The sequence below is a fragment of the Nothobranchius furzeri genome, chromosome 6, assembly GCF_043380555.1.
Source record: "Nothobranchius furzeri strain GRZ-AD chromosome 6, NfurGRZ-RIMD1, whole genome shotgun sequence".
NCBI lineage: Eukaryota > Metazoa > Chordata > Actinopteri > Cyprinodontiformes > Nothobranchiidae > Nothobranchius > Nothobranchius furzeri.
Window position 1 is genome coordinate 37,358,274 of NC_091746.1, and position 52,598 is coordinate 37,410,871.

At 42.4% G+C, this 52,598-nt stretch overlaps 3 protein-coding genes across 6 annotated transcripts in view; 2 read left to right on the top strand and 1 right to left on the bottom strand.

Moving 5' to 3' along the window:
• Window positions 1-4,368: 4,368 nt before the first annotated feature.
• Window positions 4,369-18,022, bottom strand: actr1b (actin related protein 1B). The gene is made up of 11 exons (XM_070552196.1): window positions 17,839-18,022; window positions 16,816-16,880; window positions 16,537-16,612; window positions 12,221-12,346; window positions 12,025-12,149; window positions 8,011-8,227; window positions 7,843-7,935; window positions 7,584-7,758; window positions 7,170-7,231; window positions 7,025-7,065; window positions 4,369-4,696 (listed from the first exon to the last, which is right to left on the bottom strand). Exons 1-11 carry the CDS (start codon window positions 17,884-17,886, stop codon window positions 4,594-4,596), a joined length of 1,131 nt encoding a protein of 376 aa, XP_070408297.1. The 5' UTR covers window positions 17,887-18,022; the 3' UTR covers window positions 4,369-4,593.
• On the top strand, window positions 17,460-38,823 carry marchf5l (membrane-associated ring finger (C3HC4) 5, like). 2 transcript variants are annotated; one of them, XM_070552198.1, is made up of 7 exons: window positions 17,460-17,508; window positions 26,724-26,812; window positions 27,881-28,083; window positions 34,942-35,072; window positions 35,152-35,317; window positions 36,296-36,462; window positions 38,416-38,823. In XM_070552198.1, exons 2-7 carry the CDS (start codon window positions 26,784-26,786, stop codon window positions 38,578-38,580), a joined length of 861 nt encoding a protein of 286 aa, XP_070408299.1. In that variant the 5' UTR covers window positions 17,460-17,508; window positions 26,724-26,783; the 3' UTR covers window positions 38,581-38,823. The 2 variants fall into 2 exon arrangements, with proteins under 2 accessions (XP_070408299.1, XP_070408298.1); XM_070552197.1 differs by lacking the exon at window positions 17,460-17,508 and adding an exon at window positions 22,787-22,893.
• A 7,095-nt stretch (window positions 38,824-45,918) lies between these two features.
• Window positions 45,919-52,598, top strand: part of kctd9b (potassium channel tetramerization domain containing 9b) — a 17,761-nt gene continuing 11,081 nt past the window's right edge. For 2 of the 3 annotated variants that reach the window (XM_070552193.1, XM_070552194.1), the window contains exons 1-4: window positions 45,919-46,181; window positions 46,352-46,473; window positions 49,114-49,157; window positions 50,857-50,950. In XM_070552193.1, the coding sequence (XP_070408294.1) occupies window positions 46,134-46,181; window positions 46,352-46,473; window positions 49,114-49,157; window positions 50,857-50,950 (308 nt within the window). In that variant the 5' untranslated portion in view covers window positions 45,919-46,133. The remainder of the gene's footprint in view (window positions 46,182-46,351; window positions 46,474-49,113; window positions 49,158-50,856; window positions 50,951-52,598) is intronic. The other variant, XM_070552195.1, reaches the window with a different exon arrangement.

The window sequence follows — 52,598 nt, forward strand, 5'->3', positions numbered from 1 at the left end:
CATCATTAAGGTAGCTTGAACTTCCCTGGTGTTTGCATTGTATTGAAAGTTTTGATTCCTATGTATCCTTTGCATATTGCATATCCTTTGTATCATTTAATTAGTCCTTTTGGTTTAAATGGTAAATGGCCTGTATTTGATATAGCGCCTTCTAGAGTTCTTGGAACCCCCCAAGGCGCTTTACAACACAATCAGTCATTCACCCATTCACACACACATTCACACACTGGTGGGGATGAGCTACAATGTAGCCACAGCTGCCCTGGGGCGCACTGACAGAGGCGAGGCTGCCGAGCACTGGCGCCACCGGTCCCTCCGACCACCACCAGCAGGCAACGTGGGTTAAGTGTCTTGCCCAAGGACACAACGACAGCGACAGACTGAGCGGGGCTCGAACCTGCAACCTTCCGATTACGGGGCGAGCACTTAACTCCTGTGCCACCGTCTGATGCAGATTTTTGTAAAAAACTTCAATTTTCATCTGTTCAGTTAATCTTTACTGATTTACAAGACTAGTCATTTAAGAACGTTGTATCATCTTTTTCATGCTAAATAAAAATATGGGACCACTCTAACAGTAAAATACAGGTGCTGGCCAGTAAATTAGAATATCATCAAAAGGTTGAAAATATTTCAGTAATTCCATTCAAAACGTGAAACTTGTACATTATATTCATGCAATGCACACAGACCAATGTATTTCCGATGTTTATTACGTTTAATTTTGATATTTATAGGTGACAACCAATGAAAACATCAAATCTGGTATCTCAGAAAATTAGAATATTCTAAAGGCCAATGAAAAAATGTTTGTTTCTCTAATGTTGGCCAACTGAAAAGAATGAACATGAAAAGAATGTGCATGTATAGCACTCAATACTTAGTCGGGGCTCCTTTTGCCTCAATAACTGCAGTAATGCGGCGTGGCATGGACTCGATCAGTCTGTGGCACTGCTCAGGTGTTATGAGAGCCCAGGTTGCTCTGATAGTCGTCTTCAGCTCCTCTGCATTGTTGGGTCTAGCGTATTGCATCCTCCGCTTCACAATACCCCATAGATTTTCTATGGGGTTAAGGTCAGGCGAGTTTGCTGGCCAATCGAGGACAGGGATACCATGGTCCTTGAACCAGGTGCTGGTGGTTTTGGCACTGTGTGCAGGTGCCAAGTCCTGTTGAAAGGTGAAGTCTGCCTCCCCATAAAGTTGGTCAGCAGCAGGAAGCATGAAGTGCTCTAAAACTTCCTGGTAGACGGCTGCATTGACCCTGGACCTCAGGAAACAGAGTGGGCCAACACCGGCAGATGACATGGCACCCCACACCATCACTGACGGTGGAAACTTTACACTGGACCTCATGCAACGTGGATTCTGTGCTTCTCCGCTCTTCCTCCAGACTCTGGGTCCTTGATTTCCAAAGGAAATGCAGAACTTGCTTTCATCAGAAAACATAACTTTGGACCACTCAGCATCAGTCCAGTCCTTTTTGTCCTTGGCCCAGGCGAGACGCTTCTTGCGCTGTTTCATGTTCAAGAGTGGCTTGACACACGGAATGCGACACCTGAATCCCATGTCTTTCATGAGTCTCCTCGTGGTGGTTCTTGAAGCGCTGACTCCAGCTGCAGTCCACTCTTTGTGGATCTCCCCCACATTTTTGAATGGGTTTGTCGTCACAATTCTCTGCAGGGTGCGGTTATCCCTAGAGCTTGTACACTTTTTTCTACCACATTTTTTCCGTCCCTTCGCCTGTCTGTTAATGTGCTTGGACACAGAGCTCTGCGAACAGCCAGCTTCTTTAGCAATCACCTTTTGTGTCTTGCCCTCCTTGTGCAAGGTGTCAATGATTGTCTTTTGGACAGCTGTTAAGTCAGAAGTCTTCCCCATGATTGTGGTGCCTTCAAAACAAGACTGAGGGACCTTTTAAAGGCCTTTGCAGGTGTTTTGAGTAAATCAGCTGATTAGAGTGGCAGCAGGTGTCTTCTATATTCAGCCTTTTCAGAATATTCTAATTTTTTGAGATACCAAATTTGGAGTTTTCATTAGTTGTCACTTATGAATATCAAATTTAAATGTAATGAACATTGGAAATACATTGGTCTGTGTGCATTGCATGAATATAATGTACAAGTTTCACGTTTTGAATGGAATTACTGACATATTTTCAACCTTTTGATGATATTCTAATTTACTGGCCAGCGCCTGTATATGTATTATACTGAAAACCTTTATTTTTTTTTTTACGGGGCAAGCACTTAAGTCCTGTGCCACTGGGACGACAGTGGGACATTGTACCCTGCTCAGATTCAAGACACCCTATGCCAGAAGCAGCAAAAAGCCCCAGAACATAACAGAGCCTCCTCCATGTTTTACAACAGGGACAGTGTTTTTTTCTCAGTATGCTTCATTTTTCCATCTGTGAACAGTGCTGATGTGCCTTGGCAAAGTTTCACTTGTGTCTGATCTGTCCATAGGACCTTCTCCCAGAAGTTTTGTGGCTGGTCTAAAAGTAGTTTGGCATATTCCAGTCTGGCTTTTTTATGTTTTCAACAATGGCGTCCTCCTTGGTCGTCCCCCATGTAGTCCACTTTGGCTCAAACAATGACAGTTGGTGCGATCGGACACTGATGTTCCTTGAGCTTGAATTTCACCTTGGATCTTTGTAGAAGTTTTTCTGTGCACTATTTTTTGTTTACCATATGGAGTACCCGTCTTTTGGATTTGTCATCAGTTATCCTCCTTGGCCACATCCAGGGAGGTTAGCTACAGCCCCATGGATCTGTAATTTCTGAATAATATGTGCAACTGGAACAGGAGCGTACATCTGTAACTGACTGGAATGATGCTTAAAAACATTGCTCTCACATTTAAAATAAAGGATTGGAACATCTGACTTTGCATGTAACGAGTCTATCTCAGATGTTTCACCTTTAACTTGAATCACGAATCAAAATAATTTTTGCAAAAGATTCAAATTATTTAGATTTACACCTGTAGAATATTTGTTCCTCCATTAAATATGCAGAAACTGAAATGACTCTTCATTTGTGCAATTAAATAAAACCAGTAACCAAACAAGACAAGTGATCCAAGCAGCAGCCATTAACTTATTTATTATATTGAATTTACGAAAAGTCAAAGTAAACACTTGAATAAACAGTTTTGTACATTTTAGTCTGTTATCCTATGGTTTTTATGGTTGACTGAATTTTGAAAAGCATTCCACTTTACTCAAGGCTGATATTTTACAACCTGCATCGTTTTTAGAAACACCCAGAAGCAGACAACATCGATGCTCCGGCGCCGACGCGCAGAAGGCGGAGACACGCAAGAACGACCCCCCGTGACTGCCACAGAGGTTCAAAGAGCTTGTCTACATTTTAAAATGGGACACAGCGAAGGGGGGGTAGTGAAAACTCATCTCACTTCTAAACCATGCTTGGTGTATTAAGTGTTTGTTTCTCTGAAGCTGATCAACATCTAGCTGATAGAGTCAAACAGCTGAAATAAAAAATAACCAAACATTTACAAAAAAAATCTAACATTAAACTAATTAACAGCTTGTAATACCCACCCTCAGATAAAAATCAGTGCGGAATCTTAGGAACGTCTCCAATAGTCTGAAGGCGTGTCGGCTTTAGGACCGAATAAAACTTCTCCTGGTCTGCACAGCAGAAATGCAGAGTGCACGGTCAGCAGGAAGCAGCCAGAAAAGCGTCAAGCTCAAAACTCAGGGTTATAAATTCTACCCAATAAATGTGGATTCAGAAATTCAACAAAAATAAATAAATCAGGGACTTCCCCACATGTGGTTTTAATCTGCCACCCTAAACAAAACGCTGAGACAGACTGCTGTGGACACAAACGTGACATGTCCACACACACACACACACACATCCATAATGGAGACGTGCGACTTCATTTCCATCAACTGATGATAAATGAACTGCGTTGTTCCGTCAACTGATGATAAATGAACTGCGTTGATGTTTCACTCAAATTTAACTGTGCAGCTTACATCTATAATACAGAGGTGATCTTTACTTACTAGTACTATAGATATACTAGCAGTAGTACTTCAAACCTCTCATGTGCAAGCTATCTGTAAGAGTAAAGGGAGAGGGGCTACAAAACACAAAAATAAATCAAGCTCTTCGGTCTGGAATGGAAACTTCAACAGTAGCAAAGAAAGAAAACATTCATGTCTGATGACGTCTGATGATATTTTACGCCTCACAGGGAGGCAGGAGAGCAACAGCAATACTTCCACATGAACTCTGAGTCCACAGTGCTAACATCGCCCTCAGACACACCCCCACGGCCCGCTGCGTTTGTGTGTGTGACGATGTGGGATGTGTGGAGGGTGCTGCTGCTGTCACCCGACAGCAGGAAGAACACGGGAATCAATATGAGCCCCCCCAACACACACAGGTGTTTGTTCCTGGGGGTTGACAGGTGTGTGTGTGTGTGTAGGGGGGGCTTGATAAAGGATGATGCACAGATACTCGCTGGTCTCAGGGGCTTTTCCAGCGGTTTGACGAAGGGCAGTTCTGAAGGTTGAGACGAGGGGTTGGCATTAGCACGGCACTGCCCCACCCCCACCTAGAAGGTCTTCCTGTGGATGGCACGTGCTTTGTCTTCTTCATATTCCCGCTTTGACACCCACATCTTTTTAAAGGTGTCCAACGAAGCCAAGATGGAGCCGCTGTCAGAAGAGAGAGGTCAGAGTCAACACAGTAACACACACACACACAATACATGTACGTGTGTGTGTGTAGCTTAACCCACCAGCTTTTAGCCAGCAGTGTATTACCCCCAAACCAATGAAATGTGATGTTTAAAATGGATGTGTTTTAGATAAGTGTTGTTGTTTACGTATATGTCCTACTGAACTGACTAAAGTGTGTTTTCAAGATTTTCCAGCCCACCATTGGTAATAGTACTGACTAGCTTGGTATAGTTACGTTTGCACATTTTTATTTTAAATGCTGTGGCAATACTCACATCATTATGACTTTCATGCAGCTATTTTATTTTAGGAGGTCCCGTTTGATTGTTATTTTTTCCATCCTTCATAACTGGATCCTGATTGGCAAGCGCTCCATGCCCCCCCACCCCCCTCGCTCTCACGGACAACGCACGGCACCGAAACGGCCCGTCCAGTACAGGGGTCGGCAACCCGCGGCTCTGGAGCCGCATGCGGCTTTCATCCATCTGATGGGCTCTCTTCTTGTAAAATAATTAATGAATATTTAATTAAAATATTATTAATTTTTTATCTGTATGCCAATTCTAAATTCTGCGTAAACCTGAACAGGTCACCTGCAAATGTCCCTGTAGGGGCTGGACTTTTGCCTCGGACAGGCTCATGAATGCATCGCTGCGTCGCCACATTGGAGACAGGAACAAGCGCTATTCAGCCAAAGTTTCATAATCACGGAACATTTTCTAAGTGACAAGTCTCTTGGAGCGCTTCAGTGAGAGGAATCTTCCTGCATGCGCTCTGGTTCTGCGACGCGCTCGAAGCCCCCGATCTACACATCGGCTGAATCAATCTTCAGCTCGCTGTCCACCTACGTGCGTGCTGACAGGGAGCTGCGCGGAGCTCAGTGTCCAGCTCAGATGTTCTGATGGGAATCTTTTCTTGACTGATACAACTACCTCCGCCATGCGCGTAATGATAAAAATGCCAGCGCATTTGCAGGCTTGAGGTTTCTCCATCAAAATAAACGATCAAATACAGGAAACATCCGGTCAGTGCGAACCCCGTCATTTAACTGTTTTGCCTTCTTGTGAAGATTGTTGCAAACAGGAACATTAAACTTGTTTAACACTAGAGCCGTGCGCACTATGTCAGTCACTATAAATGAGGGAAAACAACGAATTGATCGGGTCCTTTTCTTACCTTTTCAACAGTAAAGTTTTGTTCAGTACAAAGTTTAATTACAACAATCCAACGAGACAGAGCCTGAATTTGTATTCTGAACATTTTAATCATGTTTTAAAAGGAGACGTGTGACACGGTAAAAAGCGGCACCTGCTCAACTAAATTTCAATTCAATTCAAGTTTATTTATATAGCGCCAAATCACGACAAGAGTCGTCTCAAGGCACTTCACATAATAAACATTCCAATTCAGGTCAGTTCATTATGCCAATCAGAAATAATGTTTCCTATCTAAGGAACCCAGCAAATTGCATCAAGTCACTGACAGTGACTTTACAGCAATCCTCATACTAAGCAAGCATAAAGCGACAGTAGAGAGGAAAACTTCCTTTTAACAGGAAGAAACCTCCAGAGGATCCTGGCTCAGTATAAGCAGCCATCCTCCACGACTCACTGGGGATCGAGAAGACAGAGCAGGCACAGGCACACACACACACGCACACACACACACTAACAAAACCACTAATGGTGAAAAATATCAAAGTGTTGTAGCACAGACAGGGCCCCACCCTAAGACACAATGCCGCAGCTGCTGCGGCTCCCAGTGTTTTCTTTAATGTGGGAAACGGGTAATAATGGCTCTTTGATGGGAACAGGTTGCCGACCCCTGGTCTATTAGTTTGTCCTAAAGTTGAAGTGGCAGCAGCCAGCTGTTTCTCCTTCTATAGCAGCTTTAAATGACTCTGATCAACACAGGGGAGCAAAGATCTTGTTCGGAATGACCTAATAGTCATAATATGTCTCTTTTCCACTTTATTCCTACTGGGAGGACAAAAGCTTTAGTTTAGAGTTGTGATCTATTTAGTTAGAAAATAGCTGCGACTCAGACAGCAAGGAGAACGTTGCGTCAGGCAGCTCATCATAAACACGAGTAGGAAACTTTGGGAAGGAAATCCAGTGAAATGCACATTTTATCTGTTCTAGTAGGTTTCATTTAAATAATCTTAATTTATTTCCCTGACACAGGGAGTGGATGCCCACAGCTGTTATTTACTGTTCAGAATAATTCATGAAATGGTTATGTTGTTGTTTATCAATGTTGTTCTCATGTTTTCCTACAGAAGACAGACGTGTTCTGAAATCTTACCCGATCCATGTGGAGTAAAGCCTCTCCTGCGGAGCAGAGATCTGAACAGGCAGAAAGAACGAAAGATCCAAAAGTCAGTGAAGTGAAGTTGGAGGACGGCTGTGTGCTGCAGAACCAACCAGTCTCCAAACATGAGTGGACCTACCTTGATCTTCACATCTTTGGGTGCGAGCTTCTTGACTTCAGTTAGTAGTCTTTCCCCAAAGCCTGAATGAATGATAAATATAAATACTGATCTAATGATTGAAACAAATAAAAAAGAAACAGAATTTATTAATAACATGATGAACTAATGCTGTGCTGCATCAGTTTGGGTTTTATGGGAGTTTTTGTGACATGCAGACATTTGTTTTGTGTTCCTCTGTTGGTGTGACTGTGTCATGATTGGCTGTTCCTGTATGGAAATGTACAGAAACGATAACACTATTATTATATTAATCAGACCAACCACAAATGTTTCCTGTTTCAGTTTAGAGACAAACTACAAAAACCTGTTTTTTTATAAACATCTTCGACATTATTGGTTTTCGGTTTTGCGAGTCTCCCGGGCACCACAGACCTTTGATCAGCGTCGACCCTCCACACAGCACGATGGTGGAGAAGAGCGTGCGTCTAAGGTCCATGTCAGACTTCTGGATGGCATAGGCCAGAACCTCGTGAATCCCTGAGCTCTCGTCTCCAATTAGGTCAGGTCTGAAGAGCAGCTCTGGAGCACGGAACCTGGCCGGACCGATCTTACAGCAGTGACATCACATGTTTAGGGTTTTGTGCTTACAAAGAAGGAGAGGAAGAAACACCTTGGTGTCTGCTGGGCTTACATTTAAAGGGCTTCCGTCTGGGAGGACATACTGGACTTTCTCTGTCTCTAAAGTCTCGTCCTTCTGTGGGTTGAGGGAGAGGTAGCAGGCTCTCTGTGGGGTCAAAAGTACATTAGATCAAACTTTATTGCAACACCAATTGAAATCCGCACCCAGCAGCCACCTCACCTCTTTGATGGTGCGAACAACCTCAAACTCAGCAGACGTGTTGAAGTTGTAGCCCTCCTTACGCAGCAGCAAACGGAGGTATCGTGACACGTCTCTGCCAGCAATGTCCACCCGCATTATGGAGTGGGGGATGGCAAAGCCCTCGTAGATGGGCACGACGTGGGTCACACCGTCACCAGAATCTAACACGACACCAGTGGTGCGGCCTGAGGCGTACCTGCGTAAAGCAAAATGTCCTCATGGATCAGTCTGGTTCTCAGCTCATCTTTTTACTGATAGGAACAGACGAGTTACCTCAGTAACACCGATTACACCGCCCCCCACAGGCACAGAGCAGCAACTACAGACAGGAAACTCTACACCAGGGGAATTCAATTCCTCTCTGCTGGTGAAGGTTCTCGGTTAAATTCCTGCCCTGGAGGGCCGGTATCCTGCATGTTTTAGTGGTTTCTATGCTTCAACACACCTAATTCAATGGCCGAATCACGTGTGCAGCAGCTCATCTGGCTCTGCAGAAGCCTGTTAATTACCTGCTGACTGAAATCAGGTGTGTTGAAACAGGGTTAAAACTAAAATGTGCTGGATACCGGTCCTCCAGGCCTGGAACTGAATACCCCCGCTCTACACCCTCAGCAGCTGATCTCTGCTCCCATCTAATCTACTTCATTGGCTGAAGGTCCATAGCTTTAAGGCATCTAATGTTTAGTTCCTTTAAATGGTTGACCTGGAGTCAGATTCTGAGAGATGCTGCTAACAACATCAAGCCGAAGCTAATATGTGAGACCTCAGTTTAACTAGTACTGGCATTATCCTGTTACACAATAACATCAGTGCAATATGTACATTAGTATGTCTGTGTCCCTTACGCTGCATAGTTCTGGAATCTCAAGTTTTGTCTGTGAAGGTTCTCAGTCATCCAGGTCATTGTAGTAGTAGTATCATCAGGGAGTCTTTTGTTCCCTCTTCGGGGGGGAAACTCCCACTGGGTTTAAATCTGGGACTCTCCACCATTTGACCTTAGAACTGAAGAGGCCTCTCGGATGAGAGGTGAAATGTCTTCAAGCAACTCAAAGAAGTCCAGACGCTTTTCTTTCAAAGCTCATCAATCTCAGGTTTTCTTTTTATTAGTTGCTTTTAGTGGTTGAAGGTTACACGTATAGCTTATTGCCTTTGTGTGTTTACCTGTAATCTTATTTTCTTCTTCCTTTTCTCTAAGTGTGTGTGCTGCTGTAGCAAGTGAATTTCCTCACTGTGGGATTAATCAAGTCTATTCTATTCTATATATCTGATGATTATTTGTTTAAAAACTGCTTGTTAGGAGGAGCTGAGGCAACACTTAACACCATTTTAGCAGAACAATATAGAAACATTCTGGCTGATCTTCACTGGCTTCCTGTGCACTTTCGAGTGAAATACAAAGTTTTAACTGTTGCCTTCAAAGTCCTGAATGGTCTAGCCCCCCTATACTTGTCAGACCTGCTCACCCCCTAACATCCCCTCCAGGTCCCTAAAGTCTGCGGACCGTCTACTGCTCCACGTTCCCAAAACGAGATAAAAAGCTCATGGGGGGCGTGCGTTTGCTGCTCCCAGACTCTGGAATGCACTCCCTCTGGTGGTGCGCCAGGCTTGTTCTGGCACAGTTAAAATCCAACCTAAAGACACATTTCTTTCATGTAACTTTTGGCCAATGATTATTCTTTCATGCTGTGCTTCTGTTTTTATTGGCTGCTTCGTCTTTCTGTTTTGATTTTAGGTGTTTTTAATTTGTGTTTTATGTGTACGAAGGTGAATTAGAATTTTTATGGCTTTTTAGCTTTAAATACTTTTACTCCGTGCAGCACTTTGGTCTGCTGTTTTAAATGTGCTATACAAATAAATTGACCTTCAGCTCTTGCTGGGTAGGTTCGCGGCCGAATGTGAAGCGGCTGGGATGAGGATCAGCACCTCCAAATCTGAGACCATGGTTCTCGACCGGAAAAGGGTGGCTTGCCACCTCCGGGTCGGGGGAGAGGTCCTACCTCAAGTGGAGGAGTTTAAGTATCTCGGGGTCTTGTTCACGAGTGAGGGTAGGAGGGATCGGGAGATCGACAGGCGGATTGGTTCGGCGTCTGCAGTGATGCGGACGCTGAGCCGATCTGTCGTGGGGAAGAGGGAGCTGAGCCAGAAAGCCAGGCTCTCGATTTACCGGTCGATCTACGTCCCAATCCTCACCTATGGTCATGAGCTTTGGGTAATGACCGAAAGAACGAGATCGCGGATACAAGCGGCCGAAATTAGTTTCCTCCGTAGGGTGGCCGGGCTCAGCCTTAGAGATAGGGTGAGGAGCTCGGACATTCGGGAGGGACTCGGAGTAGAACCGCTGCTCCTCCGGATCGAAAGGAGCCAGTTGAGGTGGTTTGGGCATCTGGTCAGGATGCCTCCTGGACGCCTCCCCGGGGAGGTGTTTCGGGCATGTCCTGCCGGCAGAAGGCCCCCGGGTCGACCCAGGACACGTTGGAGAGGTTACATCTCCAATCTGGTCCGGGAACGCCTTGGGGTCCTGCCGGAGGAGCTGGTGGACAAGGCCGGGGAGAGGACGGCCTGGAGCTCCCTAGTTGGGATGCTGCCCCCGCGACCCGGACCCGGATAAGCGGAGGAAGACGAGACGAGACGAGAAATAAATTGGGATTGGACTGGAAACCATGTCTGCAATTAGTGGAACAAATTTTCCAGAACTTTTCGTGGCACATAATCCGACAGAACTACAGGAAAATGAGTGACATTATGAACAAAAACAATGGTTCTGATCAGAACAGAGGATGCGAGTTAGTGCTACCTCACCTTTAGCTAACTCGTTGAACTTGTTTCATACATTCTGATTTCAAGAGTAAGTTTTTCCCCTTTAAGTAATGCTGATTTATTACGATCGCTGAAATATTTATATACTTATGAGACACACTTTATTTAATTTCACATCTACCACGTCTGCCTGGCTTTTTTTCTTCTTTTACATTCCATCGGTCACTATTAACAGTGATTTTACCATCCTTTCTACACCCACCATATCCTGAACACGGAGATGGTTTGTGAACAAGTTTGATTCCGCTCCGTCGTCTGAAAACTGATTCTTATGAAGACCGACCCAAACCCTTCCCAAAAACTAAACTGATAGGATTTATATGAATCACCCAAACACCACTTTTTGCCTTCAAAAACTGCAATTTTTGCTGAAAAGCGACAAGTTTGCAGGTATGATTAAAGCACTGAATGTTCTGTTGTTTTTTTGTTAATGTTTACTTTTAGATTTGTTTCTATGTAATGGTTTAAATTTTATAAATTCATCCAATAATAATTCACTTTTTAGATTAAAATGTGGTTAAATTGTAAAATATAGAATAATTAGACATAAAAAGAAAACAAAATAATCAGAATTTGAAAATAAAACTTATTTCATGGAGTTCATAGATGCGAAACCACTCTAGATCCACCTGAATGTCCCCGCTGTGGGACAAGAGATATCCATTATATTCTAAAATCAAATCATCTGACAGCTTTCACATCAATGATCCCTGTGAAATGAGATTAGTTTCCAAATTCTGTTAGAAAATCAGAGGCTAAAAGCCAATCAGAGCTAAAGCACAATTGAGGATATTTTTGAAACATCTCAAAGTTTAAAATGTTATTTGCCACAAACAGCTTAACTGAGATGAGTCAGCAGATGTGAGAAGCTGTTTACTTTAACTGGTCTGAGGAAATCAAGTAGATCCTGGCTAAAAGATAAAGTCCCATTAGTCGTAACACACTGGTGAAGTTACCCACCCCGCGCTGTGGCCGTGTTCGGGAACTATGTGGTGGTTTAACCCCCCAATCCAACCTACTGAAGCTGAGTGTCAAGCAGGGAGGCATTGGGTCCCATTTTTAAGGTCTTTGGCATGACCCGACTGGGATCTCCCAGCCCCAGGGCGGACGCTCTACCACTAGGCAACTAAGACGGTTTTAACACAGTTCATAGATAAAAGTATCAGAAGTTCTTACAAGCTCAGCACGGCCTGCATGGAGATGAAGAGAGCAGGAACATTGAAGGTCTCAAAGAAAATCTCTGCTGCCTTCTCTCTGTTCTTGCTGGGGTTGAGAGGAGCCTCGGTCAGCAGCACAGGATGCTGAAACGAGTTGGAACAGGTTCACTTCTGCTCCGGCACTTCATCTGGGAAACACTAAAGGGGATGCTCACCTCCTCAGAGAAGGTCTGCAGCTGTTCCTTGGAATAAACATACTGCCAGATTCTCTCCATGTCGTTCCAGTCCTTCACTATCCCATGCTCCATCGGGTAGCGAACCGACAACAAGCCTCTGTGCTCCTGATCGGGGAAGCAGACAAAGGCAGCAGATATAAATAAAAACTTCATGCTGTTCTTTGGTCTCAGACACAAAACGCTCAAGTCACATGCTTCTAACACAGCAGAGTAAAAAAGTAACAGCTCACAAAAGAGTGGAAGGGATGCTGAGGAGGAACCGCCACATTAAACCTCAGAGGGTGACGCCACAAAGCGAAACAAGCCCCATTTACAAGACACATCGTGTCAGCAAATCAGAGTAATATTACCGCAAAGGTGTGTCTTATAAACACGCCATGCCGGCATGGCGATGCGCGAATTTAGCGGGATTCATTCTGCCTCGCTTGGTAGTAATATTGCTGTAATTGTCGGTTATAAACGCCTTGGTGCAACAGAGGGAGGTGTCATGATCACGTGGGGAGTTACTGCCGAGCTCCGGCCGGAAACTATATTGAAAATGAAAGTAAACACAGACAATAAGTTTCACTTTAGTAAACAGAGTCAGCAGAGATGGAAAAACTGAAGTGATCATGCAGCGCTCCAGGAGATTCTCTCTGTTGGAGCTGGAGCTCAGATGACCAGAGACTGCACAAGGACTGTGGAGGACAGACACCTTTAGGAGCGGCTTGTTAAAAAAACCTAACGACCACGGCTTCGATCGCAATAAACAGCAAGTTATGTCCAAGATAAACAAGTCAGCGGCAGCGCAGAGACCGTCCCCATACCCCCTTTATATCGCCATTGCATAATTTTTTGAGAAAAGGACACAATTGCACCACATTACCACCACACCGTTGTGGCAAATTGATGGCATTGTTTTATAAAAAAACGTCTACAGTCGAGGGTTTTATGAGATCTCATAAAACTCAGCTGGTATTTGATGGAATCGGAAAACAGGTCATCCCTATCCTGAAGTACGACGGCAGTCTTATGATGGTGTGGGACTAAATATACCGTATTTTCACGACCATAGAGCGCACCGTGTTATAGGGCGCAGCTTCAGTTATGGGTGTCTTTTTGGTATTTAACACATACAAAAGGCGCACAGGGTTATAGGGCGCAGGCACGGTAAAACGTACCGGTAAAACATCTGTGCAGGCTCGGGACTCGGAACATATCAGTGCAAACCATACATTGTGAAAATTATAAACAGCCAAAAGCATGCTTCACTTTACTGGTCTAGTCCTGGTTCAGACCTGGTTTAGAGCGCACGTGCACTTCCTCATTGCGTGCGCTGACGGCTCATGCTCTTCTAATGGGGTCGACACACGGGAGACAACTTCGCCTCTCCATTCATTTTCAATGAGACATGCACGACAAAGCGATAATCGCGGGTCTCCCTCCTACTAAAGCCGGGCGTACACCGGGAGTGCTGCAGGAGGACACACAGGGATTTATGGGGGTTGGATGAGGAAAACGAAATAAAGAAAGTAAATCTGTGTTTTGTGATCAGTTTAATTTGACATGAACACGACAAACACGCTTTCTTGAAAATCTTGTAGGAATAAAAACGAACAACGTGTATTATTAGGTAAATAGCGGGCGAGCAGTGTTGATGCAGGATTGTGCATGCACCGTGAGCAGTTCTGGTACTTTTGGGTCGCAGCTGCTCGCAGCGCCGCTTCAACAGTGCAATACCCTCACGAGGGACGAGCAAAATATCAAACACGCCAGAAGTCCATGCGAGCTCACGATTGCACAGTTGAAGCGGTGCAGCGAGCGGCTGCGACCCAAAAAGGACCAGAACCGCTCACGGCGCATGCGCAATCATGCATCGACACCGCTCGCCCGCCATTTCTCTAATAACACACGCTGTTCGTTTTAATTTCTACACGTTTACTCACAAAGATTGTCAAGAAAGCGTGTTTGTCGTGTTCATGTCAAATTAAACTGATCACAAAACACAGATTTACTTTATTTCGTTTTCCTCATCCAACCCCCATAAATCCCTGTGTGTCCTCCTTCAGCACTCCCGAAGGACAACAAGCAAGACAAGACAAAAAAGTCTGACGTGTTGTGTAAAAACTGCTATTTTTAGCATATTTTTAGGTCCGACGTGTTGCTACCAGACGTACAGTGTGAGCAGTCAGGTCGCATCCGAAAGCTCCGTACTTCTCCGAGCAAACATGGAGAAGTTGATTAATATTATGTTTTATATACTGTAGTAAAATCAGAAGTAAGATTTCACATAACTCTAGCATCACCTTGTGAAACATCATATCTACCACTTTTTTAACTCTGAACTGCTTAAATAACCTTAATTCCCTCCAACCTGACACAGCCAAACAAAACAACGGAAGACGCCACGCCCCTTGTCTTCTACTACGTTCTCGTCTCACAACACAATAGGCGAACCGCACCATTGGGCACGGCGTACATTTGAGAAAATTTAAGACTTTTAGGTGCGCCTTATAGTCGTGAAAATACAGTACCTGCTTTAACAAATGGGTGGTTTTTGTTTACTCTGAGGCTGCAATAAGGTTCATGAAATCCAAATTATATATTATTTTATTTATTTTTTTTTACGGGTTTTGCTTCATATATTCACAAAAAAATAAAAAGCGGAACTCCACAAGTTAGGCCCTGCAGCCGCTAAAGTCTGATTTCTGCCCAGTTAACTCTTAAGCCTGATTCATGCTTCTCCGTCTGCGTCAGTGCGGAGACACGCAACGTTCTTGCGTGCCTGCCGGAGAGCTCCACAAGGACGGACGGAGTCGAGCTCTCTTTTCTAAACATCCGTCAGTCAAGACGGACAACGCAAGCTTGTGATTGGTCAGGACGCTGCCATTGCACCCTCAAAAACATAAAGAGAGCCGAGGATAACTAGCGGCAGACACGGAGAAGCTTGAAGAATACCTCGCGAAAAAACTCTAAAAATATGAACGTTTAATCCCCCGTGACTGGAGGAGTGAAAAGATGCGCAGCAAGCCTTTTATTTGTGGACGGAAATGACAGGAAACGTGGGTTTAGAGGTGGGGAGCGCATGAAGAGGTGGAGGAGGATGAGAGACAAATATGTCCGTGTTAAAAAGTCTCTTATATACACAAAAAACACAATATAAACACTATCTTGGACCGATACATGACAGGATACCACAGAACAGCGCTACGCCCTCTGTTGTCCTGCCGGGCAATTGCTTTGTAACACTCTCCAGGAGACGGAGAAGCATGAGAGCAAAACGCTTCCGTCAATCCGTGCATGTCTGTCCCTTGCGGAGCTGACGGAGAAGCATGAACCAGGCTTAACACAGTGACTGTGGTCCATGTTTCTGCTACAGCACATGTTCACTCAGCTGGACCCAGACAGCTCACAGGGAGCATGCTTTACAGGTTTGGGTCACCAAGCAGCCTCAATGTTTTAATGAGTAATACTAAACAACTGACTTACACCTCACACTGACTGGTCTGATCCATCAGAGGTGGGTAAAAATCTAGTTACAAGCCAGTTACTTTATGATCAAGTTAGAAAAAGATCTAATATTTAGAATTAAATCACCTCATGTTCATCAACAACCCTTGTAGGAAAAATGACAGACTTTCTACTCTTGGATGATGTTAAACTTTGACTTTTTCTTTCTTGATCATTCTGGCTATAATGTCATGAACAGCATCTCTCTGAATACTGTGGTGCATAATTGTTGCCTCTTTGTTTACAACATGATAAACTCCTTTATTAATGAAAAACAACACTAACCACCAGACACCGGATTTTAAAAATCAGCAAGTTTTCCTCTCATGCGTCCTTCACTGGAGCTTTGTCAAACTAAAGTTCCAGCATCAAGTACAACCTGCAATGAAATTTAACCCTGAACCGCCCCGTAGACTGCAACATTCAAACAAGTAAAAGCAAAATTTAAATTAAGAAAGTTAACACATTTAGAATATATAGAGAAAAGATGATGGATGCAGAAGTGTTAATTAAAAGAGACATAACAGAAAGCTAAATAAAACGTTTAGAAAATGAGTAAGTGTGTGTAGAGGGGCATGGGGATCATATAACATGATTATCTGCATGTGAAGTGAAGGGGTGAGAGTCGACAAAGTGACGTGCTGGTATTAACCATAATAAGTGTGATGCAGCATGTGAAGTAACCAGCTCTAGATTTAGTTTTACATAACTGAATGAACCCTCTCCAGTAGTAGCACCCACTTTTGCCAGGAGCTACAGCTGTTAATGTTTTGTGAGCTGAGCAGCTAGCCGGCCAAAACCTCTACCTCTGCTTTAGGTCCGATGAAAAGATCTCCCTCCAGCGCCCCAGCCATCACACGCACATGTTTAGGACGTCCCACACTGAACACAAATATTCAAACAATCAAAAGTTACAACAAAAACAACACAAACCCATATTTTAAATAAATTCTTTTGATGGAGTCACTTAATAAATGCTATATGTTGCAGGTTTCCCAAATAAAAGGTGTTATCTAATATAGCATATGTTCCCATTAAAGATCTGGGAGGAGGAGATGTGCTGGAGGCTGTTTAAGGATGCTTACTAGTTAGGAAAGCAGTATTTTGGGATCTGGTCACCTGCAAAACCAGCCTTGATGACTCCCGAACCCTGCAGAGTAAACAGAAGCGACATTAGAGCACATCTTCATGAACTGAGCATTATGCTTCAGAAAGCCATGAGACTCAGCCTGAAGCTACAGTAGACACACACTCAGCCTGCTGCAACACTGGATTCACAAGCCTCTGATCTTACCATTTACTGTATTTTCTGTTGCTGTTGTTATTGACCAGTCCAGCTTTAACCTCAAGAAGCTAAACCAATCTGAAGTGAAATAAAGCAGATCGGTTTCTCCAACACTAGACTTGACAAGGACTAAAAGTTTGTCCAGCAACGTGGTAACAGTGTGGAAACACTACATACTTCCTGAACCCTGCTACATTAAAAACAAGAGAATTGCACTTAGATATGAAAGCATTAATAAAATGATGTTCAACACGAAGTTAAACTATTGTTCTGCCACCCTAAATGATAACAATGATATAGGTTCTGAATTCTGATCAGCATGGATTACTGAAAACGGTCAGCTGTACAAAACGGAACCAAAGCACAATTCTATATTTGCAGACATCAAGGAACTGCTCGACAGGACATTTAGGGCTTTGTCAACACTGAGAATTTCGAAAGAACCCTCCGAGTTTCAGGTACAAACTAAGAGATGCAACAAAACAAACAAGAGGTGAGTTATTTATTCCCTTCGTGCTGCACGATGAATACTTCTGTATTTTCGTGGAGGTGAACCCCACGAATGATTCTGATGATAGCGACAGACAGCTAACGATTCAACCCATTAGCTTTAGCTCTCGCTCGCTTTGGGTACATTACCGTGCACTACTTGTACTAGTTATATTTCTAGGACAATAATGGAAATTCTTAATGCACATGCTGTAGGGGCAATGCACTTGGCCGAGCACAATGCAGGCTATCACCAGGAACACAATAGCCAAGCTAACGGATAGCAGCTAGCGGCCTCGGTTTGGGTGTGGGTGAATGACATCATCATACTTACATTATCAATCACAACCGGCTGGTTAGCTAAAATGTCATAGGACTCCATTACGAACAGAGTATTTAAAACGTCTTTCTATTGATCTGCAAGCTTCTCCCTCTCCGCTTAGTGTTTTAATCATGTAAAAGATAACGCCCTGTCACCGAGCACTGTGAGGTGTCGACGCCGCCGCGCTGTCTGTGTGCTGCTGGCTCGGCACCGCCCTCTTTCCAAAACAACCACAACAATCATTGCGTCTTACTTGATTGACAAGTACAACGGTCAATGGAATTGAAGATTACTTTTCACTGACGGGTAACGTAACCAATCATAATGTCTGAGTGTGCCACGTGAGAGCTTTGTCAATTGGAACAAATTTAAGGAATCCGTGCTCTGTTTACTGCTAATGTATGTACAGTAAAGACCACAGTTTCACAAAGTTATTCTATAGATAGATAGATAGATAGATAGATAGATAGATAGATAGATAGATAGATAGATAGATAGATAGATAGATAGATAGATAGATAGATAGATAGATAAAGTCAGTGATGTGGAAGTCCATGTCAAGTCTAAGTCCTTAACTTGAATTTTCAAGTCATATTCAAGTCATCTGTCCAACTTCAATTTAATGACAATGAAAATAAATAAATTCCAGAAATAAAGCTTCTTAAAACTTCATTTATTTGATCCAACAAGCAGAACGTGACACTGAAATTGATCGTCGTCGTCGTCGTCTTCCTCTGCTTATCCGGGTCCGGGTCGCGGGGGCAGCATCCCAATTAGGGAGCTCCAGGCCGTCCTCTCCCCGGCCTTGTCCACCAGCTCCTCTGGCAGGACCCCAAGGCGTTCCAGGACCAGATTGGAGATGTAACCTCTCCAACGTGTCCTGGGTCGACCCGGGGGCCTTCTGCCGGCAGGACATGCCCGAAACACCTCCCCGGGGAGGCGTCCAGGAGGCATCCTGACCAGATGCCCAAACCACCTCAACTGGCTCCTTTCGATCCGGAGGAGCAGCGGTTCTACTCCGAGTCCCTCCCGAATGTCCGAGCTCCTCACCCTATCTCTAAGGCTGAGCCCGGCCACTCTACGGAGGAAACTCATTTCAGCCGCTTGTATCCGCGATCTCGTTCTTTCGGTCATTACCCAAAGCTCATGACCATAGGTGAGGATTGGGACGTAGATCGACCGGTAAATCGAGAGCCTGGCTTTCTGGCTCAGCTCCCTCTTCCCCACGACAGATCGGCTCAGCGTCCGCATCACTGCAGACGCCGAACCAATCCGCCTGTCGATCTCCCGATCCCTCCTACCCTCACTCGTGAACAAGACCCCGAGATACTTAAACTCCTCCACTTGAGGTAGGACCTCTCCCCCGACCCGGAGGTGGCAAGCCACCCTTTTCCGGTCGAGAACCATGGTCTCAGATTTGGAGGTGCTGATCCTCATCCCAGCCGCTTCACATTCGGCCGCGAACCTACCCAGCAAGAGCTGAAGGTCAGAGCTGGATGAAGCTAGGAGGACCACATCATCCGCAAAAAGCAGAGACGAGATTCTCCTGCCACCAAACTCGACACACTCTACACCACGGCTGCGTCTAGAAATTCTGTCCATAAAAGTGATGAACAGAACCGGTGACAAAGGGCAGCCCTGGCGGAGTCCAACCCTCACTGGGAACAGGTCCGACTTACTACCGGCTATGCGGACCAAACTCACGCTCCTCTGGTAAAGGGACTGAATGGCCCTTAACAGAAAGCCACCCACCCCATACTCCTGGAGCGTCCCCCACAGGGTGCCCCTGGGGACACGGTCATAAGCCTTCTCCAAATCCACAAAGCACATGTGGATTGGTTGGGCAAACTCCCATGCCCCCTCCATCACCCTTGCAAGGGTATAGAGCTGGTCCACAGTTCCACGGCCAGGACGAAAACCACATTGCTCCTCCTCTATCTGAGATTCAACTATCGATCTGACCCTCCTCTCCAGTACCTTGGCGTAGACCTTTCCAGGGAGGCTGAGGAGTGTGATCCCCCTATAGTTGGAACACACCCTCAGGTCACCCTTCTTAAAGATGGGGACCACCACCCCGGTCTGCCACTCCCTAGGAACTGCCCCCGATGACCACGCAATGTTGTAGAGACGTGTCAACCATGACAGCCCTACAACATCCATAGCCTTGAGATACCCAGGACGAACCTCATCCGCCCCCGGGGCTCCGCCGCTGTGTAGTTGTTTGACTACCTCAGCAACTTCTGCCCCCAAGATCGGACAGTCCATCCCCAGGCCTCCCAGCTCTGGTTCCTCCTCGGAATGCGCATTGGTGGGATTGAGGAGCTCCTCAAAGTATTCCTTCCACCGTCCGACTATAGCCTCAGTTGACGTCAGCAGCTCCCCATCCCCACTGTAAACAGTGTGAGCGAGTTGCTGCCTTCCTCTCCTGAGGCGCCGGACAGTTTGCCAGAACCTCTTTGGAGCCGATCGATAGTCTTTCTCCATGGCCTCACCAAACTCCTCCCACGCCCGAGATTTTGCCTCGGGCAACTGCCACTGCTGCACCCCGCTTGGCTATCCGGTACCTGTCTGCTGCCTCCGGAGACCCACAGACCAGCCACGCCCTGTAGCCCTCCTTCTTCAGCCTGACGGCTCCCCGAACCTCTGGTGTCCACCAGCGGGTACGGGGGTTGCCACCACGACTGGCACCGGCCACCTTACGACCACAGCTAGCAACAGCCGCCTCGACAATCGCAGAGTGGAACAAGCCCACTCGGACTCAATGTCCCCCACTGCTCTCGGGACGTGGTCAAAGCTCTGCCGGAGGTGGGAGTTGAAGACCGTCTTGACAGGTTCTTCTGCCAGGCGTTCCCAGCAGACCCTCACTATGCGTTTGGGTCTGCCAGGTCTACGCGGCATCTTCCCTTGCCATCTGATCCAACTCACCACCAGGTGGTGATCAGTTGACAGCTCCGCCCCTCTCTTCACTCGGGTGTCCAAAACATACGGCCGCAGGTCAGATGATACGACTACAAAATATATCATCGACCTGTGACCTAGGCTGCCCTGGTACCAAGTGTACCGGTGGGCATCCTTATGTTCGAACATGGTGTTCGTTATGGCCAAACTGCGGCTTGCACAGAAGTCCAATAACAAAACACCGCTCGAGTTCAGATTAGGTGGGCCGTTCCTCCCAATCACACCCCTCCAGGTCAAGCTGTCATTGCCCACGTGAGCATTGAAGTCCCCCAGCAGGACAATGGAGTCCCCTGATGGAGCACTATCTAGCACTCGTCCCAGGGACTCCAAAAAGTGTGGGTACTCTGAACTGATATTTGGCCCATAAGCACAAACAACAGTCAGGACCCGTTCCCCGACCCGAAGGCGCAAGGAAGCTACCCTCTTGTCCCCCGGGGTAAACCCCAACACACAGGCAGAGAGTCTCGGGGCTAACAAAAAGCCAACCCCAGCCCTCCGCCTCTCACCCGGAGCAACTCCAGCAAAGTAGAGTGTCCAACCCCTCTCCAGGTCTCGGGTTCCAGAGCCAATGCAATGTGTCGAGGTGAGTCCGACTATATCTAGCCGGTACCGCTCAACCTCTGCCACAAGCTCCGGCTCCTTCCCCGCCAGCGAGGTGACGTTCCATGTCCCAAAAACTAGTTTTCTTGTCCGGGGATTGGACCGCCAAGGCTCCCGCCTTGGTCTGCCACCCGATTCGCATTGCACCGGACCCTTCATGTTCCTGCTGCGGGTGGTGGGTCCACAGTTGGACGAGCCCATGTATCCGGTTCGGGCTGGGCCCGGCCGGGCCCCATGGGCAAAAGCCCGGCCACCAGGCGCTCGCTCACGGGCCCCAACCCCAGGCCTGGCTCCAGGGTGGGACCCCGGTAACCCTCCGGGCCGGGTACTCCGACTCTTCGTTTTAACCGCCATGAAAGATCCTTTGAATCGTTCTTTGTCTCACCCTTCACCTAAGACCAATTTGTCATGGGAGACCCTACCAGGGGCACTAAGTGCCCCAGACAACATAGCTCCTAGGATCATTAGGGCACTCAAACTCCTCCACCACGATAAGGTGACGGTTCAAGGAGGAGACTGAAATTGATTATAAACAAAATGCTGCTGCATTTAGCAGTACAAGATCAAACCCAGAATGAAGAATGATTTAAGATTTTTGTCCACGTCTTGCCACTTTTGTGCTAACATATCAAATATGCTCAAGTTATCATCAAGTCAACAGATGCAAGTCGATTCAAGTTGCAAGTTATTTGCGTTCAAGTCCAAGTCAAGTCGTAAGTCTTTATAGATTTCATCAAGTCAAGTCAGAAGTTATTAAAATAATGACTCGAGTCCAAACCTCTGTATATAAACACACACACACACACACACACACACACACACACACACACACACACACACACACACACACATATATATATATATATATATATATATATATATATATATATACATATAATGTATATAAAGAATGTTGCCCTGCGATGGACTGGCCCTCTGTCCAGTGTGTACCCCGCCCACTTGGTAGACTGCTGGAGATAGGCACCAGCCCCCCCCCCCCCCCCCCCCCCCCCCGCGACCCTGCGTGGACAAAGCGGGTTCAGGAGATGGATGGATGGATACAGAATATACAATCTAAGATTTCCCTGATATCTTGAACGCAGCAGATAACGTCACACCCTTTAACCAATAGGGAAACAGCTAGTGGTCAATCCAGGCGTGTTATTTTGTCATATGGGGTATGCACCATTTAAATCCCGGCGGAGACAATAGCGTATTCTGCAGGTGGAGTTTAAAATTAATTTCACTTTACGTTTCAGGCTGGGCTTACACTTTCAGACAGTTTTTCAATCGTTTTCTCCATTGAAACTTTATGGTGTCAGCTCTTAATGACACAGTGAAAGGACAGCTCGTACTGATATGAACGGATAGCTCGCATACAAATTCTTTGCGCTTGTATCCGGGTCATATGCCGGCTATTTGAATAGAAGTAACTCCAGAGAGTAGCCATATGAGCAGACACAAACACGTCAGATTAAATAGTCTAATGTTTTGGGGTTTTTTTTTCAGGTAAGCACCGGTTTTATTTTAGTAACACAAATATTTTCTTGCTAGTGGGCAATTGGCATACTTGTGTTTTGTTGCTGTGCTGTTTGTCTGATGTTAAACTTACGTTTATAGTTGAAGTAGCTAACTGAGTTATAGCTACATTTTGATGACATGACTATGGTGACTAAAATTTGACAGTTTACAAACAACCTAAACGTTCAACGAATCATTAAAATCTTGATTTATTCCCCTTTTTGAGTGATTTTCACGTTTTTAGCTTCAGCAAGAGTACGTTAAGGTTGGTTTCAGTTTCTAGTAACTTTTCGTAAAAGTTACATAGGTTTTCACCTAAAGCGTAGGTCATTTTAAAGTGTATTTATGTAATAAGCGTCTTAATAATTAAAGTTTTACCTATTGCGGATAGCATTTTGAACAACCTCAGTTTACAGAAACAGGTTTTTTGTGTGTTTTGACAGATGGGCTCAGGGTTAGTCTGAAGGATCGAGGCCTGATAGTGTTTCTGTTGTTTTAAACAAATCTAATCCTAATCCTAGCTATCTTTATTCATAAAACCTTCTCATACACCTCAAATAAAAAGTTATTTACACAAAACTATGTTGTTATTTGCAGCAGAAGTTAGTGCCGTAGTTAGCTAGCAGTTCCAGTTCTGTTATGACTGGTTATAAGTAATATGTTGATCATAAATACATTTTTCACCAAAGTTTGTGCAAAGAGCTATACCAAAGGAAATTTATTAATCAAAACATTTCCACAGAAACCCACTTTAAGTATTCTAATTATAGTGCAAGGCGCTAAATGCTACCAAAATAAATGCTCAGTAAATGCAGGTCTCCCTTGAAAAAAAAGTTTTTTGTCTCAATGGGGTGTTCATTCTGGTTAAATAAATACCAAAATAAAAAATAGGTACAGTAGTTTCATTTTTCTAAAAAGAAATGCCTTCAGTTTCACTTAGTAGAAAATTGGCAATCTTTTGTTTAGTCTCTTTTGTTGCATTTTACATTTGTTGATGGTTATTATTAATATTTTTTAAATAAATCTCATAACCCAATATGTATTTGGGTAATGCGCCATGGTATGAAATAATATCACACAAAAACATCAGTATTCAGTCTGGTTCTGTTGCCCACTTGGTCAAATTGTAGATCTACTTAGATGGAAGATTTAACTAAAGTAAGAACGTGTGTGTGTGTGTGTGTGTGTGTGTGTGTGTGTGTGTGTGTGTGTGTGTGTGTGTGTGTGTGTGTGTGTGTGTGTGTGTGTGTGTGTGTGTGTGTGTGTGTGTGTGTGTGTTCTTATACCTATTACAAATTGCAGGCCATCACAAGGTGTTAACCACCAGAATGAGGTAATTTTCAAAGTGAGGACATTTTTGTAGTCCTCACTTTTTTCAAAAAGCTTACCTGTTGGTTTTAGAGGTATGGTGCGAATTAAGATTTTTAGTTAAGGTTAGGGTTAGGAGTAGATCAGCAATGGTTATGGTTAGGGTATTGGTTAGGCATAATACAATCACAAAAACGAATGGAAGTCAATGGATGGTTGTCACTAAGATAGAAAGACAGATGTGTGCATATTTATATAGTAAGTAAGTAGTAAGTACATTTTAATTATACAGCACTTATCACAGACATTGAATCACAAAGTGTTTCACATACACTCAACAAAAATATAAACGCAACACCTTTGTTTCTGCTCCGATTTTTCATGAGATGGACTTAAAGATCTAAAATTCATTCCAGATACACAATATTACCATTTCTCTCAAACATTGTTCTCAAATCAGTCTAAATGTGTGATAGTGAGCACCTGTGCTTTGCTTAGATAATCCAACCCACCTCACAGGTGTGCCACATCAAGATGCTGATCAGACATCATGAGTAGTGCACAAGTGTACCTTATACTGCCCACAATAAAAGGCCACCCTGGAATGTGCAGTTTTGTCTCACAGCAAAATTCCACAGATGCCACAAGCATTGAGGGAACGTGCAATTGGCATGCTGACAGCAGGAATGTCAACCAGATCTGTTGTTCGTGCATTGAATGTTAATTTCTCCACCATAAGCCATCTCCAAAGTCGTTTCAGAGAAAATGGCAGTACATCCAACCGGCCTCACAACCGCAGACTTCGTGTAACCACACCAGCCCAGGACCTCCACATCCAGCATGTTCACCTCCAAGATCGTCTGAGACCAGCCACTCAGACAGCTGCTGAAACAATTGGTTTGCATAACCAAACAATTTCTGCACAAACTGTCAGAAACCATCTCAGGGAAGCTCAACTGCATGCTCGTCGTCCTCATTGGGGTCTTGACCTGACTCCAGCTCGTCGCCGTAATAGACTTGAGTGGGCAAATGCTCATATTCGATGGCGTCTGGTACATTGGAGAGGTGTTCTCTTCATGGATAAATCTCGGTTTACATTGTTCAGGGCAGATGGCAGACAGCGTGCGTGGCGTTGTGTGGGTGAGCACTTTGCTGTTGTCAGTGTTGTAGTGGCCCATGGTGGTGTTGGGGTTATGGTATGGGCAGGCATCTGTTATGGACAAAGAACACAGGTGCATTTTATTGATGGCCTATTGAATGCACAGAGATACCGTGATGAGATCCTGAGGCCCATTGCTGTGCCGTACATCCATGAACATCACCTCATGTTTCAGCAAGATAATGCACGGCCCCATGTTGCAAGGATCTGTACACAATTCTTGGAAACTGAAAATGTCCCAGTTCTTGCATGGCCAGCATACTCACCGGACATGTCACCCGTTGAGCATGTTTGGGATGTGCTTGACCGGCGTATACGACAGTGTGCACCAATTCCCACTAATATCCAACAACTTCACACAGCCACTGAAGAGGAGTGGACCAACATTCCACAGGCCACAATTGACAATCTGATAAACTCTATACGAAGAAGATGTGTTGCACTGCATGAGGCAAATGGTGGTCACACCAGTTACTGACCGGTTCTGAGTCCCCAGACCCCCAATAAAGCAAAAAACTGCACATTCCAGGGTGGCCTTTTATTGTGGGCAGTATAAGGTACACTTGTGCACTACTCATGATGTCGGATCAACATCATGATGTGGCACACCTGTGAGGTGGGATGGATTATCTCAGCAAAGCACAGGTGCTCACTATCACACATTTAGACTGATTTGTGAACAATGTTTGAGAGAAATTGTAATATTGTGTATCTGGAATGAATTTTAGATCTTTAAGTCCATCTCATGGAAAATCGGAGCAGAAACAAAGGTGTTGCGTTTATATTTTTGTTGAGTGTAGATCAAAACAAAATAAAACAAAGTCCTAAAATCATAATGATCTCAAAACAGAAATAGATTAACATCAGATAAAATGTCATAAAATTATAAAATTTAACAAACAGATGAAAGATGATTAAAATTTTGAGTTAAAAATAAGAAAATAAAAGGTTTATGTAAAAGCAGCTTTAAATAAAAGGGTATTTACCTGTTTTTTAAAAGTGTCCAAACTGTCAATACTGCGTAAGGGTAAAGGAAGATCATTCCAAAGTCGGGGTGCAACAGTCTGGAAGGAGCAATCACCTCGACTTTTATATCTGGTATTTGGAACTTCTAGAAGGTTCTGGTGTGTGGACCTGAGGGTTCGGGTTGGAGCATAAGGCTTTAACAGTTCAGTAATATAGGGAGGAGCTTCACCATGTAGAGCATTGAAAGTTATAGTCAGGATTCTACAATGAACTCTAAAGTTAACGGGTAACCAGTGCAGAGACATCAGAACAGGAGTGATCATGCTCTTCTGTTTGCTCCAGTTAGGAGCCTTGCTGTAACTGTGTGTACATGTTTATTTTGTAGCTCCTTCACTGATTCTGATGGGTCCAGCGCCACTGGGAGCAGGGTGTGTTTAGAAGCATCATGGCCAACTCTGAGGAGCAGCCTGAGAAGTAAGGACACTTACTGATGTTCCTTGGATAAACTTCACAGATATTTTATTAACAGACCTTTACATACATTTCAATCTTGTAAAAATCCTAACTCTTTATTTGCTCACATTTTAAATGTGTAAATAATTATTTTAATTTTAAAATAAAATATATTTCACTTTTAAATTTTAGTACAAATTTTTTTAAACATATGTTTATTTAGTTTTTTTTCTTCCCCCTTTTTTCCCTTACCCCCCTTCCATCAACAGTATCCAACACAAAAATATAATGTACATATGGCAGGTATTAAAATACTAATATAATGATAATAGTAATAATAAAAATGTTAATCCTAACAGATTCAAGGTAAGTGAATAATAATTTAAGATAACAAACAATGCAAGCAAATAAGAGAAAAAAATAATAAAATAAAATAAAAATAAAAACTAATAAAATAAAAAATTAAAAAAATTAACATTTAAGTTACACAGTATATTCCCAACAACATGTCAGACATTATTCATCATTGTCTAGTTATCTTATTCACCCCTCGCCCCCCTCCAAATCCCCACTCCTCAGTAGATCCAGAAATATCTTCCAAATGTTATAAAATTCAGAGGCCTTCTCTTTAACAATATAAGTCAGTTTCTCCAGAGTTAAACTCAATGTTACGTTGTTTAACCAGTGGTTAAAGGGTGTGTGTGTGTGTGTGTGTGTGTGTGTGTGTGTGTGTGTGTGTGTGTGTGTGTGTGTGTGTGAGAGAGAGAGAGAGAGATTGTGTGTGCATGACAACAATTTTAACCTTGTTATTTTTATTTAACTTATATTTTTACTACGTCCTATGTGAGCTGTCTTTAATGAGTGCAATGCCAATTTTGTTGTACACCTGTGCAATGACAATAAAATGATCTTGAATCATCTTCTCAGTTCTTATTTATGTTGATGTTATTCTACATAAAATAAAACAATAAGGGCACATTTACCACCTTAAATGGTTTTTGTAACATCTGATCCCAGACCAGACCTGAATCCTTTAACTGGTATTTATAGCTTACTTGTTTGCATTGTTTATTTGTGTGTGTTGTTCAGACACTGCTGGGTGTGTTTTGCCACTGAACGAGATGACTACTGCGCTGAGTGGGTGAGTCCCTGTAGGTGCAAAGGTTGCACCAAATGGATCCACCAGTCATGTCTGCAGCGCTGGCTGGATGAGAAACAGAAAGGAAACAGCAGCGGCGTGGTCAACTGTCCACAGTGTGGTACAGAGTACCGCATCATCTTCCCCAGAATGGGTGAGTTCTTCAGACCTAACAGGAGTTAAGATGTCTCCTGTACTCAATGCTAAAACACAAAAGCCAATCCTCTAAACCAAATGACCAGTTGTCTAAACACATTTACTAAATCTAGCCATCATTTTCCAACAGCATAAACACATTTCACATGAAGACACAATTCACAAAATACAATCCTCCGTTCTCATAAATCTAAACACATTTTTCCTTGCTAAAACACAAGTTGCAAAAGAACTCTGCTCATATTCTCAAATGAAAGCTCATGTGATGCCAAATGCTTGCCACAGTCAGCACTAATTGAACACAATGAACACACCTGTCGTCATTCATTACACACAACAACTCAAAACTGAAGACGCCTGTTGCTAATGCTGTGACCACATGTATAAAAGCAAGCTCGGAGTGCACAGTTTGCTGAAGATTCCAAACAAACACAATGGATGAAGGCAGATGTTGGCGCAGCCATGCTGAATAAGAGTTGGAAACCGGCATCGGAGGACAAATAGACACACAGTCGTATTTGCGTTTTGCCTGCAATTTTTTATTTTTGTGAATGAGCAGCCCTTTTATTTCTCACAGGTGTGTAGCTCCGCCCACAACCCAATTCCAGGTCATTCAATTAAGAACACAAATGGAACAAACAAATCAAAACAGTCAACACCCCCACTTGTTCTTAAATTGGCAAATACATTCCTATACATCAAACACAAACAAAACTCTTCAAATGCCAAATATAAACATCACAAACTTATCCATCCTTGTTTTGGACATAGGTTTGGTGAAAACATCTGCTACCATTTCCTCTGTAGGACAGTAATGAATGGTTATTTTCCCATCGCTGAGTACAGATCGAACAAAATGATATCGTATATCTATATGCTTACAGCGTTGGCGGCGGACTGGGTTTCTTGAAAGGGCAATAGCACCTTGATTATCCTCAAATATAGTTACAGGTGAGTATTCCACTCCATCATTCATTCCAGCAAGCAACTGTACAAGATAAAGACTTTCCTGAACAGTAGCCGACAAAGCCATGTATTCTGCTTCACATGTGGATAAAGCCACAGTGGATTGTTTCTTTGACTTCCAGGAAATAACAGGCCCACTCTGAGACAAAGTAAAACAGTAGCCAGTGACACTGCGCCTGTCATTCTGGTCTGCTCCCCAGTCCGCATCACTATAGGCCTCAAGTTTCAGATTGACCTTAGGTTCCTGTTTTCTGAAACACAGTTCCTGGTCCACAGTGCCTTTTAAATACCTCAACACATGTTTAGCTGCAACCCAATGTTGTAGTTTCGGTTCAGACAGATATTGTGATAATTTACCGACAACGTAACTTAGATCTGGTCGAGTACATGTCATTAGGTAAATTAAACTGCCAACCACTTCTCGATATATTTTTGAGTCAGCAGGTTCACCCTCACTGTCAAACTTTATTTTCATTTCACATGGTGTTGACCTTGGCTTACAATCAGTCATGTGAAATCTTTCCAAAATCTTGGTAATGCATCTCTTTTGGTTCATTTTTATTTCTCCTTGTTTCTGGGTAAAGTCAATGCCAAGGAAATGTCTCAGTTTTCCTAGATCTTTCATTTTGAATTCTGCTCCCAGCATTTCCTTCACACTTTTGAGAATTTGACAATCACTTGCTGCAATAATAAGATCATCAACCCAAACTATCAATATGACCTCTTCATAACCATTCCGTCTACTGTAAACACAGAAATCTGCTGCATTTTGGACAAAACCATTTTTAACAAGAAAATCATGAAGCATTTTATTCCAATTTCGTCCTGACTGCTTCAGACCATACAATGATTTGTTGAGCTTGCACACCAATTCCTCTCCTGTCCTAGACTTGACCTCAAATCCTTCAGGTTGTTCCACATAAACCTCACAGTCTATGGGGGCATGCAGATATGCAGTTTTGACATCCATCTGATGAAGATCTAAATCATACTGAGCTGCGAGCTGCATCAAAACACGTAATGACGTCATATCAGCAGTGGGTGAGAAGGTCTCATTATAATCAGTACCATACACTTGATTATAACCTTTTGCCACAAATCTGGCCTTGTATGTTGTCTCAATAGGATTTTCTTTAACAGTATAAACCCATCTACCCCCCACTGCTTGTTTACCTTCAGGTAGGGGCGTTAACGTGTACGTGTCGTTCTGTAAAAGAGAATCAATTTCATCTTTCATAGCCCTAGCCCACTGTTCTGATTTTGAAGAGCTCAATGCCTCCTGTAGTGTCTTAGGGACATCACATGCCACACGATAACAATAATCCACATTCATCACATGATCATCAGACTTTGCTTGATAATCACAGTCAGTGTAAAACTGAGGTGGTCTTCTCTCTCTCTTTGGATAACGAGCAATGTCACAACCCTCACTTTCACCTTTAATGCTGGTGTTGGAATCACACATCTCCGTTTTCATCTCTTGGGGGACTACATCGGTCACATCAGGTGTTGGAACTGTCTCCTCTCTATTCCTATGTTGCAAATGTTCATACATGTCTTCGTCTGTCTGAGTGTTACATTCCTTTGTTTGTTTTGACACAAACTTCACCAACCGGTTCCTCGATACTTTACCAGTGTCTGGGAAGAAAACCAAAAATGCAGGGCTGTTTTTGTCGTAGCCTACAAACATGCCCTTTTCACATCGTGGGTCCAACTTTCTTTTATCTTGTTTGTAAACAAAACACTCTGAGCCAAATGCTCTCATTTTAGACAGGTCTGGTGTTTTCCCAGTTAGCAGGTAGTATGGAGTCTGTCCAAGACGTCTGTTATAGCACCTATTTCTGATTATAACAGCAGTCTGTACTGCATATGTCCACAACTCTTTAGGCAGCTTACTCTCTATCAGCATGCATCTTGCCATCTCAAACAAGGTCCTCCATGCTCTTTCTGCAGTCCCATTCTGATGGGGTGAGTAAGGAGCTGAAGTTTCATGTCTGATGGCATTCTTGCTGAGCAGTGATTGAAACACCGAAGATGTAAATTCTGTTCCATTATCGGATCTTATACATTTGATTTTTCCATAAGGGGCAACATCAGCAATGAATCTCTCAGTAGCTTTAACAGTATCACTCTTAGCCTTAAGAAAATAAGTGAACATGGCTCCTGAATAGTCATCTGTGAATACAACAGCAAATCTGAATCCATCTTTACCTGCTGGCTCTATCGGCCCAGCCAGGTCAGTGTGAACAAGTTCAAGCACTTCTTTAGCCTTCTCGTCTAGATTTGTATTTCTACTTTGTGCAAACTTTCCATTTATACACACTTCACATTTCTGATCAGCTTTCTTGCTTTCCCCTTTTATTTTCATACCTTTTGTGACGTTTTCTAATTTCAGTATGTCATCATAATTACAGTGACCCAATATTGTATGCCACGTCTGAACATCATAACACACATTGCATTTATCAACTTTACTTTGCAGAGTACTTAGATAGAATAGTCTGTCATGTGTGTTAATTTCAAAAGTCATACCGTTTTTATGGATGAGCCGGTTCTGTCCTTCTTTGAAGATGACTGTTGCTCCCTGCGCTGTAGCTGCTTTCACTGAAAATATGTCCTGTGAAAATGATGGGACGTAGAGCGCCTCCTTCAGTCTCATCTCCACATATTGTCCTGTACGGTCCTTCATACACACTTTGGCGGTGCCTTTCTTTAACGCAATCCCGCTGGCCCGATCTCCATCAGCCAACTCCAGAATATGACTCTGGGGTGTGAAGTTTGGATCAAACTCTTCAAACATGCCAACATCAGTAATGATATGCCTCGTTGCTCCTGAGTCGACCATGAGGCCCTTCATCTTTACAATCCTGCCCGGATCGTCATCCAGTCGCACCTTGAAAGCAAAGGTGTGGTCCTCCTCGTCTACCGCTTGCTTCACCTTGTCCCGCTTTCTCCGTCGACAGTGCGCGTCTTTGTGCGTGGCGCTCTTACATAAGCTGCACCACTGTCTTTGCTCTCGGCGCTCCCCTGCTGATGTACACTCCGCAGCTTTGTGGCCTTTTTGCCCACAGGTGTAACAGGTGAATCTAGTACTCCAGGTGTCTCTTCCCCTCAACTTCATCACGTTGTCCTCTTCTGACCCGGAAGCACCAAACTTTTCTGTGCTTTCGTAACTCCTCAGCTTTGTTTTAAAGTCTGCAAACGTTATGCTTTCATCACTCTGCGTGATGTGAACAGAAAATGGTCTGAATGCATCAGGCAGGCCTTTTAAAATCATTGCTGTCAATAAACCATCACTTAGTGTCTCTCCCGCATTACGCAGTGCCGTGATAGCTGTCTCTGCCCGGATAATGTAGTCTGTGACGCTCTCATTCACACCCTTTTGGAGAGAAGTCAGCTCTGTGTACAAACTGATGATGCGCGGTTTTCCTTTTCCTGCGTAATGGTCGCGCAGGATCCGCAGTGCCTTCCTGCCATCATCTGCAGCGTCTCTCATTACCAGAGATAAACTCTTATCATCCAAGAGCTGAATTAGAACAGCATATGCTTCCTCATTTTTGCTGGAATCCTCCGTCTCCTCTTCATCATCATCTGCAGCTGGACCGTCACTCAGGATGATGGATTTTAAGCCAAGCAGGCGCAAATGCGCTAGGAATTTTGTTTCCCACAGTTCATAATTCTTTTCATCTCCGTCAAAACATAAGCGGTTCCATCGGCCTCCAAACTCTTTACTGGGCCCATAACCTGTTGGCGCAGCCATGCTGAATAAGAGTTGGAAACCGGCATCAGAGGACAAATAGACACACAGTCGTATTTGCGTTTGGCCTGCAATTTTTTATTTTTGTGAATGAGCAGCCCTTTTATTTCTCACAGGTGTGTAGCTCCGCCCACAACCCGATTCCAGGTCATTCAATTAAGAACACAAATGGAACAAACAAATCAAAACAGTCAACAGCAGAGTCAGGGGAAGAGGAATTCGAGTCAGAGGAGGGAGAAGAGCTGGCCATGGAAGAAGAGGAGCAGGCCAATGAGGAAGAGGAGTTCAAATCAGAGGAGGAAGAGGAGGAGGCCAACAAGGGAGAGGAGAAGGTCAAGGAGGGAGAGCAAGACAACCTTGCACCATCATTACGGAAGAGATGCGAGCAACAGTCACAATAGACAGAGTTCTCTGGCGCCAAAAGATGCGGATGAAACAGGTCTATAGGGTTCCCTTTGAGAGCAACTCTGCGCAACACAAAGACCTACATTACGAGTATGTGCAGGTAAGTATACATCCATGTTCACAGTACAGTTAGTGGATATACTGTGTTGCTCAGTGGCTTACATTAGTTTTGGACAATACTGTGCTTCCTGATTGACTGTTGTTCTGAACACCTGTTCCTGGATGAGGCTGGCTTCATCCTGCAGAAACGAAGGCAAAGAGGCCGTAACATCATTGACCAAAGAGCCATCACTGAGGTTCCTGGCTAACGGGGGGGTTTAAATATTACTCTATGTGCGGCCATGGGTTCGGAGGGGCTTGTCCACCGGCACGCTGTCCTTGGGTCTTACAACACCCAACATCTCCTCACCTTCCTAGAGGAGCTAAAAGACATCCTCCTGGACCGCCAACAACACCATCCTGGGCCCGCACATCACATTTATGTGATAATTTGGGACAATGTCCGCTTCCACAGAACAAACCAAATCAGAGTGGTTAACCACCAACAGTAACCACTTTTTAAACGTCTGTCTGCCACCCTACTCCCCTTTCCTGAACCCTATAGAGGAGTTCTTCTCATCGTGGAGATGGAAGGTTTATGACAGACAACCATACACTAGAGAGAACCTCCTAAGGGCAATGGAGCTGGCCTGTGGTGACATCCCAGTGGAGGCCTTTCAAGGATGGATTTCCCATTCCAGGGCATTTTTCCCGCGGTGCCTGGCAAGAGACAATATAGCCTGCGATGTGGATGAGGTGATGTGGCCCGATGCAGCTCAGTGACATGATGCCGCACAGTGATTGTGGTGTGTGTGTGTGCGTTGTGAATAAAGTAAATTAAAAAAAATCACACCTTGCTCATGTTTTCAAGAGTACTGTTGTGTGCAGTAGATTCTGTTTTTGCATTGAGTTGTGTTACAGTAGTGTACATGCAGAATTTTCTAGATTTATACTCATATGAAACTCACAAATCTACTGTAAATGCCTAATCCTCTGCAGAGATCTAAGATCCGTAACTGCAAAGTTTCTAAAAATGGGCAAATTGGCAGTTATGAAACTAAAAACCTTCTCACAAATTGAGCATTGTGTTTTCAATTGTTTTGCTGTAGTGTGTAATGATGTGTATAGTGTTTACATTTTTGAAAGCTTCGAGCTGCTCTTTTGGTGTGAAAGTTTGAGTTTTGAAGTGAGAAGGTGTGGTTGTGTTTATGTAGTTTTAGAAAAGGGTGTTGTGTTTAGACATTGGGGAACATGGAGGAAACGTTTGTGAAATGTGTTTTAGCATTTGAGAAAAATTGTAAGATCTCGTCAGAGTTGATCAGGAAGTAAAACCTTCTAAAGGTATTTCTGAGCTTTACCCAGTTGTCCTCACTGTCCCCTACAGGCAGAGAATGGCAACTACTAAAACTATGGCAAAAGATAATGGTCTGACTTTGCTTTGCTTTTAGATGTAAAACTATTTAAACACAAAAAGGGTGATGTGTAATCAAAAGTAAAAATTTTCACATAATGTCCTAAATATTGAGCAGGACTACTGGGAATTTTGTAGCCCAGTTTTTGGAAAGCTCACAAGCAAATCAGGAATGTCGTTAATGACAGTGGGATGAAAGAAGCTGGAAAGACTGCTAAAGTTAGGAGAAGAAAACAGTGATAACTCTGATTTGAATGTTTTGTCCTGTGGCTCCTCAGGCCCAGTGGTGTACTTCCTACAACAAGTGGACAGAGCTCTGTCTCGCATCAGTCCCTTTGCTGCTGTTGGGGTAGTGGTTGGGACGGTCTACTGGTCAGCGGTCACATACGGAGCGGTGACGGTCATGCAGGTGCACACGGCTGACAGAAAGATTTCCTGAAACGTGACTTTGTTTCAGCCTCCTGACTCGGATCTGCTTCCATCTGCAGGTCGTCGGTCATAAAAAGGGTCTGTATGTGATGGAGCGAGCTGACCCTCTGTTCCTGCTCATGGGTCTGCCCACCATCCCCGTGCTGCTGGTCCTGGGAAAGATGATCCGCTGGGAGGAATATTTAGTGAGAGTATGGCAGAAGTACTCCTACAAGCGTCAGTCAGGTAGGAGCACGCAGACACATCCTAGAACACCTCACAGTAAAACTGTCACAGATTGCTTTTTGCTTTTAATGCTTTGTTAAAGAAAACTTTCATCATTCAGTCAGAACTCTTGAATCTGAATGAGTGAAAATTTGCTGGGTTCCTTATATAGGAAACATTTTACTGATGGGCTTAATGAACTGACCTGTATTGGAATATTTACTATGTGAAGTGCCTTGAGAAGACTCTTGTCGTGATTTGGCGCTATATAAATAAACTTGAATTGAAACTTGATATGGTAACGGTACAATGAGTAAGAGTTTTACAGTGAATTAATCACAAAGCCATCTAATATCTCATTCCTGTTGGAAGGAATATTACTTTAAAACAGATTTCACTCTCAGCTGGCTGGGGGGTTGTCAGTTTTTCTCCTATTAAGAAGGCTGAAGTGGGACGTAGTCTTTGGCCCAGTCCCAATACCCACACTGTGGGCCTCTATGAAGTGCACTTGGTGAAAATGCAGGTAAGTCATTATTTGTGCTAATTTGCTACTTGAAATGATATTAAAACGTGATTAAATTATTGGCATGGTGTGTCTGAAAATGCACATTAGTACCATTATCAGTTAGTGTCAGCAGACATTTAATGCATCTTTCCAACAGAGGAACATGTGATTGTAATCATACCTTTTCAGTAGCCTAGTGGTGTCTACCCTGGGACTGGGAGAATGGGGTTCAAATCTGGTCAGGTCATACCAAAGACTTAAAAAATTTAGTTCTTTTCTCCAGGTAAAGGGCTTTGAATGGGATCCTGATTTGATACCTGAGACTAGATTATGAAGTTTCCAATTTTTATTATTTCAAATGTTCATCAGTTAGTTAAAATTCCAATTGTTCTCAGGAAGCAGATAGCATCTTACTCTGGATTCAACATCCAGGAAGCATGAAAACATGCTGAATCATCACAGCTAAGAAGGAATGTTAATGTGTCTCCCATCAGGTAGCAGTGGTTACCAGCCCCGCTTGCCTGCTGAAGGACCAGGGTCAGGAGATCACCTGTCTGTGTCCAGGACTCTGTGTGGAGCTCTTGTCTTTCCCTCCATAGCAAGTGTGGTGGGACGGCTGCTGTTCCGAAAGGTCCCCTCCAACCTGCAGCGCACCATACTGGTGAGAAGGGCAGCTGATTTTATTTAGACTACTTAAGAGGAGTTTTCATCTAAATGTATGACATAATAACAAGATCAGCCTTTAAAGGGATATTGTGAATTTTTTTTCATATTTTTAAATCCTTTCCTTGAGCTAGTATGTGCTAAAGTGACCTTTTACAGGGTTATTGAAATAAGACTCAGACCCATGGGTGGCGCCAGGCGGTAGCTAGGGGCCCAAGATTGGGCCAAGCAACGGCTTAGCAACCCCAACTCTTGAACGCACCACCCCACAGCCCACGTGCACTCCGTGCCAACATGCGCTTACCTGGAGAGTAGCATGACCAGGCTCTGTCTTGCATTTAAGACAGTCTCCCGTTTCGTGTTTAAATCTTCCAGAAACTGCGTGGAGAATGCCGGAGCAGGCATCAAACCAGGAGGCCGGACATGTCCACTTTTCACTCTCTGTCCGGGCGGGGGGTTCTTGTATTGATGATAATGTCCGGTTTTTCATCCAGGAGCAGGGATCAAATTATGGGGGAGCTGGATATCCTACACATCCAGGGAGAGCCGGGAAAATGTTTCCACCTACATTACATCATTTATATGGACTCTCAGCTGCCGGGGTTCTTTTAAGCAGAGAACACCGAGAGCGGCACAGCGCTGATCGTTGGTGCGCTCCAGGCAGCTGCGTTCTGCGCACGGTACATTCTCAAAGTGGCGCAACCAAAAAACTAATTAACACACGATCAATCATGTCCTCAGGTACTCTGCCTTTTAATCGTTTCTGATGCACTCGCTCATCATGTGCTGCCGTGATTTCACCTCACTGACGCAGCATCGAAACGTGCGCTCTGCTTTGCGCTCAGGAGATCCCTTTGATCTGCTCAAAAGTAACTGATGAGGTGAAAAAGTAAGAATCCAGGCAGCAGATTTTCTGGAGAGTTTAGAGGAGATGCAGGAAGATGAGAGACAGACAGGACAGGAAAATAGTTAAATAAAAACAAGAAAACAAAGAAAAATGTTTGCAAAGTAAAATGTAGGTATAGATTTATCTCCACTACATGTTTTTACCTGTATAAAACAACACGATATACACATGTCATATTTCTACATCTGATACAATTCAGATCACCTTCAAAAGTCAGTCACACGCCCAGGGCCGTCTCAAGGCATTTTGAGTGCCAAGGCCAAACAGACCCCCCCCCCCCCCCCCCAATATTGTCAGATGAAAAACTACATTGTCGGACACACCGTCTCATCTGCTTCTTTTCTAAACTCACAAAAGTCTGTCAGTAACAAAGCTGATTAAAAGCCACTTTTTGTAGATTCTCTGAAAGTTTCCATGGAGTCTGTGACAAACGTTCTTTTTCATTGATCCCATCGACAAATTTCACAGCTGAAACAACGCATTCTTAATAATCTGAAGCCTTAACAACGCTGTAGTAAAACAAAAGGTATAATCATCTCTTATTAATATAATGTTGTTGTAGCAAAGCAGCAGAAAAATCAGATTTTGCAATAAATATGCAAAACATTTACATATAAATTGTTTTAGAGTTGTTTTGTTGGCAGAATCTGATATTAATTTTAGCTACAAGCTAGGTGTTCTGATAGAACACCGGGAAAAAATGAGTCCCAATGTGGTTTGTGTGGCGTTGTCATATATATGTAACAGTGATATTGAAAGGCAGGATGAAAATGTTCACCTTTTTCTGTACTTTATTTTGTGGAGCGCCGGCGCGTGGTGCTTTAGCGGCCCATGTGGTCTATAGAATAGGATAACAAGGGCGCCGAATGAAGGTGGTCCCCTTTTCGCGGCGCTTCGGCAGCCGGTGTGTCCCCAGCGTTAGAAAGAATTAGTCAAGCCAAAGAGGAAGTGCACACAGCATGTCAAAATAAGAGCATGATTACAAAGATGATAATTACGTTTTGTAGATAACATTGCTGTAATGATTGTTTTGTGTATTCACAGGGAGGCATTGCATTTGTGCTGATCAAGGGCGTGCTGAAAATGTATTTTAAACAGCAGCAGTACATCATCCACACCAACCGGCACATCCTGAACTACCCAGAAAGACACAGGGACGGACAAGCTGGAGTGGCACAGGAAGACACAGAGGACAGTGGGAATGAGTGATTAAAGTCTCCAGGAAAAGGGACTGTGGAGCAGGGAAGCAGGCAGGAATGTGGAGCCAAGGTGGATTCTGGTTTCAGCACTGGTTAGATCCCAGACGAAAATAATCTGAGAACACTGATGGTCTGTTCATGCCTTAAATTATCTAAAATACACTTGAATATAAAATATGAAGTTTTGACAGTTTTTTTAAACTCAGTTTCTGATTGGTCTATTTTTAAAATAAAAAGTTCCTTCAAAACAGTTCATTCAGAGTGACGATGGCTGCTTTTCATCTTTCTTTAGAGCAGCACTCAAGAGTTTTCCCATTTTCATGAATTATTAATTATTTCTTTAGGGTTTTAGGGTAAGTGACAGTGGAAAGTATACCTGATGCAGAGTTGGCGACATTTCTTATGGACATGTTTTTTTAATCAGTAGACCATAAATTGCCAAGATCAGTTTCATTCTGCTTTAATACCCTTTTGAAAATTTTGTTTTGAATAGCAGGACTTCACCAGTGGTTTATTTGGTGCTGAAACAACCAGAACAAACAAAACCATACCAGAGAGCCAAGCATCAATATCAGGTATACAAAAAGTAAAAGAGAACCTTAACATCAGAACCCCTTAGAAAAATTGTATGAGGATTTTTTTTTTTTTTTTGCTTCAGCATACAGATATTCTGAATATGTTCTTTTTCATCTTTGCATGGAATCAAATTGACAACTAAGGCCCTGTCCACACGTAGCCGGGGATCTGCCAAAACGTAGATATTTTTCTACGTTTTGGCCTGTCATCCACACGAAAACGGAGTTTTTTCACACGAAAACGGATCTTTTTAAAAACTCCGGCCAAAGTGAAGATCTGCGTTTTCTCCGTTTTGGGTGACTGCGTGTGGACGGACAAAACCGGAGTTTTAAGGTCCGCAACGTCACTTTCCGCGACAAAAAAAATGCTGACATCACGTGTGCGACCTGTGTTTACACTAGCCGGCATCATGGAAGCCTTCAGAGCTTTTTTTTTTTTTTTTTTTTTTTTTTGTATTCTTTATTTATAATTGAACAAGATACATATTCTCATTGAGGATTACAGTCTCGTCAATACAACAGCCAAAACCAACAGCTTAGTGAACAACATGACAGCATCTATGTACAACATAAAATAGATATGTGAAAACAAAAGGGACATAACTAAAATAAAAGGGACATTTCCAAAATCGAGACACAAGACAGGGGGTTAATGTAAACACAACGTCCAAATAATACTCCTGCAAGTACAAATACAATCCTGTAGCACCGGAGATAAGAGTCTAATAGTCTAAGACCAAGAGAGATGAGATTTTGTCATAAATTGTAACAAATCGGCCTGATTTTAGATGCTTAAGCGAGGAAAAATATTGTTTAAAGTCATTCATAAATCTGGCAAAGGAGGGTAATAGGTTTTTCCACTTGCTACAGTGAATATGGTATTTCCCAAGGAGAATCACTACATTGATCATATCCGATATAGAAGGAGGCAGATTATCCATGTAGAAAATAATATGATCAACTTCAAATCTTGGAATATTATTAATTTTTAGTGAAATCCAATTATATATTTGCCACCAGAATGTAGTTGATATTGGGCACCAAAAAAAGAGATGATGTAATGTTTCGCAGGCTGAATCACAAAAAGCACACTGCATACTTTCAAATTTGAACCTTCTCTCTAGAAAATCAGCAACTGGGTAAACATTATTGATTACTTTAAAATGTGTTTCTTTGACTTTGGGTGCAACTGGCCACTTTACAAATTTAGAAAAGGCTTTTTCCATAAAGGATTGGTCCCTATTAAGGGCTTGTAAAAACCTTCCAGCAGTAAAACCTTGATATAGAATAGCTTTAAAATTTGCATTAATGATTTTATTTCCCAATTTACTGTCCAGTAGCCTAAATTCACCTATTTTAAGATTAGGCAGTGTTGGTGAAACCTTAGAATATAACATATTATTATGTATTAGGAGCCGTAGCGCCACTGGGACTGCTCTACAAACTTTATGGAATTCTTTTTGATCACAGTTAAAGTTAAATTTTTGTGTAAATGGTTTAACATCTAGGAAATTCCCATTTGAGTCCATAAGGTCATGTATAAACAGAATACCTTTCTCATGCCAGTTTCTAATGTAAAGGGACTTTCCGTTAACCGTAACTACTCTGTTGTTCCATAATGTTGACATGTGGGGAGAAAAATTGTGCATAAATGCCATTTTCCAAAACAAAAGAATTTGTCTATGAAAGTTCGAAAGTTTCATTGGAATTTTGTTGATCTGGAAATCACATTTTAACAAAAATTCCAATCCTCCTAGTTTCTTAAATAAAGATTTGGGTATATGGAACCACATAGAATCAGACTGAGTTAAACAAGCTTTGAGCCAGTTAACTTTAAAGGTTCCAACTAAGGACTCAAAATCCAGGGCTTTAACACCACCTTTGTTGTAGTCCTTTACTAACTGGGACCTTCTAATATAATGAGTTTTGTTTCTCCAGAGAAACTGGAAAATTATGGAGCTAGCTTTCTTAATATTTTTGGGAGAAATATAGAGAGAATGGCAGGGGTATATTAATTTAGAGATTCCTTCTGCTTTAGAGAGAATGACTCTTCCAAAAATAGTTAGGTCTCGAGTTAGCCATCTACTGAGAGAACATTTCATGTTCGATATACAATTAGAGATGTTTATTTCTTCTCTCCTTATTGTGTTTTTGGTCATAACTATACCTAGATATTTCACTTCGGTTACCACCCTTATTGAATCTATCTCCGATTCATTGCATGAATGAACCGGAAGTAATTCACACTTGTTGATATTTAGAAACAGTCCTGAAGCCTGGGAAAATAACGAGATGGTGTTGAGGGCGTGCACTACCATAGATTTATCTTTTAGAAATAGGGCCGTATCGTCAGCAAATTGGCTTATTTTAAATTCCTTATCAAAAATATTTATGCCTTTTAAATTTTGGTCTTTTAGGATTGCAAGCGCTAACAATTGTGTGGTCAATATGAACAGTTTGGGGGAGATTGGACATCCCTGTCGAATACCTCTTTCAACCTCAAATCTGTTGGTCATTCCTGGATTAAGAGATACATAACTAGAGATATCAGAGTAAAACATTTTTATTATTTTGCAAAATGTGTCCCCAAAACCCAAGTGATGTAATGTATCTAACAGAAAGGGATGCTCAACCGTATCAAAGGCTTTACAGAAGTCTAGAAACAAAATCAAGCTTTCCGATTCTATCAGCTCGTTATAATCAAGCATATCAAGGATTAACCGAATATGATTGTGTATATTTCTACCCTTTATAAAGGCTGATTGATATTCACCTATTAGTTGGGGTAAACAATTGTTTAAGCGGTTAGCATATACACGGGCCAGTAATTTATAATCATTACATAGGAGCGTTATGGGTCTCCAGTTATCTAGAAGCAATTTATCTTTGTTGGGTTTTGGGATTAGTGTTATAAGACCATATTTCATTGTAGGGGAGAGACTATTTATAGAGATGCATTCCAGAAGAGCGTTAAACAACATACTCTAATATTTTCCCAAAAACCGATGTAAAACTCTACAGTCAACCCATCAATTCCTGGAGATTTACCTTTAGGCATTTGTTTTAATGATTTATCCAACTCACCAATCTCAAGTTTTCCCTCTGTAAGATTTTTTAAGTCATTTGCTAGTGGTGTGATGTGTTCTTTTATTTTTACAAAAAAATCTGTGGCAGCTTCCTTAGAATAATGGGATTTGTATAATTCCCTGTAAAAGTGAAATATTTCCTTATTTATTTTATCTGGATCATCTGTTATTCCATCTTGCAATGAGAGTTTACAAATTTTTTTCTTTGTTTGTCTTTGTTTTTCTAGGTTGAAAAAATATGAAGAGTTTTTTTCTCCTTCTTCAATCCATCGCGCTCTTGAGCGAACATAAGCACCATTAGCTTTTTCTAGATAAATATTATCTAGTTGAGATTGAAATTTATTAAGAAGAATATGGTCCTCCAGTGATAGATCCTTTTTGAGGCATAGTTTGTTGATACCTTCAACAATGTTTTGTTGCTCGTGTTTTTTCTGTTTTGAGGAGGATTTGCTTATTTTGATCGATACCGTTTTAATTTGGAATTTGAACCATTCCCATTTGTTCAAGCTTGACATTTCCAGCGCTTCAATTTCCTCAGCTAAAGCTTTAACTTCTGTACAGAAGTCCAAATTATGTAAAAGGCTGTTATTAAACTTCCATACTGCAGTTATCTGTTCTCGCTTGTCAAGTAAAACATCTAAGATAATAACACAATGATCCGTCAGGGGGGATGCAGATATACCACATTTAGAAACCATATCACTTAAATTGTTTGATAGTAACCAATAATCTATTCGAGAGCATTGACCATTGTTTGAAGGACTAAACCATGAGAATTTAGTTGCAAATGGGTTTTTCATTCTCCAGTAATCACAAAGGTTGTTTGTGGTAGTCAAGTTAAGAATATAATCTTCATAAGTATGACATGTTGCCCTAGAAGGAAGGCGGTCCAAGAATAAATCAGGGGCAACGTTATAATCTCCACCAATAACAACTCTGTCAGACAAATAATTAAGTTTCCATTTTTGCAGCTGATCACTCAATAAGGACATTAGTTTCTTGTTTTGAGATCTGACATTATATCCATATAAGCACAGCAGAATATAGTTCAAACCTTGAATTTCTACCACCACCATTATCCAATGACCTTCAGGATCCTTCTTACAGTCAATAACATTACCTGGAAACCGGTTAAATAAAATCATCACGCCAGCTGAGTGCGAGGAGCCATGGCTAAAAAACATAGAATCCCCCCACTGTAACTTCCAGAACTTTGTGTCCTCTTCAACTGAGTGTGTCTCTTGTAAAAAAACACAATTAGACTTTTGCTCCTTGCAAAACAGAAAAATTGCTTTACGTTTCACATTATTTCTTAACCCCCTTGTATTTAAAGAAATAAAAGATAACATAGAATGCTTCTGAACACTTAGTTTTTTTGTTTGTTTTATTTTCCTTTTTTTTAAGAGAAGTAATTTGGCGCAGGAACAACCAGCTTTATCCTGAACATATATTTCAAGAACATACTTGTGCAATAACCCTTTATTAAGAAATAAGCTATTTTTGCAACCTTTTAACAATCACATGTCTTTGAGGTAGAGTAGAATAGAATCCCACCTATTAATTCAGTTTGGATCCACTCTCTTGTTGTCAATAAGGGCATACCCATCTTTCAGAAAGGCCCTCTTCCCTTTTCTCCTGGCTTCCTGGACTAGTGGCCATAGTTTAGTGCGAGCCTCCCGGTCCTCCTTGGAGAAATCCTCCCTGAAGCGAACGTTCATCTCCTTGCAGACTCTCGCATCCTTGGACTTTTTCCAAACCTCGTCTCGGAGCGTTTTCATGCTGAACTGGATCATTACAGCTCTCGGGATCGTGGAAGAGGCAGCGTTCCCTTTCACTCCAAGCCGATGAACCGTATCCACGGTATCCCTCAGTTTATCCACAGAAACTGGCACAACTCTGGTGAGTAACCCAATTACCGTCTCTCTTACATTTTCCTCAGATTTTTCAGGCAGACCGATCAACCTCAAGTTCCACTTTCTCTTGTAACGAGCCTGGTCCTCGCAAAGACTGCGCAGTAATTTATTTTCTTTGTGCAATTCAACAACCTTCTCTTGAAGCTTGGTAATCGACTCCTTGTTCTGGCCGATCTCAGCTGTGTTCTTTTCGATGCGTTGATCCAACTTACGAAGCAGGGCCGTCTGTTCATCCATTTTTACTGTTAAAGCGTTGACTGCTTTCAAAATAGCTGAGGCAGTACTCTCATCCTCCACTGGCTGGTTTCCAGGCCCTCTTTTCTTCTTCGGGTTAGGGTTTTTAGTTGGTGTGTGGAACCTGTTGATTTTCTCCTCTTTTGAGATATCTTGAATTGCTTCCATTTCCTCTATTTCATCATCGTCGCAAGCCTCCCTTAGAGCTGCTGAACTGTAGTCGTGTTCCATCATTGCTTCCAAATAGGTCTTAAACTGGCGAATATTCGATGACGAAACTCTTTAAAAGTGTAGGTTTCGGGTTCCTTGCAAAATTTAAGGTTGAAACTACTGGGTTAAGCACAAACTACTTTAAGTAATCAGGATAAAAAACGTATCTTTTTACACTGCCTGCATGAAGACGCTGCTCATTCTGCCATCTTGGGTCCTCCAAGCCTTCAGAGCTAAGCTCTGTCACTACCCGATCCATCAATTGTCCAAGCGCTTTCTGCTTGTTTGTTTTTGCAAGCGGAATTACTGCTCCTTGCGGAAGACCACAGACGAAGGACGAGGTTAAGAACGGGGGAAGTACTGCCGCCTACAGGTCTGGCATGTCCTTAACAACGTATTTATCCAGGTACGTGTGGACAGAGTTTGTTTTTAAAACGCGGTGGTGTGGATGCAAGTTTTTGGAGGGGCGGGTATTCGTTTTTTAAAAACCCCGGCTACGTGTGGACTAGGCCTAAATCTGAAAATAAAAGGTTCTGGATTTTGTCTGACTTGATTTTACTTGATTGGTTGATTGATTGATTGCACCTTGTGGTCTTTGCAGAGAGCTCCTAGATGTTTGATGATCCAATAAAACTTTGAGGATACTTTTATACCATACAGTGAGAGACGTCTATGAAAACAACTAATCAACCACCTGTTTAAGTGAAATCATGTTGAACAGAATCCAAAACCGTATTTTTGAGACTAAATTGTACAATGATGGGTAAAAATATTAAACTCCTTAAGGAAGTATTTATAACTAATATCCACTGGAACAAAATACCTTTCATTAAATTATATCAGAGCACTTTTTAACAAGCTGACATTTGAGTCCTGTCCAATTTTTGCCCACCTGATTAAAAATAACAGGATCAATATAGAGCGTGAATATAAATGCACTCAGTACTTAACTAATTTCTTTGATGTGCTCAGAGCTCTCCTTATTTGATCATACCGTATTAATCCTCTAGAACAGTGAAGATGTAACTTAAGGGTTTTCTCTTTAGAAATGGATAGAAGTACAGAACTACTGAAAAAGAGTTCTGATTCTTTTCCTACGATATAGAATTAAGTACTTTTTTATATTTAACATACATTTGTCTCTTGGACATTTTTGTAGAGGTTAACTTCATGCCAATAAATCAAACACATTTTCTTAAGTGATAAAATTGTGTAACTTGGCCTAAATGCTCTTAATTTTCTTAATTCTCTTTGCTCTCCCATATTCATGTATTTTTTATTTGTGAATGTTTTGTAACATGTTTTTAAATTAACACACACACACACACACCGTTAATTTCTAAGGCTAAAAACTCATTTTCGTAAGTCCCGCCCCCTGCGTGTTCCTATTGGCGAATCAATATATGTCAACCCGCTGATTGGCTGAGGGCGCGTCTCTGGAGCAGTCTTCTCTGGAGGCAGGAAAGGAGTGTTGTCATCTAAATAAAACAACACCTAAGCTGTGAATGCCCAAGCAGACAAAGCTCTGCTTGATTCTACCTTATCATGAGGAGAGTCACGCTGTTTGTAAACGGAACGTTCACTAATGGAAAGGTAAGGGCTCATAAGATACAAACAAAAGCGGGAAATACGGGTTAGCTTCCGTATGTGAACGACTGGTTTCCCTTACGTCTGCAGTCTTTCCAGGAGTTATTGTTAAACATCCGGTTGCAGCTACAGGCCCGTAACGCATGCTGGTGTGTTTTACCGCTGCTATCACACAGGTGGTGGCTGTGTACGGCTCCATGGAGGATCTGCTGAATGTAGCCAGCTCAAAACTGGGCATCAGAGCCTCTAGTGTTTATAACGGGAACGGCGGCCTGATCGATGACATGACGCTCATCAGGTGAGGCAAAAGTACAGGTAACTCACATGAACACCTGGATGAGAGAAAAGTCTGCCTAACTCGGGGGTCTCTAATGTGTCAAGGGTACATTTTTGTTTTTTGTAACCTGTTTCAGGAATGTAAAATCATTTGTTTCAGGCATCTCATTTCCCACATCAAAAATATGTTTGGCTCAATTAATTAGCTTATCCACTGTCTAGAATTTATCCTGGCCAAAAAAGACAGTAAATACATTTAGTAAGAGGCCTGTATTTGATATAAAACCTTAAAGGGTTCTTCCTCCCCCCCCCCCCCCCCCCCCCCCCCCCAAGGCACTTTATAACTAACCAGTCAGTTACACCCTGGTGGTGATGAGCTACAGTGTAGCCACAGCTGCCCTGGGTCACACTGACAGGTGAGGCGATCATGCACAGGTGCCGCCGGTCCCTCTGACTACCACCAGAAGGTGAGGAGGGTCACATGTCTTGCCCATGGACACAACGTCCATGAAAGACGGGGCTCGAACCTGCAAACCCCCAGTTACGGGGCAGACACTTAACGCTTTTGCCGCCTCTAATAAAAGAAGACAAGAATAAATAACTTTTCAATTTTCCAAATATATTTATTTTCAATTTTATTTTGTGTTTCATTTATTTTGTTGTCTGTTTTGGAACAGAGAGTGAGTCCTCCATTGTCTACCGCCACAGCTTGTATAGTTTTAAGTTGATTCTAGGGCTGCACAATATATCGTTAAGTATATCGTTATTACGATATCAGTTTGCACAATATGCATATCGCAAAGAACAGATAATCATTGCAATGAATGGTCAGCTCAAATGTTTGCTACACATAATGCGTTCTGTCAATCAAACGGAAGCATGATGTTTTTGTAACAAGTCAAATAGAGCTCTTCACCCACTTGGCCAAATGGGTGGGTTCTCACAGAGCTGTAGAAAGAGAGTTGCGACACGCTTTGAGCTCACCGACTCGCGGTCACGTGGTTCATGGAACTCTCAATAGTTCCAAACATCCCAGCGCTGTAAGTCAGTTTGAACGGCGTATGGTGGGACAAATCACAAAAATTGAATATTGTCACATTTCCCCTGGCGATTTTTGGTAATTATTGAATAATATTATATATTATGTCCTAGCTCCTTCACAAAGTAGCCTATTTATTTTCCTAGCATTTGTAGGAAGACAGACACCCGTGACTGTTCTACATTACAGGAATACAACAGTTCTAACACACTGTAGAATTAATTTAGACCACATACATTACTATAATATAGTATGGCAATAAATCTTATGTAGTAATGCAACACACTGCTCTAATATAAGCATATTTAATAACTAAGTCCTCCAAGAAGCCCTAAAGTCGAGTTGTAATATCCATTTTAAAGTGTTTATTGAAAGCTAGAATTCTGCTCCAGCTTATCTTGAAGAAAATATGTAGCTGTTTATGCTTTGAATGATGATCTATTATATTCAGTTGAATATATTTTACAATCATTACTTTATATTTTTATGTGAAGACAGTACATGCATCTATAACCCAGTTTATCTGGCTTCTATAGCCTGACTAAAAGCAAGCTTGTCTAAACCCTCCAGCTCACAATCAACAAGCTGCACACAATTAGCCCATTAAAGGTTATCTAGCTAAAACTGGCAACATAAAATGTCATCGTTGGCTTATTTTGGTACGAAGCGGTTAGCTAACACTTCACAATGCAAAACAATGATGACACTTCATCAACTCACCGGAGAAAATCCTTCCGAAACACCGAAAATGAACTGTGGTCAATGCAGCAGCGGGGACTGTTTGGAGCTATTCGAAGCTACATGAACCACGTGACTTCCGCATTCCATTCTTTCCATAGGAGTCTATTGGAGTGTCGTAACTGTCTCTACAGCTCTGGGTTCTCATAGGTTAGATGCCCGCCCCCGAGGTGGATGGCACTTAATTTGATGGTTAGCAAACACCTGAGTTAGCATTGTTTTGCTCTTTCTGCTGATTCTGCTTTTCCCGGGATCCACTGATGGCCTTTTCTTGTTCATTTAATTTTTCCCTTTCCTCACATCTTTTGCTTTTCTCATTTGTATGTTTTTTTTTCTTTGTTTTTGAATATTTTTGTTCCTGACTTAAGTTTTTATCGCAAGTAATATCGTCATCACAATATTAATCATTGTTATCGAATATCGCAGGTTTTCCTAATATCGTGCAGCCCTATTTGATTCATAATTTAAACTAAGTAAATACTTGTTTAGCAATGATATTAATGTAATAATTATATATTCATATGCAATATTGACGTCTCTGTTTTGCATTAGAGATGGAGGAGAAAGCTGCTAGCAAATAAACACATACAAACTCACCACACCATGCATGCCAGGTGGTCAGTCTCTGAATATTGGGAGTACTCTGAGTTGACTGCTTTGCAAAACTTAGATGATTTTCTAAATGTCTTCAGTAAAAAATGAGCAGTGTAACTAATAATAAGTGGTAATATTATAATAGCTGATTAAACCCAAAGCAGCTCATATCACAAGTTAAGTATTTGGAACTTGCGTGTGAGGAGGTTGACTCCCTCAGAGTTTATTCAAGAAATGGACTGAGCTGGAGTCTAGAGGCTGGTGAGATGGTTCATGTGTGTCTGTCTGCAGAGATGATGATGTGCTGTACGTATCGGACGGAGATTCGTTTGAAGGTGAGTTTGTTGTAGATTCCACTTGCCAGATAAACAAAACATTGTTTCTTGAACATTAAGAATCATACATTAATCCAATATGCTAACGTACTTTTAGTAATGCAGGTGTTTAAGATTTTTCTTATGTTTATTTTATCATGGGCTGGTTCTTCTGACATTTAGTCAACACCAACTTTACTTTATAGAAGTAAAATGATCAATCAGCTTTTCCATTTTGAGTTCAGTCATTAAATATCTCATCTTAGGTCATGTTGCATATCTCTGGGTGTGTTTGTGTGACCAACACAAAGCCATTGTCTCTGGGATGCAATGTATTGTGAGCATCAATCTCGAGGGAGTTTCCAGAATGTCTTAAAACATTTGCAAGGGTACTTAATATTCTGTTGTGAGTTACTGGACCTTGGCTGTGTGTTGCTGAAATCTTGGAACATGTTAAAAAAATGAGAAGAAAAGATTTTCCCACAAAAAAGTAAGTGATTGTGCTCACATGGAACTCGTCTCAGTTGCTTTGAAACTTGGTGTTAATGAGTGAAAGTGCTAGCCTGGCAAGTCATCCTATATATCTGATAGGGTTGGGCGATATGGCCTAAAATCAATACTACGATATATTGAGGATTTCACGTTTAACGATAAATGGATGATAACTGCAGGTATGCGCAGAATCAAAAGCTGTCCACTAGATGGAGCTGTCACAGGTATTACGTTGGGTGTGTCCAAGTCCACGGGCAGAATGCTTATGAGTACGGGTCCTCGCTGGTGTTCTGGGAATTTCTCCTACCTGCTCGACCGCTAAGACCGGAACCCAGCGGCTCTGAATTCGGACAGTCTAGCCGTCACCTCTATGGTGGCCCGTAGGTCCCGTCACAGCCGTGGCGGCAGCTACACGCAAAGGAAAAATGCTAATGCTAGCGGAAATCACTGGTGTCAAGCCAGCCTCCAATTCCAGAATTGCAGTCAAGCCAGCCTCCAGTTTGTTTTCTGTTTCCCGTCTATTCAAATTATTACCCATAGACCAAGTTCAGTCATGGGGCAAGTCTACGGCTGTCTTAAACAGTCACCGCATGCTATTGGACAACAAACAACAAAGTCACCGCTATGGATGTCAGTTGCCGGGCACTCCTCCATACACTTTTGAAGAAGATGCAAATAGATCATTTTTCTAAACAAAGGACTTAAAAACCTCTATCTGCTCTTGACTCAAAGAAAAGCCCAAGTCTAAATAGTCCAAAGTTGATACCAACGGCGTTTTAAACAAGCTGCTGCCATCTTTGTTTTGATCCATGGCATCATCCCACCTACCAAACTTAGTGCTGTGATTGGTAAGAAACAAGACTGTTAAGGCCTGCTGAGGCATCATTGTAGCATGGCTAGACCGACATGAAGAGCTAAATCATTTTTACTTCGGCTACTTTCTGTCTAGATTTCTAGGCTATCAAAGTGCAAGAAATCTGAGACAACTTTGAGAGGAGTCGGTGGACAAATTGAGAATTAAATCAGACATAATTAAGAAATTAACTAAAGTGTGAACAACTGGTTCAGTTTGTCACCAGCAGTTACTGCCCAGGGAGCTTAATAAGCCTAGTTAGAATGAACATATGGGAACTGAGTTTTCTGTAGTAATATGTGTCTCTGATTGAGTGAGTCTGTGTTTCATTTAACCATCGTGATGCTGATTGTGTGGCGCCTTCTTGCTGTGTAGATCATCAGGAAGACCTTGGAGGTCATGAGAGATGTCAGGCTCACACTGACTGGCTGACACTCAACGTTGGTGGACGCTGCTTCACCACTACAAGGTGTTTATGACCGTCCTCCATGCAATATGCATTTTATAAAGCACAGCAATGTTGTGCATAGTTGCACCTCATGGTGGCGGCCTTTTCTTTTTATCTGTCAGAAGAATGTTCACTGAAAATGGGATGTCAGTACTCTAGAAAGCAGAAGTGATCAGTGATGATTTTCCGGTTTGATAAGAGCAAGAATGTAGAATCACTTCCCAAGGATGTTCTTAAAACTGTATGATACAAAAACCTCTGAACACTCAGAATCTTCATTTCAAATATTCTATTCCACTAATGGAATCAGAAAAGAGTCCAAAATGTCCATTTGTGTATTTAACCCTCCCACTGGCCTAATGGGTGTGACCCCGCAAGGAAAGTTGACCATTGAGCAGGATTGATGGTTTATCCCTTGAGGTCCACTTGGCAGGGGTGAGGTGGTGCTCACTCCTCACCCCTGCCACATGGACCCAAGGGATAAACCATCAACCCTGCTCAATGGTCAACTTTCCTCGCGGGGTCACCCATTAGGACAGTGGGGGGTAATGTAAAAAAGACAATTTTTTTTCCTCCTTGAACAATTATACTAGAACAATAAATGAATTTACATCCCAGACTGAACCAGATTGTAATGTGTCTCTAACAATGGCGTTGATCCAATGGCTTCCATACTGTCATTTTTATGCAACATAAAACTGTTAAAGTAAATCTGGAAAATAAGTTGGCTGAAAACAACTTTTTTTCATGCCTCTTAACAATGTTCTAACTAGGGATGCAACGATACGATACCGGTATGGGTAAAAGTTATCCGATACCAGGAACCGATGTAGTTGCCTGAAAGTGTAACTAAGCTAGTAAATTTTATTTATATAGCACTTATCATAGACATAGAATCACAAAGTGTTTCACATAGATCAAAACAAAATAAAACAAAGTCATAAAATTATAATGATCCTCAAAACAGAAATGGATTAAAATGATTAAAGCTGCAGAAAGATCTAACAATACTAACACTGTGAATGTTAGTAATGTTAGAAAGTGGCTTCGCTGTAACGTGTCATTTCTGTCCACCTAATATTTGAATTTTGTGATCATTTCTATTAATATGTTTTATTTTTTATCTACTTCAGTCTTTTCCTGTTGAAAGCAGAGAAGAAAATAAAACCTGTATTTCAATTCATTGCATTTTTTTGTGTGGTAAAAGTATCGGTAATAGGTATCGGCGAATACTCAGATCTAGGAATCGGTATTGTATCTGTTTTTGAAAAAAGTGGTATTGGTGCATCGTAGTATAGCAATAAACGTATTGTGGAAATAAAAAAAAATAATAAAGTGGTTCTCTCACATTTGTCTAAAAATCTCCACCAATAACACGTTTCTGACCAAAAGCTACTGTTGGACCATCCGGTTGTCTGTCTCGCCGAACTGCCGTACTTCCTTGAGTCCTCCATAAATTAAGCACCCGTGTATTTTGCAACAGAACACCACTGGTGTGAGAAGTTCTCCGCTCAATAATATCTGAGAAGGAGAAACAGCCGGCTGCAACCATTTCAACTTAAGAACAAACTACCAGAGTCCCAAAAAGATAATCGCCATTTGAAGTCACAGACAACAAAAGACATTTGGACATAGAAAACGGTGACTGGTGTTTACTGTTTAGCGCTCG

Coding starts and splice junctions, on each gene's coding strand:
- actr1b (XM_070552196.1), bottom strand. CDS start 17,886: ATGGAGTCCTATGACATTTTAGCTAACCAGCCGGTTGTGATTGATAAT. Junction 12,150..12,220: donor TGCAGACCTTCTCTGAGGAG/GTGAGCATCCCC, acceptor AACTCGTTTCAG/CATCCTGTGCTGCTGACCGA. Junction 8,228..12,024: donor ATGCAGGCCGTGCTGAGCTT/GTAAGAACTTCT, acceptor TGCTTTACGCAG/GTACGCCTCAGGCCGCACCA.
- marchf5l (XM_070552198.1), top strand. CDS start 26,784: ATGGCCAACTCTGAGGAGCAGCCTGAGAA. Junction 26,813..27,880: donor TCTGAGGAGCAGCCTGAGAA/GTAAGGACACTT, acceptor TGTGTTGTTCAG/ACACTGCTGGGTGTGTTTTG. Junction 28,084..34,941: donor CATCATCTTCCCCAGAATGG/GTGAGTTCTTCA, acceptor GTGGCTCCTCAG/GCCCAGTGGTGTACTTCCTA.